Source organism: Gorilla gorilla, chromosome 20 (assembly GCF_029281585.2).
Source record: "Gorilla gorilla gorilla isolate KB3781 chromosome 20, NHGRI_mGorGor1-v2.1_pri, whole genome shotgun sequence".
Taxonomy (NCBI): domain Eukaryota; kingdom Metazoa; phylum Chordata; class Mammalia; order Primates; family Hominidae; genus Gorilla; species Gorilla gorilla.
In genome coordinates, this window is record NC_073244.2 from 62,258,512 (window position 1) to 62,315,549 (window position 57,038).

The 57,038-nt window shown below is 53.1% G+C and overlaps 3 protein-coding genes and 1 long non-coding RNA gene across 4 annotated transcripts; 1 reads left to right on the forward strand and 3 right to left on the reverse strand.

The window, feature by feature from the left end:
* Positions 1 to 2,029: 2,029 nt before the first annotated feature.
* KCNC3 (potassium voltage-gated channel subfamily C member 3) lies at positions 2,030 to 16,393 on the reverse strand. Its single transcript, XM_031003845.3, is given in 6 exon segments — positions 2,030 to 2,263; positions 7,555 to 7,651; positions 7,653 to 7,681; positions 7,925 to 8,116; positions 10,284 to 11,391; positions 15,524 to 16,393. Coding segments are annotated over 6 exon segments (2,433 nt in total). The 3' UTR covers positions 2,030 to 2,126.
* Positions 16,394 to 16,856: 463 nt separating this feature from the next.
* LOC129528644 (uncharacterized) lies at positions 16,857 to 41,261 on the forward strand. The gene is made up of 3 exons (XR_008673909.2): positions 16,857 to 17,102; positions 25,254 to 25,328; positions 39,762 to 41,261. It is a non-coding gene; the product is annotated as an uncharacterized lncRNA (long non-coding RNA).
* Positions 21,045 to 32,096, reverse strand: LOC101133169 (napsin-A-like). Its single transcript, XM_019015698.3, has 9 exons — positions 31,920 to 32,096; positions 24,786 to 24,927; positions 24,577 to 24,700; positions 24,269 to 24,387; positions 23,758 to 23,957; positions 22,314 to 22,436; positions 22,077 to 22,221; positions 21,551 to 21,649; positions 21,045 to 21,345 (listed from the first exon to the last, which is right to left on the reverse strand). The coding sequence occupies exons 1-9, from the start codon at positions 32,000 to 32,002 to the stop codon at positions 21,088 to 21,090; spliced, it is 1,293 nt and encodes a 430-aa protein (XP_018871243.2). The 5' UTR covers positions 32,003 to 32,096; the 3' UTR covers positions 21,045 to 21,087.
* Positions 41,262 to 45,730: 4,469 nt separating the features above from the next.
* LOC101132797 (napsin-A) lies at positions 45,731 to 56,491 on the reverse strand. The gene is made up of 10 exons (XM_004061229.4): positions 56,328 to 56,491; positions 52,753 to 53,230; positions 49,385 to 49,526; positions 49,182 to 49,305; positions 48,876 to 48,994; positions 48,197 to 48,396; positions 46,993 to 47,115; positions 46,756 to 46,900; positions 46,264 to 46,362; positions 45,731 to 46,034 (listed from the first exon to the last, which is right to left on the reverse strand). The coding sequence occupies exons 2-10, from the start codon at positions 52,833 to 52,835 to the stop codon at positions 45,807 to 45,809; spliced, it is 1,263 nt and encodes a 420-aa protein (XP_004061277.2). The 5' UTR covers positions 52,836 to 53,230; positions 56,328 to 56,491; the 3' UTR covers positions 45,731 to 45,806.
* Positions 56,492 to 57,038: the final 547 nt, after the last annotated feature.

Below are 57,038 nucleotides of genomic sequence, written 5' to 3' on the forward strand. Positions count from 1 at the left end.
CCCTCACCCCCTTTCCCCGCCTCCTTCGGCTTTCGTGAAGGTCAGGGGAAACGGGGGGGCTTGTTAAAGAAGTTGAACCCTTTGGCAATATAATCAGTCCCCACCCCGTACCCTGGTGTCTGGAGCCCCTAGCCCTTTGCCCCGCCCCCACCAAAACCCGCCCCACCCCTCACCCCTGATTCACCAGGGTTTAGGGTCCGAGGGAAGGATGGGGGGGACTCAAAATGCCCCTTGCATAGGAATCGTTGTATCGAGAATCGTGCTCAGTGACGCCCCCCATCCACCCTCGGGTGGGGGGTTCCTGAGGCCGTGGGAGCAGAGGGAGGGAGGTGGCTAATTCCGTGGGACCCCGGCTCCAAAAGGGGGGTCCGCTAAAGAGTCTGGGACCGGTGTGGTCTCTGGGCTTGGGGGAGGTAGCGCATCCTTGAGCCAGGATAGGAGGTGGGAAATGATTTTCCACCCGCGAGCGTGACGCGGTGAGGACCGCTGGGGAAGGGGGGCTGGGATCCCAGCCGAGTTGGGTGTTGTCGGTTCCCAATCTTCTGATATTCCAGTGTTCCTCCCTTCGGGAACAGCCTCTGTGATCATTTGTGGACTACTTTAAATGGAAACACTCTTAACCTAAATAAACCGTGTCCTAGCCAAGCAGCGATGCCTGCACTTACCGGCTTCTGTACAAAATGCGTATTAGAGACAAAACTTTTAAAACAAGTGTTTGTCCTCATACTGCCTCAAACCTTAGCACACCACCAAAGGTACAAATACAACCCTCTGGGAAACACTGGTGTCTGTGAAGAGGGTACCTTTGGGGCACCATCTCAGGGAAGGGACTCAGGGTTAGGCGTAAGACAAAGAGGGTGCTTGGGGAGGGTCTGGTTCCCTGGAATTGCAGACAGGTTGCGCCTATCTTGGAAGTTCTAGCATCAAGGGAACCTGGGCTGGACAAGTCTGTTAGGGCTTTGGGGATATGGGTGCGGAACAGGCCTGAGGCTTTGGGGGTGTCCAAGAAATGTCAGTTGTGGGAAGGATTTGGAGCATCCCAAAGGCTGAATTTGAGCTGAAAAGAGCTGGGTCAAGTCTTGGAGGTTTGAGAAGTGCTGGGATGCAGTTCAGGGAATTTGGTGGGGGTGTTTGAGGTGGCAGGAGTGGGGAGGGAGGGTGGTTCGGGGAGCCTCTGTGTGCAGAGGTTAAGTCGCAGGAGTGTGTGGGGATTGGGAGATGTGGCGTGCCAGGGTCAGTCTCAGAATTCTGGGTGCAGGTCTCATGTCCTGGGAATGGAGGGAGATAGTTGGGGAATTTCGTGTGCTAGGGCCAGATCATCCCAGGAATTCTGGGATAGGAGGTCTGAGTCCATGCAGCAAGAATAGAGGCGAGCAGGTCCCTGGGGGAAGGGGCGGATGAGAGGGTGAAATTCACCAGAGGAATTCTCCTAAAGGCTGAGGGAGCAGGTCCAAAGCCCGCCCCGCCCTCCCACCACCTGAGCTCAACTCGGCCCCGCCCTCCCGCCACCTGAGCTCAACTCCGATTTGGGGCTTGGGTAACTGTTCCTCCTTCCCCTACACTGTTTCTAGTTTCTGGTTTGTTTTCTCCTAATCAACACACAGGGTTGGTTGTCCTCCTGGGGTGAAGGATGGGAAGGCTGGAGACCTTAAAGGCCAGCCCGACCCCCGGGAGGTGCCAGCCCCCTTCCCAGAGTGCCTGCCCCTCAAACCCGCGCATGCGGCCCCTGGCGGCTTATTGCTGAGGTGGACTTGGAGTGGGGGCTCCAGGTTAGGGAAGGCATGCAGTGTGTGGGGGGAGGCGCCCCAAGATGTAACTGGCATAATTTGGACTTATTTACACAAGTTGATGGCAGGAGGATGTCCTATGGCTCGTGGAGACCTGAGAAGGCTTTTTTGGGGGAGGGAAGAGTTGGGGGGACGGGCTGTGGCCCCTCTCTCCATCCTGGGGGCCCAGGTTGGGGGTGAGGGGCCCGGGGGTGTCTGCTGGCATCGTCATCTCGGTTGCATATTATTAATGACTTTTTGATTTTTTTTAAAAAAACCCTTTTCCCCACCCCCCACCCCCAGCTCCTTTGACCTTCTTCCCGGTCACCCCCGAGTCCCCCCACAGGGGGGAGGGGAGCGCTAAAGGATGGAGGGCAGGGTCGGGGGAGCGCGGCGGGCGGCCCGGGGAGAGCCAGGGGGGGTGGCAAGGGGCGCGAGGCGCAGGGACACCCCGCTCAGGCCCGCGATGCTGCTGAGGCTGCGGGATTTCTCGTAACCTGGGGGGTGGGGAGGTGTGCAGACACAGGGGGGAAGCACGAAGATGGGGTGCAGGGAAGGGTCCGACAGAGAGACCCAAGGCAGGGAGAAAGAGACAGAGAGAGACATGGAAGGGGAGGACAACAGATACCCAGAGAGACAGAGAAGGCAAGAGAGACAGAGTCAGGCAGACAGAGACACAAAAGGACGGATGACAAGAGACAGATGGACAGAGATGGACCAAGGAGATGGAGAGAGAAAGTGAACAAATCGGGGAGTCAGTCAACATCGATGAGAAAGGGGGAGACATCGGGGAGGGGAGAGAGACTCCGGATTAGGAGGCAGGCTGGTACCCACCGAGCCTCCCCCGCCCCATTCCCACCACAGTCCACCCCCCTTCCCCCCCTCCATTGGTCCCCTCATCTGAGGCAAAAGGTGGGGGGCAGCAAGGCGGGATGGTGGGCGGCAGGGGCGTGGGGAGGGGCTGGGTGGAATGCATGTGGGAGCAGCCAGCGGAGAGGGCAGGGAACGGTGCGGCCGCCGTGGTGGGGCTGGGGGCTGACCTAGTTGTAGGGAAAGAGAGCAGGCAGGGGGTGGGGTCTGCAAGGGGGCTGAGTGGAGCGAAGCTGGCAGTGCCCTTGGGGAATCAGATGAGAACTCCAGGAGCAGTGGGGGTGGGGTGGGGGGGAGGGAGGCTCCTCCGGAAGATTCTAAGGACGGGGTCGGGGGTGGGGGGCGGTGAGGCGGAGGGCTGGGGAGAGGGACATCTTTAAAGGGTCCAAGAAGGCTCTGAGCTTCTGACGGGTGCGGGAAGGCTCTCACAGGCATCTCACAGCTAATGGGACTCAAGATCCAGCAACAGTGTGTGTGGTTTCTGCAAAGCCTGGGGCTGCCTGCAGGGTTCTGCACCCCCGCAGGGAGCTCTGTGGCTTTTCCAGGCAACGCTAAGGGAGCTGTCTGGACAAAAGGTGTCTTGATCGTAGGAGAGAGGGCTTGGGGGGAGATTTGAAGCCCAGTGTCTTGGGGACACCCCCTCCCAGCCATTCCCAATTGCTAACCTGGGGGGAAGGGGCAGGGGGGGACCGAAAGTCTCGCGAGGTCTCAGGCGGTGACAAGAGCTGGGGACAGAAATACACAGAGTCACGGGGGTGGGGAGAGGATGGTCAGGGGAAACCCCCCAACACAGCCTCACTGTTGGGGGGACGGAGAAACGCCGCCGGGATCTCTTCCTCCTCTCTGGTGTTTTCCGCGGGAGGGGAGCAGTGAAATGGGGGGCGGCTGAGACATCAAATATGGAAGGAGCTTCCGGGGTGGCTGGGGAGGGGGAGGGGAGGAGGAAGGATGGGAGGAGGGAGAGTGCTGGGGAGGAGTGGGAGCCAGTGATCACGTGAGGGCAGATGTAGGAGGGAGGAGCAGGGGTGGAGGACAAGCCTGGAGGGAAGGAGGGTCTTGGGAGGACCATAGGGGACAATTAGGGAGGGAAGAAGCCTGGCGCAGTGGCTCAGACCTGTAATCCCAACACTTTGGGAGGCCAAGGCAAGCAGATCACTTGAGTCCAGGAGTTCGAGACCAGCCTGGCCAACAAAACCCCATCTCTACTAAAAATCCAAAAATTAGCTGGGTGTGGTGGCAGGCACCTGTAATTCCAGCTACTCTGGAGGCTGACGCAGGAGAGTCATTTGAACCTGGGAGGCGGAGGCTGCAGTGAGCCAAGACTGCGCCACTGCACTCCAGCCTGGGCGACAGAGCGAGACCCCATTTCAAAAACAAAAACGAAAGGGTTGGGAAGGGAAGGTTGTGGTGGGAGAGACTCTTGGGGGAAGGAGCATGGGGGGCAATAGGCCAAAGGGGTCTTGTGGGAGGGAGGGTTGTGGGGCTGAAGGACAGCAAGGAAAAGGCTTGGGGAGGGCTGGAGGGGGAAGGATCCAGGGCACCAGGGGTAGAGGCTTTAGCCAACCCCATCAGCTCCAGCCATGATTTGAGTTCAATGAATGGATTTTGGCATCATAGGCAAGAGAAGCAGGGACCTCCCCCACCCAGCCACCCCCACCCCAATCCTCCCTCACCCATAGGCCCACACCTAACCCACACCCTCTCCCCCTCAATCCCATAGGGGCCCCTCTAGACGTGGGGGTGGGGAACAGAGGAAGGTAAAGGACTGGGAGTGGGTGCAAGCAGGGGGAGGAGTTAGATAGGAGCAGGGAGGGGAGTAGGGGGGTAATGAGATGGAAATGGACAATGACGGGGAGGTTGCAAAAAGGAGAGGTGGGGGGGATGGAACAAGAGGAGCCAGACAGTCCCCCCTCTGGACTAGGAGCCCAGAAGCCTGGGGTCTCGGCCCTTGTGCTCTGTGGCCTGGGGTGGTGGGTTGGTTGTGGCCTTCCCTGAACGTCTGTGGAACACAGGGGTTTAGGTGAGGCCATTCCTGGAAGCCCCCCAGGTTCCCCTATGGCATCTCCTTAGGCTGTGGACAGGGATCCTTTAGGATGTGTCTCTGCATTGCTAAAGAAGATTCCATAGACGGTTGTTGAATGAATGCATGATGGATCACATACCTTCAGGTGGCTTCCCTTCACGTTTAAGATAAAGTCCCGCCTTCTCACCATGGCCGAAAACCCATCCTGATCTTTCTCCCTGGACTCCAGCAGCCCTCTCCCCTTGGCCACTGGGATCAGCCTCACTGTGCTCCTTGCTGTCCCTTGAACAAGCCAAGCTCATCCTCCACCCCCTCCCCCAGGGAAGCTCAGGGCCTGTGCACTTGCTGTTTCTTCTGCCTGCCTGGCCCTTTTCACCCTCCAGGTTCTGTGTCACCTCCTCAAAAAGTCCTTTGCAGAACTCCTTTTCCTCCCCCAGAGACGGGGTCTTACTCTGTCCCCCCAGGCTGGAGCACCATGGCACAATCATGGCTCACTGCAGCCTCCCAGACTCCTGGGCTCAGACAGTCCTCCCACCTCAGCCTCCCAAGTAGCTGGGTCTACAGGCATGCACCACCACACCTAAGTTTTTTGTTTTTGAGGAAATGGTCTTGCTCTGTTGCCCAGGCTGGTCTCAAATTCCTAGGCTCAAATGATACTCCCACCTTGGCCTCCCAAAGTGCTGGGGTTATAGGCGGCAGCCACTGTGCCCAGCCAGACCTCTTTAACTGAAGTGGCCAGAGTAATAGTCTTGTTCTTTTATCTTTATCTTAATTGCTTCTTTTCTTCTTCTTCTTTTTTTTTTTTTTTTTTTTTTTTTTTTTTTTTGAGAGGGAGTCTCACTCTGTAGTCCAGGCTGGAGTGCAGTGGTGTGATCTTGGCTCGCTGCAACCTCCGCCTCCCTGGTTCAAGTGATTCTCCTACCCCAGCCTCCCAAGTAGCTGGGACTACAGGTGCCCACCACCATGCACGGCTAATTTTTGTATTTTTAGTAGAGATGGGGTTTCACCATGTTGGCCAGACTGGTCTCGAACTCCTGACCTCAAGTGATCCACTGTCCTCGGCCTCCCAAAGTGCTGGGATTACAGATGTGAGCCACCCCCCTGCCCGGCCTTAATTGCTTATTTTCTGCTTCTTCCTATGAGCGGCTGGAAACTTTTCCTGTAAAAGGCCGGATAGTAAATCTCTTTGGCTATAGGGGCTGTATAGTCTCTGTCCCAATTATTCCACTCTGCTGTCGTGGCTTAACATGGTTGTGTTCCAATAAAGCTTTGTTTACAAAAACAGATGCTGAAAGATCAGGCCCTCAGGCTGGAGTTAGTTTGCTGACCCCTGCTCAATCAGGCCCTTGCTGGAGTTAGTTTGCCCCTTACAATCTAGAGACTGTAAACCGTGATGGCAGATTCACGCTTTGTTTTATCCCAAATCTGTAGTGCCTGCAACTGTGTTCTCAAGAATCAGTTGTGGCCATGGGTGGTGGCTCATGCCTGTAATCTTAGCACTTTGGGAGGCCAAGGCAGGAGGACTGCTTGAGCCCAGGAGTTCAAGACAAACCTGGCCAACATAGCGAGACCCCAACACTTGAATCCAGGAGGCGGAGGTTGCAGTGAGCCGAGATTGCACCATTGCACTCCAGCCCAGGTGACACAGCAAGACAGTCTCAAAAAAAAAAAAAAAAAAAAAAAGAATCAGTTGCTGAAACAGTGAATGAATGGATTGAATACATGAATGAAACGAGCTAGGAGTTGGCTCGGATTGTTACAAGGATTAAAGAATATATGTTAAATTCCTAGCATGTGGTAAGTACTTGGTGATATTTGCTGAATGATTCGTCTACTAAATAGCACCACAGTCTTATCCCCCTCACTTCTGCATGGCCGGCAGCCCCCAGTCTGTCCCTTCTGATCCCTGACCCCGACTCTCGTCCCTTCCTCTCCATCCTCACAGCCCTGGCCCCAGCTCAGGCTTCCACCTGTCACCTCAGCCTCCTCTCCAGCCTCCTAACTTCCAGCCTCCCACCTCCAGTCCATCCTCACAAGACCCCAGAGCTGCCCCTCCCAGCTCACCTGCCTCCTCCCCAAGCCCCTAGACAAGGTTGCAGCCTCTCAGCCCGGTGCCTGCCTCATATCTACCTGAGAATCCTCCCTCCACAGTCTAGTCTCCTAAGCTCTGTCCTGCAGTTCCTTTCAACCGTTCCTGTCGATGGGATTTCTTCCTCTGCGTGTGGTCAGAACTCCTGCTCAACCTTAAGGCCCCACTGCAGGTATCGAGTCTTCCCTGATGCCCGTCCCCGTCCCCTGGGAGTTTCTAGTGTTCCTCTCACTGTCTGTACTCCCTCCATTTTAGCATACATCGCCTCAAACCGTGACTTTCTAGGTCCGTGTCTGACTCCTGTTCCAAAGCGGAAGCTCCTGGGGGCATGGTTTTTGTTCACGGTTGAACTCCCCATGCCCAGTACCTGGGATGCGTGGGTGCTGTCTAAGCGCTGGCTGAATTCACAGGGGCATGGACGGATGGCTGAGCCTTTCTCTCCCCATTCTGCACCCAGAAGTGTTCTGGGTATGCCCTCCGTTTTCCTGATTGAATTTTTTTAAAAAACCCTAGGACCAAGGAGGGAGGCAGAGATGTTGATGGGGGTGAGGATGGGGTCGGTCGTGAGGGCAGGTGCAGTGTGGGAGGCAGGTTTGAGTTAGTTCGGGGGTTAGTGAGGAGCAGGATGAGTCCTGGGTAGGTGGGTGTGGGGTCAGTGTCAGGAGCTGGGGGTTAACTGGGTGCAGCTGCTTGCAGTGAGGGGGCCGAAGTCTCGGTCAGTGGGGGCTGCATGTTCTCAGAAGGGTTAGTCAGGCAGGAGTGGGGAGTCTGGGGGTCCAGGGGATCAGAGGGTGGGGGCTACTTACCCTGGGGGGAGGGGGTTCGTCCACTAGGGGGATATCCAGGCCGCGGCGTTGGCGTTGAGGTCGGGCAAGAAGCTTGGGGGGCCTGGCTTACGCCAGTCTTGGGGGGGCAGTGGGGGAGCACCAGTGGCTGGGGGTGGGGGAAGAGGCCAGAGGGTTGGGGGGAATGGACATGGAATAAAGACAGGTGAAGGGTCAGTGGTGAGGAAACTTGGGGCGGGGGTACAGGGAAGATCTGGGAGGGAGGCAGTTTGGGGCCAAGGGAAGGGGGAAGGGAAGTCCACCGCCTCCTCCCCCATTCCCCTCTCCTCCCTCCCCTGGGCAGGGGAGAGAGAGGGAGGGTCCCAGGGGGTCAGTAGGGGGGGCACCTCACCTTTTCGGATGGAGCCATCAGGGGAAGGGGCATAGTCGGTGAGGAGGAAGCAGGCTCGGTCCCGGCTATAGCGGCCACGGCTTCCAGGCGTGATGGGGCTCTTGTCTTCCGGGGACATGGCGGGCTGGTCAATGGCTGGGCAGTCCTCGTGGGCAAGCGCAGCTGCTGCCGGATCCCCATTGGGGCGAGGATCTGCATCCCAAGGGGGTCAGACCAAGGAGAGAGTGAGGTGTGGTGAACACGCGGTGGGGCAAGATGTCTGCGAGGAGCAGATGCTGGAAGGGTCGGCGGATGTTTGGCACTGGAAGTGGAGATTCAAGGGCAGGGTGATGGGAAGGAGTGGCCAGGAGGGTGGCAGGGGGCACAGCTGGGAGAGGGTATCAAGGGGGCGCGGCTGGGGGGTGATCATGGGGGGTGTTGAGTGCTGGGAAGGACGACTGCAGTTGGGAAGGGTGGTCTGGACAGGGAGTTGGACAGATTGTGGTGGTGCAGGGAGGTGTTGAGAGCTGGGATGTGGTGGTGGTGCCAGGTGTGGGGTGCCAGGAAGGGTAGGACTGGGGTGGGATGCTGTTTAAAGATATGGTCTGGAGCTGGCCACATTGGCTCATGCCTATAATCCCAGCACTTTGTGAGGCTGAGGTGGGAGAATTGCTTGAGGCCATGAGTTTGAGACCAGCCCTGGCAACATAGCAAAACTCCATCTCTACAGAAAATAGAAAAATTAGCTGGGTATAGTAGTACACGCCTATAGTCCCAGCTACTCTGCAGGCTGAGGCAGGAGGATCACTTGAACCTGGGAGGTCAGCCTGCAGTGAGCCATAATGGTTTCACTGCTTCAGCCTGGGTGATAGAGACCCTGTCTCCAAAAAAGATAAAAGATGCCAGGCGTGGTGGCTTACGCCTGTAATCCCAGCACTTTGGGAGGCCAAGGTGGGTAGATCACTTAAGGTCAGGAGTTCGAGACCAGCCTGGCCAACATGGTGAAACCCCGTCTCTACTAAAAATACAAAAATTAGCTGGGCACGGTGGCGGGCGCCTGTAATCCCAACTACTCCGGAGGCTGAGGTAGGTGAATCACTTGAACCCGGGAGGCGGAGGTTGCAGTGAGCCAAGATGTTGCCACTGCACTCCAGCCTGGGAGACAGAGTGAGACTCCGTCTTGGAATAAGAAAAAAAAAGAGAGAGATGGTTGCGGATGAAGCAAGCTGGGTGTTGGGGAGAAGGTGAGGCAGTGTTGGGGGGTGGTTGGCTGGAGCGAACTTCGGGGGGCTTGGCTGGGGTAGGGGTAGCGGGTGGAGGCATGGCTGGAGATGTGGCAAGCTAGGAAGTGGCTGTTCAGGGAAGAGTGCTGGGCTCTGGGAAGGGCACCAAGGGGAAGGGCTGGGTTAGGTGAGAGATGGGAGGTGGGACGTGGGGGTCCCCTAGGCTCTGACTCCAGCTATTTTTAACTGGTGTGAAACTGGGTCAGCGGCTGAGGGAGCAAGATGGGGGCCAAGTGGCCCAGCTCCCTTTCTTGACCTACTTAAGGCGGGGCGGTGCAGGGGGGGGCCACCAGCCTCTCCTTCCTCCTAGACTCCCAAGCCACTGCCTCTGAGGCATAGACACCCCCTGGGGGAGGAACACACACAGAAGCACAGGTAACTTTCTTCTCCCTCATCTCTCTCGCTTGTCTCTTCCTCTGAGCAGCACCTCTCTGGATCTCTCTCTGGGACCCTCCCAGGCTGCCCACAGCAAAGCCGACTGACCAGGCCTGGTTTCCATTCTGCCCTGGGGGCTCTGCCCTGGCCTGACTCTCCGTTTTGAAGTCTGTCTGCCTCTTGGGCTTGCTGTCATTAGAACCCAAACTCTCTGCCACTGACCGCCCCCACCTCCGCCCAAAATCTACATCCCATCTCTCTCTGGTCTCCATGACAATCTCTCGGTTTCTGACTCCCCGCCTCAGACCCTATCGGCTTCAGTCTCTCTTCCCTCAGGGCTGTCTCCCGGATGCTCAGATGCTGCTACGTTCCCTGGGGTTCTGCCTCGGGTCTGCCTGTGATTCCTGTGAGACCCTCTCTGTCTCTCTGAGCCCCACGCTCCTCCCGGTCCCTCTCTCTGCACAGCTGATGACACTGCCTCTGCCTTGCCAGCCCCTCTGAATACCCTGCAAATCTGTTTCTCCCCAAAACTCTTTCCCATGAAACCTATGTCTCTGTGTGATTATCTGTGCCTCCTTCTTCGCCTGAGCTCCTGCTGTTGGTTTTTTTCTCCCTCACCTCTTCGACGCCAACCACCCCAGGTTCTCTGAACCCCGGCAGCTACCTCCCCAGTCCTCCCCGGGTCTCCACCTGTGCCCCCAATCCCTGACGCCCAGGCTCACCTGCCCGGTTGATCTCAATCACCTCCTCCTGAGCCAACGGGCAAGGCTCGCCGGGGGCTGGCAGAGGAGGCAGCCCCATGATCCCCAGCCCACCCGCTCCCCCCCTGAGCAGCCCGGGGTGCGTGTGGGGCCCCGCTGGGTAGGCCCCGGCCACAGTCACCCCCATGGAGGGTGGGGTGATGGGTGGCGGCGGGCTGATGCCCCCGCTGCCGTGGTGCGGGTGGGGCGGGGGTGGCGGGGGTGGGTCAGGCTTGCAGTAGTTGGGTGAGCCCGGTTGCGGGGGCCGGGGGATGTGTTTGTTCTTCTTCTTGGGCAGCTTCTGCTTGGCCATGGCCAGCGAATAGTACATGCCAAAGTTGTTGACAATGACGGGCACGGGCATGGCGATGGTCAGCACCCCCGCCAGGGCACACAGCGCCCCGACCAGCATCCCCGACCACGTCTTGGGGTACATGTCTCCATAGCCCAGGGTCGTCATGGTGACCACGGCCCACCAGAAGCCAATGGGGATGTTCTTGAAGTAGGTGTGGTTGGAGCCCAGGATGTCATCGGGGTCGGCGCCAATGCGCTCAGCGTAGTAAATCATGGTGGCGAAGATGAGCACCCCCAGGGCCAGGAAGATGATGAGCAGCAGGAACTCGTTGGTGCTGGCGCGGAGCGTGTGTCCCAGCACGCGCAGCCCCACGAAGTGCCGGGTCAGCTTGAAGATGCGCAGGATGCGGACGAAGCGGACCACCCGCAGGAAGCCCAGCACGTCTTTGGCGGCCTTGGAGCTGAGGCCCGAGAGGCCCACCTCAAGATAGAAGGGCAGGATGGCCACACAGTCGATGATGTTGAGGCTGCTTTTAAGAAACTCCACCTTGTCTGGGCAGAAGGTGATGCGCATGAGGAACTCGAAGGTGAACCAGACCACGCACACCCCCTCCACGTAGGTCAGGAAGGGCTCCGTCTCCACCTCCACGTTGGTGATGTTCTCCGGAGGTGCCCCGGGGATCGGGGAGGCCTGGGTCACTGTCTTGTTGCTAATATGGATGAAGCCCTCATGGGTTTCCAGGCAGAAGGTGGTGATGGAGATGAGGATGAAGAAGAGGGAGGCGAAGGCCACATACTGCAGGGCAGGGAGGGAGAGAGAGGGGGAGAGGTGACCTAGGCATCGGGTTGGCCATAACATCCAGAAGACCCTTCCAGTGCCCCCTTCCCCAGCCTCCTGGGCCCAAACTCTGGGCAAAATCCAGGTGTCTCAGCCCTGTGGCTCCATCACTTCCAGAATCCCATTCTCCCCTCTAAAGCTAGCAAAAGGGGAGAGAAAGGAACAGAGGCAGTTGGAGAAGAGCTGGCCCCAGCAGACGCAGCAGATGGGCAGCTTCTTTCCTTGGAAACATTTCTGGCCCCTTGCTGTTTCCTAGACCACCTGCCCCCACCCTCCTGTTCCCTGTGTCCTATTTCAGGGCCCCCCAGCAGGGTCCACAGGTTCTGCTGTGGGACGGGAGCCACCAGGCCTAAGATCACACATCCTGTGTGTCTCGGAGGCTTTAGGGCTCAGCTTGGAGCTGAGCAGAGGGGAAGGGAAAAGGTGGGCAGGGAGGCAGAATCATGAGGTGGTTAAGAGTCAGAAAGCCTGGGTATGAATCTGGCTTTTAACCTGTCAAAACTGGGCAAGGAGACTGAGCTTTCTGAACCAGAAGTTTGTAGTGGGATTGTTATGAGGATTAAATTAGATGAGCCTACGAAGGACTTGGCTCCAAACACAGTGCTTGGAGCAGTGCCTGGAACACACTAGGGAGACCTGAGCTGTTGTTAGGGTATGCAGGCAGCAGTTAGTTGGGGGGCAAGGTCAAGGCCTCACCCAGAGAGGACAGGGCAGTGGTGGTGCCACAGAGGGGAGCTGGGGGTCAGGGCCCTTAAGGGAGGAGGGGTTGAAGGGTTAAGCCTGCAAAAATGGAAGAGGAGATAAAAGAGGAGAGTCAGGCAGGGTTTAGGGCCCTGAAGAGGAAGGAGAGTCACTGGCCTGGACATTGTGGGAGAAGGCAGAGCCAGGGCCAAAGAGAAGTTAGGGCATTTGCCAAAGGGGCAGAGAATGAGGGGTGAAGGGTCCTGAGCCATTTCAAGATGGGGGATAACCAGAGTCCTGCCACACAGTGATGTGGGTTTTGATGAAGGCCTAGAAGAGGAGGGAGTGGGGTCAGGGTCTTGGAGAAGGAAAGCAATGGGCCAGGCCCCTAGAGATGTCATGGGCTTTATCAGATATGCAGAGGGGTGGGAGGGGAGAGGAGTGCATTGGAGAGGGAAGGAAGACAGGTGTTATAGTAAAGAGAGGGTTTTAATCCTGTGGGTAGTGGAGGAGGGAGGGCATGGGGAGTTTTGCTATTAATCAGGGGCACAGAGCACGGGGAGGCCACTGCTGGACCACAGAGAGGACCTTGGACTTTGGGGTGGGCCAAGGGCCAGCACTGTCCCTCTGTGTACCCCCCTTCCTCCACAGGGGTTGGGCTCTGGGCTTGACTTCACTGAGGTGCAGAGCTGGGAAGTAGTGGGTGGAGAGTTTCGGGGCCACAGAGAGGACCCTGGACGTTGGGGTGGGCTGGCGGCCGGCGCAGGTCCTCTCTGAACTCCCCCCCACCCCCACCTTCGCTTCTCTGCAGTGGTTTAAGAGGCCAGAGGCCTTCGCAGAGCGCATGCCTGGTTCCCCGCCCCCTCCGAGCCGGGCGCGCGGCGCTAGCTGCGGCACCGCAGTGGGGGCGGGCCAGCCGGGCCGGGGGGCGGGGCGCACGGCGGCCAGTACCGCGGACAGCTCCCCCGCCGCAGTGCGCAGCCGCAGCGGCTCGGGGCCGTCTTAACCCCTTCCGGGCCGGAGCCTAGTATTCAACGCGCAGCCGCAGTGTTGCTGCTTTCCGGCGGGAGGCCAAGGGCCAAGAGTCTAATTAACTCCTTCCCTCCCAGGGCACAGGGAAAGGTGGGCACCCGCCGCAGTGCGCAGCTGCAGAGGCTGGACGGCGTCGGGCTGGTTTAACCCCTTACTCCAGAGTGTGTCAAAAGCAGAAGGGGTAGGAGGGCATGGAGTCTCTGTAAGAAGGCAAGGAGTGATTACGAGGAAGGGGGCGGGGGCAGGGGGCTGTAGGGTCGGACCCTCCACTTTGCTTTGGCCTCAGCTCCCAACTCTCTCAAGCCATCTCACTGGGAGGCTGGAAAGGGCTCGGCACACCTTGGACACCCAAAACACATTGGCGGAGTAAATGAGTATCTCCCGTAGCTGTCCCGAACACCTAGCCTGACCATCACAGAAGAACTCTAACTTCATCCCGCTCCTCACCTCAGCACCCTTCAATGGGGTCACAGGAGAGAAGGGCGCCCCGGCCATGGGGGAAGGAGCCGCTCAGTGTCTTGAGGGGGCATCCAGGGCCATGTCCCTTCCGCACCTCCTCTTCCCCACCTCCCCCCATCCAACCCCAAATCTCGCCAACTCAGCGCTTTCTGGGGACCAAACTTTATGCGGTGGCTCCAGGCGCCCCCCCGCTCCCTCCCCCGGCGCGAATGCGGCACTGCGGCTCCGCGTCCTTCCCGGCTCAGGACGCGGCACGGTGGGGGGAGGGGGCCAAGACCTGCTCCTCTGGGTGTTTGGGTCCCCAGGAGCCCAGGAGGGGGTCCTGGGATCGCTCTTATTTCCCCCATTTCCAATTGCCCCCATTTTGCACTGCCCCCCTTTTCCACCACATTCTCCCTCCGGGGTCCCCGGGACAGGGAGGAAGTTAGTAGGAGGAAATGGTTCAGGAGAGAACACAGGGGGAGGGTAGTCATTTAGCCTAGGAAGTTATGGATGCTTGAGGAAAGTTTTCTGGGAGCGATGGAGAGAGCTTTGGGGAAAATCTAGAATTTGGAGAGAGAGAAGGCTCTTTGGTTCACTTTGATGGAGGGGGACAGACTGAGGGGCTAGGTTCTGGGTTTTGCACGGGGGGGGGGAGGTTCGAGAAAGGAAGAGGGCAGGTGGAAGGAATCCCAGGGCAAGGTAGAAAGAATTGTAAGTTATTTTGAGATGAAAGTTTTAGGGCTGATGACTTGAGGGGCATCCCAGGGTTTGAGGTTAGAAAAAGTTCTAGAGCAGGAGGGAAAGTCACTTAGACTAGGAAAGGGGCTGTGGGGGCTTTGGATGGGGGGAGTCCCAGGGATAGAGAGTGCACTGTACAGTTAAAATGATGGAGAGGAGAAGCTGCGAGGATCCATGGAGGAGGAAGAACAATTCTGGAGGACATGTGAGGGTTCTGGAGAGGAAAGGCATATGATGGGGGCATGGGATGCTTCTGGAGACACTGAGGAGGAGTGTGAAAGGCTTGGGGGAAGTCTGGAGCTTTATGGGGAAAGTCCTTGAGATGGGAGTTGGCGTGGAGGTTGAAGAGTGTTAAACACAGAGTGAACACAGAGGGGGCCTGGAGGTTCCAACGGAGAAGATGCCCCAAGACTCAGTATTGCAGTGAGGGGGAGGTGAAAATGTCCAGGCAAGAACAAGTGGAGGTTCAGAGGGGTCCAGAAGGCTGTGAGGTTGGGGTGGGGGAGTTTTCTTGAGACTTTGAGAGCAGAACATACTGCAGGAAGGGGGTGGAAAAAATAATCAGGAGATTCAAACTTGGAGAGAGAGGTCTTCTGGGAGAGGGGCCACGGGGTGAATCGGGGAGGTGCTGGGAGAGACTGAGAGTTGAATAGGGGGCCCCAGAGAGTCTGGAGAAGGCAGGGAAAGTGGGGGTCAGGGCTCACAGGGCCTAGGAGAATTTGAGGGCTGAGAAGGGATGTCTTCTGAGGGGCTGGGGAAGGTCCAAGAAACCAAGGGCTGGACGGTGACCAAGAGTAGTGAGAAGAGATTTGGAGGGGCCCAGGAGACATGAGGGTTGGGGAGGGTCTCAGAGGAGCCCAGGAAAGGTGGGGACCGGGTTGTTCAGAGAAGCACGGGAGATTCACGGTCTGGAGGAAGTGTCTAAGCGTCTAGGGTGGCCTTGGCGGGGGAGGGGGAACTTTGGAGGGGTCTGCAAGAGCCTGAAGGTTGGAGATCCGTCTTTGGAGTATCTGGGGGATGGCTGCGAGAGGGGGGTGTGTTCGGAGGAGCCCAGGAGACTCAGGATTGGGGAAGAGGCTTCTAGGAGACTGAGAAGCCTAGAGGGACCCGGAGGGGTGGAGCTGGGGCGCTCCTGGGAGACTGGGGGCGCCTGGAGAGGCGGGGGTGGGGTGGATGGGGGCCCCGAGAGCGCGCTCACCCTGGCAGCCCGCGACGAGTAGGGGTCCTCGAAGAGCGCCCACACGCGGGGCTGCCAGCGGCGCCACCATGTGCCGCCCGCGCCGCCCGCGCCCCCTGGCGGCCCCCCGGCGCCGCCGCCCGCGTCCTGGAAGCAGAGGCGCTTGAGCTCGCCGCCCGCTCCGTCCAGGCCGCCGCCGCCCGCGCCCGCCTCGTCGTCCAGGCCTCCGTCGTGGGCGCCTGCGGCGTTGGCGGCGTTGGCGGCGCCCGCGGGGTCGGGCGCCTCGAAGGAGTCGAGCGCCTCCTCAGCGTCGCGATGCTGCCGGTAGGTCATCCAGCAGCAGGCCTCCACGTCGGTCTCGTCGATGCCCCAGAAGCCGAGCTCCTCCTCAAACAGGGGCCCGCACACGTCGGCCGGGCAGTGCAGCTTGCCGGTGCGGTAGTAGTTGAGCACGTACGCGAAGACTCCCGGGTGCCGGTCAAAGAAGAACTCGTCGGCGCCCGGGTCGTAGTCGAAGCGTGCCGCCGCCTCGGGCTCCGTCAGGCCGGCCAGCCGCGTCCCCGGCAGGGTGCGCAGCGTCGAGCGGTACGTCTCATGGCGCACGCCGCCCACGTTGATCACGATCTTGCCGCTGTCGCCACCGCCGCCGCCGTGCCGCCCCATGGCCGCCGCCGGCAGCCCGGGGCATGGCTCGGCGCGCCGGCCCCCGGGCCCGCGGGGTGCCGGGGGGCCCGCCGGGGACGCGGCGGGGCCGGGCTGCGCAGGCTGCTGCTGCTGCGGCGGCAGCGGTGGCGGCGGCAGGGACTCGGGCGGCTGCGGCGGTGGCGCCGGCTGCTGCTTGCTGGCCCCCTGGCGCCCGCGGAAGGACGAGACGCAGACTGAGCTCAGCATTGGACGGGGGGCGGGGCGGGAGGGGCGGGGACGCAGGGGGCGGGGACACAGGGGGAGAGACCGACGGGATTGGGTGGGAGGAGGAGCGAGGTATCGGGGGCGTGGCTTGGGGGAGAGGAACCAAACTGATTGGCCTGGGGGAGGTGGGGCGGGGCTGTGGCTGGCAGGAGTGGGGCGGGCACTCTAACGCGACCCAGCTGGACGAGTCGGGGCCGCCAATGAGACGCAGCGATTGGCTCTTTCTAAGAGAGCAGGGCGGAGGGGCGGGGCGGGGCGTCAAAGGAAGCGGGACCGGTTACTACTAATTGTGTTCGGCAGCACTGGTAGCCAGGGGAAGGCGGGGCTAGATACGAGAGAAACCTTACTGAACTAAAAAAAGTGCGGGCGGGGTAGAGGGAGGAGGGGACACGTCCAAGCTATTTAAAGAAGCCCGACTGGCCTGGAGGGGCGGGGTCACCATGAGAGAGGCCGTCCTGATTGGGCTGAGAAAGGGGCGGAGAGAAACAAAACAGATCGCACGCCCTCACCTAAAACACCGCTAGGCAGGACCTGGTGGGGAGGAGCATTGCTTGGAAGAGACAGGGCCGCAGAAAGTAGAAACAGTCCAGATGAGACTGCACTGGGGCGGGAACTAGAGATGGAGGACTCCCGCGCAAGGGGGACAGGCTGGACTGAAAGAGGACACGGGAAGAACAAAGACTTAGACTCGGTGAGAAAGTGTTGAGACTTGAGAGAGTCCTGGAAACCCGAGAGGGTCTGGATAGGCCTAAGGGAGAGGGCGGGGCTGAGGCTCCAAGGCGGGCCTGGTTAGTCGGGGCTGGGCCCGGAGAATGAGTGTCCGGATGGATGAGTTGTACTGAGGAAGGTGAGTGGGGTCGACAAATGGAAAACGTCTTGAGGCAGGGCGCAGGGGCTCACGCCTGTAACGCCAGCACTTTGCGAGGCTGAGGTGGGTGGATCATTTGAGGTCAGGAGTTCGAGACCAGCCCGGCCAAAATGGTGAAACCCCGCCTCTACTAAAAATACAAAAATTAGTCGGGCGTGGTTGTGGGTGCCTGTAGTCCCAGCTACTCGGGAGGTTGAGGCAGGAGAATCGCTTGAACCTGGGAAGTAGAGGTTGCAATGAGTCGAGATCGCATCACTCCACTCCAGCCTGGGCGACAGAGCGAGACTCTGTGTCAAAAAATAAATAAATAAAAGAAAAAGAAAACGTCTTGAATGGGCGGTAGGAAAGAGAGACTAAGGGAGGAGCGGGGCTGTGAGGGGCTTGAAACCAACCAGGGTAGGCGAGGGCAGGGCAGGGCTAAGGGAGGGTAGAGGAACGGGAGAGGTGGGTCCCAGGGGAACAATGAGACTACAAAGAGTACAAAGCTACTGGGCTGGATGGGGGGAAGGGACCTGGAACGGGGAGTCTTCGGGATCAGAAGACCTGGGAGAGGGCACTGCCTAAAGGTCACAGGGTCTCAAAGGGCGAGGCGAGAACTTCTAACTAGGGCTACACCGCGGCGGACTGCAGATTGGAGGACCGAGGGTACATGAGGACTGGTGAGGAAGGGGGAGGGGAGAGGCCAAAGCGCCAGGAAGCACCGTCAAGACTGAGGCAATAGGCAGGACCGATAAAAAATGGGGTGGGCTAGGAGTCTCAGAGGTCGGGTTCTGGGGAAGAGTGGAGTGAGGGGCGGGGCCAGAAAAAGGGGACCGCCTCGGAGCGGGCCGTCCCCGCCCCCTGGGCGGTCCTAGGCTCCGAGAGGCAGAGCGCAGGCTCAGGGGGCTGGGGCGGGGCCAGCGGCTGCGGCTGGGGCTGCGGAGGGAGGAGGCGGCGCCTGCGGGAGCGAAGGGGGCGGGTCAGGGGGCTGCGGGCGCCCTCCGGCCGCACAGTTTCTGGCCCGCCGCTTCCTGCTGCAGGTGCGGCGGCTGGTTCGTATCGCCTCCCTACCCCATCCCACCCCCGCTCCCGTTTCTGGGTTTCTTGGCGTCTCTTTTTCTCCCTTCTTGAGTATTTGTGCCGCCGTCTCTGTTCCCACCCCTCTGAGTCTCCGACCCCTCGTTTGTAAATCTGCCCTCCTGGGTCTCTGATTCTGCCCCCCTCCTTCTGAGTGCTCCTCTTCTCTCTAGGCCTCAGTCTCTCCTCCCTGGTGTCTCAGTCCCCGCCCCCCACCCCAGCTCCCCCGAGTCTCTTTCTCTTGGTTTCTGTACCATTTTATCAGGGGTGTGCCTCTCTGTCTGGGGCTCTGTACCCCACTCCCTGGGTCTTGTGTCCCTGTCCTCTACTCCCTCCGCGCAACCCGCTCTGTCCTGCCTCCTCTCCGGGTCTCTGCCCTTTCATCTGAGTCTGTCTCCTCCTTGCTCTCTGACAACCTCTTTCCCCTCCCCCTTCTTCTTCCCCTTCTCCCCATCTCTGGTGTATTTCCCCCTCCTTCTTCCCCTTCTCCCCATCTCTGGTGTATTTCCCCCTCCTTCTTCCCCTTCTCCCCATCTCTGGTGTATTTCCCCCTCTTCCGTCTCTTTCCCTCCTCTGTCTCTGCTCTTTCTCTTGCTGGCTCTCTGTTCTTCTCTCTCTCTCTCTAAGTTTCTGCCTCTTCACTTTCTCTATGTCCCCTCCCTGGGTCTCTATTCCTCCTATGTTTCACCTTCTTCTGGGTCTCTCTCTTTCTAGGTCTCTGTCTCCACTTCCTGGGGACCCTGTCCCCCTCTCTCTGGGTCTCCGTTCCTTTCTCTCAGACCCCCCATCACCCTCTCTAACCCCCGTCCTAGCTGGGACTGCATCACTGCAGAGAGAGTTGCAGAAGTGGGGCCTGTCCTGCAGCCCAGGAAGGTCGTTGCCCTCACTCCCCAGACCCAGGGCTCTCCATTGCACCCAATCCATCATGTCCTTCATCTTCTGATGGAATCCAAGAGGGCACAGAAAAGACATAGGTACTTCCTACCCCTTCCCCGAATTCTGGTGCACCCCCAGGCAGAAGCAGCGAATCCTGAGGTGAGGGACTGGGCTGGGGCTGGATGAGGCTCCTGGGCAATTGGGGGTGGGGTGGTGGAGGCAGGAGCAAGGGCTGGGTAGGCACTATGGGCTAGGTAAGGACCTCGGTCAGCCATCCTCCTCCACACTCCCCCCTCAACCCTGCTTTTCCCTTCTGCTTTTCACAGCAGCCAGGCACGGTATCAAGTGGCTAAATCAGCGTTTTTTTGCAGAGGTCAGAAGTGTGGGGGAAGGTGGGGGCTGTGGGGAAAAGGGGCTGGAATAAGGAGGAATGTGCGATGCGACTCAGGATTAGACTCAGGATTAGAGGCCATGGGAGGGGAAGAGGCAGCGGGCCGGGAGTAGCAGGCTGGTCCGTCCACATTCCATCAGGCCCTGGGAAACTTGGATGCCAGCACTCCCTCATGGCCCTCCACAGACCCCACCAGGGTCTATGGGAGGATTTGTGAGCCTGGTCTCCACCCACCCATTAGAGAGGAGGGGGCTTCTGGAAGCTTCATGAGGGCTCCAAATACTGGACACTCAGCTATGTTCACAGACCAGGAGGAAGTAGACTCGACTCTTGACTAGGGACACCAGGAGGGGAGAGGCCAACGTCTGTCTACGTTTTCAGTTCCTTTCCCCACCCCTGCTCCTCCCAATCCATCCGTTCCCAGGCCCTCAAGACACAAAATTCCTGAAAGCTCCAACTCCCATCTACGTCATCCTCGGCGTCCCCTGATAACCCTCCCTCCCCCATTACCCCAGGCCCTGGAATTGGGGAAGGGTCTTCCCTCCCTGACTTCTAGGACCCCTTCCTTGTTCCTCTGCCCCCATTCCCACCCGGTTCCATTCGGAGCCTTGGTCTCTGGACACCAAAGGTGAAAATGTGAGGACTCTGCCTACGATCCTTCCTCCCCTAAAACCCTCCAAGTACCTTGGCCCCGAAAGCTCAGAGTCGAGGGGAATCTCCCCGCTATAATCTTTGGGTCCCTGGATCCCAAGTCCCCCGTCTCCAAAACTAGGATTCGGGCTGTCTTACCGCCCCCGGACCCTGAGCCTTCGCCCCCTCCCCCGTACTCACCCCAAGTCGAGGCGAGGTGGGGATGGGGGAATCCGGGGCTCGAGATGGGGGGAGGGGTGACCCAGCCCCGGCAGCTCTGGGCAGCAAGAGGCTGCGGAGGGGGGAGTGACATCACCGCCGGAAGAGGGGCAGCACCGCTCCCCCAACCCAGGGGCTTCAAGCTCCGCCTTTATGGCGGACCCCGGGGTCCTGGAATCCCAAGGCAGAGAGGAGAAACAGGAGACGAGGTCCGAGGGAACGGTATCCCCGCCCCTTAGAACAGGAACTGGTAAACCCTTACCAATTACAGCCACCCCCGACTGCCACCTGTGGCTGCCGTCGCGACCTGTCGCCTCCCACGCATGTTGTGGCTGCGCCCGCCCCCGTCAGGGCGTGACCACGGAGTGGACTACAACGACCGTGATGCTCCACGGAGCCAGGAGCCTTTGACGAAAGGCAGCGTAGGCGAGGGGCTTCATGGGACTCGTAGTACAAGACCCATCACAAGGGTGCGCCGTGGAGAAAAGGGGTGATACCCTTCGCCTCCCTCTCTTCCTCAACTCCGTGGGTCCATGCACAAAGCTTTCTCTTCAAAAAGTACGCTCTGAAAAGAAGCAACCTAGGCAGGTTCGTTCAATGGAAATATTGGATTTTTACTGAGTAGCGCTAGCTCTGCTACCCGCTGCGCATGCGCATTACGTGGGCGTCACCCCGGTACTGCGCCTGCGCGGTCTCGCGCCTTCCCAGGTCCGCTCCGCGAGGGCGAGCGCGCGCCAGTCCCACTCGTGCACCGCTCTTCATGTCCCCGCGGTCGAAGACGGTCACATACGCCCCCAAGAAAACGTCGCCGAGGATCCACACAGGTACTGGAGGCGAAGCGATGTCCAAGGCCCGGAAGCCGGACAAGCAGAGGCGGACGTCACCCTGAGCAAACTGCAAGGCGACAAGGCGGCAACTGGGTGTCCAGGCCGCAGGAACCACCATTTCCCTGGAAGTCCGTGCTCTCTCCGCCCCCAATCCCGGGGACAAGAAATGTTTCTGTGGCCCCTTCCAGCCCTAGTGATGTCCAACTACCAGCTCCACCCTCTCAACTCCAGTCATATTACATCACTGTGGCGTCATTATGACGGACACCTACCTGGATGACGTAATCCTGGGCCGTGAGATTAAACCAGACACCCCCAATGAGGAGTGAGACTGCGGGGAGCTTTGGGATTTCTGAGCACCGGATGATGTACTGGGGGAAGAGAGGAACAAGTGAAGATGGGAGATTCCTGCTCTGCTCAAATCCCGTCCGTGGCTCCCCAGTGCCATGGAGTAATGTTCATATTGAGCACCTGGGTATTCAGCACCGTGTGTGGACAGCCCTGTTGCTAGGCTCCTCTCATCTAGTCCCAAACAAAACTGCATTATCATCTCCCCCAACCCCCCCCCCCCCCCACCACTCCCACCCCTACTTCACCATCCACTGAGCCACTTAGCATAGACACTTGGGAAGTATCTTTGCTTCCTCCCACCACTCTCCGGCATGTCACTTAAGAAGCCCAGTCCCCTCTGTCCTGGATACGCTCTAGCTACCTGCTTCCCATCCTCAGGCCGCGATGTTCGCCATCGAATTGCCATCATCCTCCCCAGGACACACCCACCAGAGACTGGGACCTCACCTCCCCAGCCAGCAAGGGGATTCCCCCAATGGCTGCATGCAGGGCCCGGATCTCCTCAGTAGGTCCTACGACGACAGGTGTGCCTGTATCCAGGATGGCAGCACAGCCCTGGGCACAGAGAGTCAGCCGTGAGCCCACCTTCACACTGAGGGGGAAGGAGGCAGTCATCAGAGGCAGGGTCCTAGGAGTCCAGGCCCCCAGCCTCCAGCTCCAGACCCAGGAGACCAAGTCCCTCACCGCTCCATGTGGATCTGCCAGTAAGCGGGGACTGTGACTGGCACGAAGGTGAGGGGTGGGATGTAGTGTGCCGGGTCTGAGCCCCCCAGGACCAGCTCTCCTCCATCAGCCACTTCAGGGTCCCTGCAGGGGCAGAGTGTAGAGGTCATTGTCGCCGGCCCTCCCCCGCCAGCCCTAGGAATGGCCAGGGATGGGACTTCCTGCCAATTGGGTCATTTTTGGGGTTCTAGTTGGGGCAGTGGAATGCAGGCAGGGCCGAGATGTTGGGACTGGAAACAAGAAATGAAGGGAAATGGTGCTTTTCTTGATGGAAGTTAGGACTTTAGGATGATGGATACTTCCTGAAGTGAAGAGGAGACTTCTTCATTTGGCTGTGGAAGGTAGAGCTTTTGGGGGAAATTCCTGAGCTGAATATCATAGTAACCAGGCAGACCAGTGGAGTCTCAGAATTGGCTCAAAGGTGTGACTTGTACAGGAGTGGGGTGGCTTCCTGGGAAGGTGCATAGACTTTCTGAATTGCCTGCTGTGGTATCTAGAAAGGTGTTAGACTTCCTGAGCTGGCTGAGAGTGATGGGAACAGGGATGGAAACTTCCTGGAAGATGTAAATGAGTGGGACCTACCGAGAGCTAGGTGGAACTTCTTGAGTGGGTTGGATGTCAGGGTAACTGAGTGGGCATTGGACTGTGTGTGATGGGCCCTGGGAGGGAAAGTGAAGACTTCTCGGGTGGTGGGTGGGACTTCTGAGCTTAAGATTGACCTTCCTACCAGGTGGGTGGGGCTTCGTGAATTCAATCAGGCATTTCCTGACTTCTGGTCAGTGTTCTCAAATGGGATTTGAGCTTTATGGTGAAGAGAAGGTTCCTGAGTATTTGGTTGGGTGGGGCATAGAATTTCCTAGTTTGATTTTGAAACTCAGCATATTGAACTGTTGGTGAGTTTCTTTAATATGTCTTAAGTTGTCACTTAAGCTCTGGGGCTTATGAATAGGGTTGAGGTGTTTCTTCTGTTAGGTAGGTGGCTACTTCCTGAATGAAGGGTGGGATTGATTTTTTTTTTTCTTTTTTTTTTTTTGGAGACGGTCTCTCTCTGTCACCCAGACTGGAGAGCAGTGGTGTGATCTCGGCTCACTGCAACCTCCACCTCCCGGATTCAAGCAATTCTCCTGCCTCAGCCTCTCAAGTAGCTGGGATTACAGTCATGTGCCACCGCACCCAGCTAATTTTTATAGTTTTAGTAGAGATGGGGTTTCACCATGTTAGCCAGGCTGGTCTGGAACTCTTGACTTCAGGTGATCAATCTGCCTCAGCCTCCCAAATTGCTGGGATTACGGGCATGAGCCACCGTGCCTGAACTGGGACTTTATGGAGTAAGAGACTTCCTGAAGGAGGGCCTCACTTCCTTCTGGGGAATAGGACTCATAGATAGGTGCACCCTCCCCAGTACCTGTTGAGGTAAAAGGAGAAGACAGGCTTATCCAGTAGCCCCTGCTCCACCAGTACATCCAGCGGGGGCCGAACTCCTTCCACAGACAGAATGGGAAAACCGAGGCCCAATATCCCATCGGGGCGGGAAACAGTGAAGACCAGGCTGGATTCCCACAGAGCTTCCCCAAAAATCACTGATGCACCCTTGATTCCACCAATCTAGGGGTAGATTGAGATGTGACCAGTTACTTTTGGGAGGACAATAACCACATGTCCTGAGGTCTCCCAAACCAAAGCATTAATCCCAGGTCTGGGGACATCTGGACCCAAGCCCCCAACTGCTTAGCAAACTTTGCCTCTGGACTTGAGAGAATTCCTATCCCTTCACCCAGGAACCCCTCCCCCTCCTTGAGAAGCCCCATCCATCGGCTCGGGAAGCCCCTGCACCTCAAGCCCCTCCCTAAGCCAGATGATCTTAGACAACAGGGTTCTCCCAGTCTCGAGGCTTCCTGGAGTCAAAGGCCACTCACAGTCAGCTTGTCCTCACTCAGGATTCCATCTACCCGCCCAGTTCCATATTGAATGGCAAACTTGGTCCCATTGGGCTTGAAGGAGCTGGAGGCATTGGGATTGAAGCGGTGGTGGAACCCTAGGTCAGAAGTCAGAGAGGTGTCACTGTGGGAGGGGAGCTTTCCGAATGCCTTCTGCCCCTTTAACCTTCTGACCTTTGAGGGTGTCAGAAAAGAACAGTTCCTCAAAAACCTTTGGGAAGCTGAGGCCCAGCCCCGCCTTCTCCCTTCACCCCCATTCAGCCTTATTCTCCCACATAGAAGCTCACAGCAGGGCACACTGAAGAAGTGACATCTCCTGGACGGGACCCAGAGATTGGAGGAGCCAGTGTCAAAGGCAACAGTGAAGTTTTGTGGAGGTGTTCCCAGCCCAATTTCCCCAAAATACTGGGCCTGAGGAGGCAAAAGAGGAGACAGAGTCAATGAAGAGTTTGGCTCAAGGGCACAGGAGTGGGGGCTGTGTAGGGCTGTGACTCACATCCAGGAATTTGGAGAGAGGTACCGAGGCAGGCTTGTCCCCAGGGGATGGGGCCCCCAACTTGGGGAGCTCTGCTGGTTTTCCCCATCCCCTCAGTAGGTTCAGGGTCCTGCGTCCAGGGTGGACTTGACGAAGAGGGATCCTGTAGGGTATGAAGATGATGAGAATTAGGAAGCCGCCCTTCCTGGAGACCCTCTAAAATAGACTTACCCAAATGGAATATGATGACAAATTCAACATTTCCAAGGCGCTACAATAGGAGTCATTACCAGAAACCCTACAATAACAACCTCCGGGAAACCCTAGCACAGAAACCATGATGACAAATATCCCCAAAGACTTTACAGGAACAAACCATCCCAAACAGAACTTCCCAGTGGTATCCAAGTCCTTAAAATAAGCCATTCCCAGGGAATTGACATTCTCAAAGTTTTCCCAAGACCCTAACATGAAATCTGACCTTTGCAGAAGCCCTCAGATGGTGGCCCTTGCATGCTTCAGTTCATGATGTTGGAGACTGTTTCCCCACCCTTGCGGAAAAACGTAAGCATGAAATCTTAATTTCACTCTTTTTTTTTTTCTGCAACCTCTGCCTCCTGGGTTCCAGTGATTCTCCTGCCTCAGCCTCCCGAGTAGCTGGGACTACAGGTACGCACCACCACGCCCAGCTAATTTTTGTATTTTTAGTTGAGACGGGGTTTCGCCATGTTCGCCAGGTTGCTCTCGCACTCCTGACCTCAGGTGATCCACCTGCCTCGGCCTCCCAAAGTGCTGGGATTACAGGTGTGAGCCACTGCGCCCGGCTGAGACAGAGTCTTGCTCTGTCGCCAGGATGGAGTGCAGTGGTGTGATCTCGGCTCACTGCCGCTTTTGCCTCCCAGGTTCAAGTGATTCTCCTGCCTCAGCCTCCTGAGTAGCTGGGATTACAGGCACGTGCCACCAGCTAATTTTTGTAGACAGAGTTTCACTGTGTTGGCCAGGATGGTCTCGATCTCTTTACTTCGTGATCTGCCTGCCTCGGCCTGAGCCACAACAGCATGAGCCGCCGCGCCTGGCCTGAGGAAAGCTTTTCTAAGCATGAAGGCAGGATCAAAAATCATGGGGGAAAATATTAATAAGTGTGACTCAAAATTGACAGCTGTTGGCCAGGCACCATGGCTCACGCCTATAATCCCAGCACTGTGGGAGGCAAAAGCAGGCAGATTACTTGAGCTCAGGAGTTCGAGACCAGCCTGGGCAACATGGTGAAATGCTGTCTCTACTAAAAATACAAAAATTAGCCAGGTGTGGTGGCACACACCTATAATCCCAGCTTCTTAGGAGGCTGAAGCGGGAGGATTGGTTCAGCCCAGGAGTTCAAGTCTACAGCTACAGTGAGCTATGATCTTGCAACTGCACTCTCCAGCCTGGGCAACAAAGCAAGACCCTGTATCTAAAATAAATAAATAAATAAAATAAATAAATTTTAAACCCTTGTACTTCCCCTCTACATACACACACAAAGCTGTAAATAAAGGCAAGGACAAAAAATCTGGGGGAAATAATTATAAGTTGTATATTAAGAGTTAATATTCCTAATATGCAAAGAGCTTCTACAAATAAATAACAAGATAACCCAGTCTTGGGAGACAGTTTTTCTTGAGTCTCTCACATGTCTGCAGAGCACTGACTTGTCTTTTGAAGGATTTTGTGTAGTGAACAGCCTTGGAAGAGAGATAGCATCTCTTTCTGGAGCAAAGGGAAGGCAGGCTTATGATGCCTTATAAAAGATTTAAGCTCCCTATGCTCAAGGTTCTATTAATATCATGCACCACAGTGCATGTGCAGGTGTCATCTGGCCTTCTTCATTTCATCTTGTGGAAACGGGCTCAGAAAAATAGGCCAGCTGTGGTGGCTCATGCCTGTAATCCCAGCACCATGAGAGGCCGAGGTGGGAGGATTGCTTGAGGCCAGGAGTTTGAGACCAGCCTGGACGACATAGTGAGACCCTGTCTCTACAAAAAATAAGAAAGCCAGGTCTGGTAGCACATGCCTGTAGTCCTAGCTACTTGGGAGGCCCAGGAATTCAAGGTTACAGTGAGCTATAATCATGCCACTGCACTCCAGCCTGAGCAACAGAACAAGACCCTGTCTCAAAAAAGACACAAAAAAAAAAAAAAAAAAGAAAGAAAAAACTGGCACACGTACTAATACTCTTGCTACTACTATTGCTGGGAGTAATAAACTGCCCTTTGTCTCTGACTTGGGAGTCTTGGGTCTTCTATGAGCAGCCATGAAACTATGGCAAACTAACTTCATAGTTCTTGACACTCATTAGGAAAATGGACAAAGGACATAAATTGCAAAAGAAGTACAAATAAATTCTAAATACATGGAAAGATGTCATCAACAGTCATCAAAAAAATACAAATGACAACAGTGAGAAACCTTGTTTCACCATACCAATTGGCAAAGAACTGAGAATACTTATTGTTGATTAGGTTTGGCAAATGTGTATCAAATGCTCGAAAATTGTACCCACCATTTAACCCAACCCAGAATTTCATCTATAGGAGATCACTGGATGAGTGCACAGAGGTGGGTTTATGAGGCTGTGCCTAATTTTGGAAACTGGAGACAGTCCAATGATGAACTGCCTTTGCAAAAACTATAAGTGAGAAAATTAGGACAGTGAAAGAGATCTGATCTAAACAACCGCTACCTTGCCTTTAACTTCCAGACTGCCCTTGGTCATTCCTGGGCTTAGGCCAAGCTAACTTTGGGAGACAGTTTATAGTTTAAATGGTAATAGTCCATCCCCAAAACTAAACCACCTTTGTAAAGCTAATGAAGTACCACCAGGATAGGAGGATGAGAGGAGCATGAATTCTGCTAAGGTGCAGACATAAATGATTACCAGTCATTATTCCAGAGGTCAAAATATTTGCAGCTTCCCCAATTACTCCTGCAGATTACATCACTACTGTAGAACCTGATTGGCCTTTTGAGACTAAGGGTTTTTGCATTTCTGGTGATGCCACCCAGACCTGCCAACCAGTCCTGTGGCTCCACCCAGAAGCAGACTATTTTCCAGGCCCCTATGAATGATTACATCCTTGACCAATCAGCAGCACCCATTCCCAGGCCTGACAAACTATCCTTGAAAAACCCTGGCCTCCAAATGTTAGGGGAGGCTAATTTGTTGTTTTCGTTTTGTTTTTTTATGAGATGGAGTCTCACTCTGTCACCCAGGCTGGAGTACATTGGCATGATCTCAGCTCACTGCAACCTCCACCCCCTGGGTTCAAGTGATTCTCCTCCCTCAGCCTCCTAAGTAGCTGGGATTACAGGCACCAACCACCATACCCGGCTAGTTTTTGTATTTGTAGTAGAGACGGGGTTTCATCATGTTGGCCAGGCTGGTCTTGAACTCCTAACCTCAGGTGATCCACCCGCCTCGGCCTCCCAAAGTGCTGGGATTACAGGCGTGAGCTGCCATGCCCACCTCTGATTTGAGTAATAATAAAACTCTGGTCTCCTGCTCAGCCAGTGGCTCGGCATAAATTAAACTCTTTCTCTATTGCCGCTTTCCTATCTTGATAAATTGGCTGTATCTGGGCAGCAGGCAGAAAGAACCAGCTAGGCGGTTACAGTGGCCAACAATGGGTACAGCTTAGTTCTGCTTTGGAACATACATAGAATGGAACCCCATTCGACCTCTAAGAAGGAGGAAGTAGCTGTCTATACCAGTCATTCTCAAACTTTAGCATGACCCAAAATCACCTACAGCAGTGGTGTTGGGCAAATCTTTGTGTAGAGGCTTTGCAGGCCAGACGGTCTCTGTGGTAACTATTCACATCTGTCCAGATAGCATGAAAGCAACTGCAGACAACAGATGCTATGGAAATGAATGCGCATGCTGACTCCAGTTTTGTTAGAGACAGGGTCTCTGTTGCCCAGGCTGGAGAGCAATGACACGATTGTGGCTCACTGCAGTCTCAGACTCCTAGGCTCAAAGGTCATCTTGCCTCAGCCTGCCAAGTAGCTGGAATCACAGGCATATGCCACCACATCCTAGCTAATTTTTTTTTCATTTTTTGTAGAGATAAGTTCTTGCTAAGTTGCCCAGGCTGGTCTCAAATTCTTGGCCCCAAGCAATTCTGCCTCGGCCCCGCAAAGTGCTGGGGTTACAGGCATGAGCCACTACATCTGGCCTAGATTCCCTTTAGCTTATTTGTAAAAGGGAAATAGCACGCAGGGTTTGACCCTCAGGCTCAGTGTTTGCCAAGCCCAGACTCAGACGGCTGGTTCAAATTCAGATCTCTTAATAATTTTTAAGTAGATCTGGGATAGGGCTTGAGAATTTGCATTTCTAACAAGGTCCTGGGCCATGCTAATGCTTTGGTTTTGAGACAACATTCTGAGACTCACTGTTCTTTGCATTGACTTGGAAAATGTCCGTGATATATTAGGTTTGCAAAGCAGACGAATAGGGAATGATGAATTCATTGAACCTTACACCAGCAACATCTATACTCTCAGAGTCCTGGGAGAATTTCAGATTGTAAATCCTTACTTATTCAAAGATCTTACTGAGGTGGGAGGATTACTTGAGGCCAGGAGTTCATGACCAGTCTAGGAAACATAGTGAGACCCCCCCATCTCTACAAAAAAAGAAAATCTTTTAAAAAAGCTGGTTAACAAACATAATATGCAGTAATTTTTAAAATAAATTTTATATTTAATGATTTTTTTGTAGAAAGAGATGGGGTCTCACTATGTTGGCCAGGTTGGTCTTGAACTCTTGGCCTCAAGCAATCCTCCAGGCCTCTGCCTTCCATAGTGCTAGGATTACAGGTGTGAGCCACCATGGCTGGCCTCATGCAGTAATTTTTTGTTTTTTTTTGAGATGGAGTCTCGCTCTGTTGCCCAGGCTGGAGTGCAGTGGCATGATCTCAGCTCACTGTAAGCTCCGCCTCCCAGGTTCACGCCATTCTCCTGCCTCAGCCTCCTGAGTACCTGGGACTACAGGTGCCCACCACCACGCCCGACTAATTTTTTTGTATTTTTAGTAGAGTTGGGGTTTCACCATGTTAGCCAGGATGGTCTCGATTTCCTGACCTTGTGATCTACCTGCCTCGGCCTCCCAAACAGCTGGGATTACAGGCATAAGCCACCACGCCCAGCCTGCAGTAATATTTTTGTACCCAATTTTAGTCACTCCTTGGAGCATGACACCCTCACTCACACCTTTGCCCTCACCCCTCATGACTCAGTCTTTGAAAGGCACAAGAACGAGAAGTGGGGAAAACACTTTCCGGAAAATACACCCCTCCCCCTACGAAGAGCCCCAAGGGGTAAGGAGAAGAGAAGAGAAGAGGGGAAGGGAGAAATTGGGGAAGCATCAGAGGTAAGGTAGGGGGAGAACTTCTTGGGTGGGGTCCCCAAAACTGGACTTCTTTTTTTTTTGAGACAGGACCTCCCTTGTTGCCCAGGCTAGAGTACAGTAGCTCAATCATAGCTCACTGCAGCCTCAAAACCCTGGGTTCAAATGGTCCTCCCACCTCAGCCTCCCAAGTAGCTAAGACTACAGGCACCTGTCACCATGCCCAGCTGACTTTTTTTTTCTGTAGAGACTGGGGTTCTCACTATGTTGCCCAAGCTGGTCTTGAACTCCTAGCCTCAAGCAATTCTCCTACCTTGGCCTCCCAAAGTGCTGAGTTGACAGTGGTGAGCCATTGTGCTCAGACAAAAAAATAGACTTCTTGAGGCCTAAACAATTTGGAGGGTGTGAATGTGGGGGAGTCTTAGTTTAAATGTCACATGCCTTGGTCTCCAAGATGGCGGGAATGTGTCACATGTCTGGAGACCTCCGTAACTGGTCATCAGAGCTTGGAGTGGGATCTGCAGAGGCCTCCAAAAAAACATATCCAGAGAAGAAGGGGAGGGTTCCTCACTCAAGAGTCTTAGTGAAGGCCGGGTGCGGTGGCTCACGCCTGTAATCCCAGCACTTTGGGAGGCCGAGGCGGACAGATCACGAGTTCAGGAGTTCAAGACCAGCCTGGCCAACATGGTGAAACCCCATCTCTACTAAAAATATAAAAATTAGCCAGGCATGGTGGTGCGTGCCTGTAATCCCAGCTACTTGGGAGGCTGAGGCAGGAGAATCGCTTGAACCCAGGAGGCGGAGGTTGCAGTGAGCCGAGACCATGCCACCGCACTCCAGCCTGGCAACAGAGTGAGACTCCGTTTCAAAAAAAAAAAAAAAACAAAAAAAGAGTCTCAGTGTTGGAGGATCTGGGACTTAAAAGGGCTCTGGGCTGGACATGGTAGTTCACGTCTGTAATTCCAGCACTTTGGGAAGCTGAGGTGAGAGGATTGCTCGAGCCCAGGACATGGAGACCAGCCTGCAAAACATAGGGATACCCTCTTCTTTACAAAAAATTTCAAAAATTAGCTGGGCATGGTGACACATGCCTGTAGTCCCAGCTACTTGGGAGGCTGAGGTGGAAGAATGGCTTAAGACCACGAGTTTGAGGCTGCAGTGAGCCATGATCGCACTACTGCACTCCAGCCTGGGTGACACAGCAAGACCCAATCTCAACAAATAAATAAATAAAAAGAAAAAAATTATTTTAAAAAGGGAGCTCTGAGCCAGACGTGGTGGCTCACGCCTGTAATCCCAGCACTTTGGGAGGCTGAGGTGGGCAGATCACCTAAGGTTGGGAGTTCAAGACCAGCCTGATCAACATGGAGAAACCCCATCTCTACTAAAAATACAAAATTAGCTGGGGTGGTGTGGCACATGCCTGTAATCCCAGCTACTTGGGAGGCTGAGGCAGGAGAATCGCTTGAACCCAGGAGGTGGAGGTTGTGGTGAGCCAAGATCGTGCCATTGCACTCCAGCCTGGGCAACAAGAGTGAAACTCTGTCTCAAACAAAATAAATAAATAAAAGGGAGCTCTGATCTTAGGAGATGTCAGAGTAGAGCCCTCGGGGTGAGAGCCCACTTTAGAGATCTGGAAAGCCAAGAAAGAAGAGTCAAGGATCCTGGGTGCCAGGTTTGGGAATCACTGAACCAGGAGCCCCAGACTTAAAGGGCAAAAAGCAGAGAATCCCTCCCAGGTTTGGGGGTGGCAAATGGGGTCACCGTACCGGATCAGTGTGGCCCCAGCAGGCTCCACGTTCAGCAGAGGCAGCAGCAGCAGCAAGGGTAGCAGCAGCAGTGGTGGAGACATCGCTGGGGAGCAGGGTGTGAACCCAGGCTTCCTAGTTTTCTTTCCCCTGTGACTCCACCCTGTTTATGCCCCACCTCCCGGTTTAGGAGGTGACCAGAACACGAGGTCTCTCAGCAGGTGACACAGGGGGACAAGGATGTTTTTGAAGATTTGTGCAGAGTATTTGTGTAGTGTCAACAAAAGTTGTATCCTGTGTCCTTAGTGCTCCTCATTCCCTACTTGGGGGGTGGTGGTCGTGGGGTGTCCTCTGCTGGGACTGCCTCCCACCCCCCATCCTTTAGCCTCTGTCACTTTTACTTCTCACTTTCACATCACTTTTCTGAGACTCACTAACCACAGTGTTTCCTTGGCCAAGTGGGAGGGACCAGCAGGTGTCTGTGAAGGGCCTGGGGAAGGGAGAGAGGAACTGATTATAAGCCTGCCCTCCCATATGAAGTGGGACTGCCTGCGTCTGAGGACCCAGACTCTTATTTGTAGGTGAAGTATGTTTCTTGTAAGCAACAAAACATTGGGTCTTCTTTTTCATCCATTCATCCGTTCTATATCTTTTTATTCGAGAGTTTAGTCCATTTACATTCGATGTTGTTCTTGATAAGGACGTCCTCCTGACATTTTGTTACTTGTTTTCTGGTTGTTTTGTAGTATTCTCTTCTTTCTGTCCTTCTTTCATGTTATTTATTTATTTATTTATTCATTTATTTTTGAGACAGAATCTCATTGTCGCCCAGGCTGGAGTGCCCTGGTGCAATCTCGGCTCACTGCAACCTCTGCCTCCTGGATTCAAGCGATTCTCGCCTCAGCCTCCCGAGTAGCTGGGACTACAGGCGCGTGCCACTGCACCTGGCTAATTTATGTATTTTTAATAGAGATTTGGTTTCATGATGTTGGCCATACTGATCTCAAACTCCTGACTTCAGGTGATCCACCCGCCTCAGCCTCCCAGAGTGCTGGGATTACACACGTGAGCCACCACACCTGGCCTCTGTTTTCCTTTTAGAGAAGATAATTTTCCTTGGTCATATGATTTAATTTTTTGCTTTTTTTTTTTTTGTATCTGTTGTATGTTTTTTGATTTGAGGTTACCATGAGGCTTGCAAATATTGTCTTTTTTTTTTTTTTTTTTTTTTTGAGATGGAATCTCGCTCTGTTACCCAAGCTGGAGTGCAGTGGCTCGATCTCGGCTCACTGCAAGCTCTGCCTCCCGGGTTGACGCCATTCTCCTGCCTCAGCCTCCAGGGTAGCTGGGACTACAGGCGCCTGCCACCACACCTGGCTATTTTTTTTTTTTTTTTTTTTTTGTATATTTAGTAGAGGCGAGGTTTCACCGTGTTAGCCAGGATGGCTTCGATCTCCTGACCTCGTGATCCGCCTGCCTTGGCCTCCCAAAGTGCTGGGGTTACAGGCGTAAGCCACTGTGCCCTGCCATAAATACTATCTTATAACCCATTATTTTAAGCTGACAACATAAACTTAACACTGTTTGCATAAACAAACCAACAAACCAACAAACAATAAGAAAATTAGTAAAAACTCTACACCTTCACTTTGTCCCCAACTTTTTAACTTTTTGTTGTTTGTACTTATATCTTATTGTACTGTCTATGTCTTGAAGAGTTGTTGTAGTTATTATTTTTGATTGGTTCATCCTTTAGTTTTTCTACTTAAGAGTTGTTCACACACCATAGTTATACTGTTACAATACACCATGTTTTTCTGTGTGCTTACTATTAGCAGTGAGTTTTGTACCTTCAGATGATTTTTTTTTTTTTTTTTTTGAGACAGAGTCTTGCTCTGTCACCCAGGCTGGAGTGCAGTGGTGTGATCTCAGCTCACTGCAAGCTCCACCTCCCGGGTTCATGCCATTTTCCTGCCTCAGCCTCCCGAGTAGCTGGGACTACAGGCACCCGCCACCACATCCGGCTAATTTTTTTGTATTTTTAGTAGAGATGGGGTTTCACCGTGTTAGCCAGGATGGTCTCGATCTCCTGACCTCGTGATCCACATGTCTCCGCCTTCCAAAGTGCTGGGATTACATGTGTGAGCCACCGCATCTGGCCCAGATGATTTTTTTATCACTCATTAACATGCTTTTCTTTCTGACTGAAGTACTCCCTTTAGCATTTCTTGTAGGACAGATCCGGTGTTGATGAAATTCCTCAGCTTTGTTTGTTCTGGGAGAGTCTTTATTTCTCCTTCATGCTTGAAGAATATTTTCACTGGATATGCTATTCTAGTGTAGCAGGACAAGCCGTGGACAAAACCCCACAGACACCGAGATAGTGAAGGAAGTAGCTTTTAATCAGCTGGAAGCATCAGCAGACTAGCATCTTAAAATTCGAGCTTGTTGAGTGCACAATTTCTGTCCCTTTTAAGGGTTCACAACACTAAAGATTTTACATGAAAGGACCGTGATTGATTGAGCAATCTAGGGGGTATGTGACAGGGGCTGCATGCACCAGTAATCAGAGCGAAGCAGAACAGAACGAGAAGTTTCACAATGTCTTTCCATACAATGTCTGGAATTTATGCATAATCGGTTGCTAGGTCATGGGTTGAATTTTAACTATCAGGCTAAGGTCAGGCAGGCCCAGGCCTGGTTTTGGGTCTGGTTTTGGGTCTGGTGCATGGCGCCGGGCTGCCTGCCTTTGGTTTCGCTTCCTTGTTTCTTCTTAAAACAGGTACTGAGTATGAAACAATATAGAACAATATGGGGGGGTCTCTTTCTCTCTTCTCTCATTTCCCCCCTTTGAGACTCTCACTCATGGTATTAGTGGAAGTTCTCACTTTCATTTTTACTACTTATGTCTTCCTGTGCAATAGATTGATAGTGATTCAAATAATATACTCGTGCTGAAGCATTCTGGTGAACTAAGGTAGTGATGAAGCTTTTTATCATTTGAAGAAGTATAGGTAGCAAACAAGGGAGTAGTAAGCGGATTCCTATTACTATTATAACTCCTGTTATAAGAGTTTTAAGCCCTCCTATTGCTGGGAACCAATTTCCAAACATGGCCTCAGGATCAAATCCGTGCCACACTCGCACCGTACATGTGCCAGTTTTGTTATATCTTTAACTATGTCTTCAACTACTTGCCCTTGATCATCTATGTGGAGACGGCAATTAGTAAGGTTAAATTTTCCACAAACTCCTCCTTCAGCTGCTAGCAAGTAGTCGAGAGCTAGTCTATTTTGGTAGATAGCATTCCTCATCTGAGTCTCTTGCCAGGCAAGAACAGTCAAGGCTTGACCAGTTTTATTAGTAATAATTTCTAAAACAGCTTGCAACTGTATGATTCAGTTGAGCATGTAGATGGGGGTCCAATATCCCTACCAGCCATCTTATGCCCAAGTGGCGGGCCCATAGTATTGTATAATTCTTTCAGGGGGCCATCATCATCTTTCCAGTTACCTATGGCTATGCTTCGTTTTTCACGGGAAGCATAGACAGGGAATCCTAAGAGTTTGTTGTTTTTATGGGCAGCAGGAAGAAAGATGGTTTAATAGTGCCAATTACACAGCTACCTGTCCACTGATCAGATAGCTTAGCATAAGCTCTATGTCCACATATCCAGTATAACCCAGTAGGGGCAGTCCAGTCCCAGTGGAATTCTGGGTGGGCCTAAACAGTCTGCAATTTTGGAAATTTACGGAATGGATTTTTTTCTGTGTAATTGGAACTCCACCATGTAACTGTTTTTGTGGTACCATTATACAGTTTTTGTCCAAGACAACTAACCTGTCCTACGGGATGAGTGAATTCTTTTCCTTCTCTAGCTATGCAACATTGTCCAATAATTGAGGCTTTTGGAACCCAGAAATTGTCAGGGTGGTTCTTTTGGGCCGAGAATTCATTAGGAACTGGGTCTGTAGGAACTAATTCTCGGGCTTCCCATGGCCACTGATCTCCTGTTACAGTTGCTCCACAAACATAACACGAAGTGACTTTTAGAGACTGGGCTACATGCTCGGCTAATTGCAAAAACAAATGTCTAGTTTTTCCTGGAATTTCAGGTACTGGCACATTTAGTTCATCATAGAAAGTGTGAAATACTGGCTCTGGAGAGCATTTTCGAATCTCTCCTTTTATTAAAATGTTTACCCTAGGGTCTAGTCTTTTTCCATCAATGCCTAGAGATAAGTATTTTCCTTTTTTCCATTTTGGGTCTGAGGGGCTTGTGATTACTAATTTTAAAGGGTTGCAGCTTCCACTCATGCAGGACAGGCTTCCTTTCCCTTTTTGGAGCCAAACAGGATCGTTTTCATTTTTTTTTCCCCAAGTAGCCTAAATGACACAAGACCAGCACCCACATTCCTTTCCACACAATCCTGATTCATGACAGATGTACTTATTTTCGGTCATGGAGTTTTTTCCTAATTAAAAGAGCCACATCCTGCTCCTAACTTATTGCTATTAATGACAGCACAGCGTCAAATCTTAAGATTATGCATTTGGGCACCCCTTTTTCTTCTGTTCTGGCTAATACTTTACTTGTATCATTTATGAGTCCCTGCCAGTGTTCAGTCCTTAATCTTATTTCAAAAACTGTGGAAATGGGAGGTTCAGAGGGGTCATAGCACACATCGGGCTGGTCACTTCCTGGATCACAGACTTTGTACTGAGTGTTATTATACAAACATGTTCCTTTTGGAATTCCTAGGCATTCATGATAACTATAGAACAAAAAGATTGTCTTAACTTGTCGTCCTGCCTCAGTGACCTGAGGTATGCACTGAAAGCAGTCCTCCGTGTGGGAAGAAGCAGTGGAAGCTTTTACCACACAAGTCCGTGTTATAAGGAAAGTAAGTCCCACGACGATTTTCCTCATGCTTCGGCCGCGAATAGGCCAGTCAGCTTCCGGGTGTGACTGGAGCAGGGCTTGTCGTCCTCCTCAGGGTTACTTTGCAGGGATTGTCTAGGCCTGGTTTGGCCTCCCAGGTTCCAGTGGCTGTAGGCTTTCCGCAGCTGTGGTGAATCCCGGCCGGAATTCCTTCTACCTTCACAGCCGCGGGAGTGGTCAGGATAACGGTCTGGGGTCCCTTCCACTGTGGCCCTAAGGGAGCTACGTTCCGGTCCTTGATCCACGTGCGGTCACCTGGAGAAAAAGGGTGAACTGGGGAGAATAAGCTGACCGGGCACCTCATTTACCCAAGTTGAGATTGTCTCGGTAATTTTCCCCAAGGCCTGTAGCTATCGCTGCAATTCAATTTCACCCAACTCTTGGGGAGTACCCAGAAGCCCTCGCGGCATAGGAGGAGGCCTATGATATAATATTTCATAAGGGGAGTGTCCTGTTTTCTTAGAGGGGGTGCACCTGTTTTAAACAATACCATAGGAAGGGCCTGTATCCATTTTAATCTTGTCTCTTGACATACTTTCCTTAAACTATTTTTGATAGTCCAACTCATTCGCTCCACCTTCCCGGAACTCTGAGGTCGGTAGGCAGCATGTAGACTTGTTTGTACCTGTCCTTCTTGGGAAGGCTTTCCAGGTATTCAAAAGGACTTGAGGATTGTGATCTAAGCCATATCTGTATCAGGGGGCCTCCCAAGCCTATTAATGCTGTGGTTTTTGTTTGTTTTGTTTTTTTGAGACAGAGTCTCACTCTGTCACCCAGGCTGGAGTGCAGTGTCATGATCTCAGCTCACGGCAACCTCTGCCTCTCAGGTTCAAGCGATTCTCATGCCTCAGCCTCCCAAGCAGCTGGGATTACAGCTGTGTGCCACCACGCCTGGCTAATCTTTGTGATTTTAGCAGAGACTAGGTTTCATCATGTTGGCCAGGCTGGTCTCAAACTCTGGGCCTCAAGTGATCCATTCACCTCAGCCTCCCAGAGTGTTGGGATTACAGGCGTGAGCCACCACACCCGGTCTGCTACGGTTCTTGCAGACTCATAGAGGTATTGCCTTAGTGGTCTTGGATAAAATCCAGAAGAATTATCTGGATTACCAGGCAGAGGCTCTTGTTCTCTTCTTTTACTTTCTCCCAAACAGAGGGAGCTGAGCTACCTGGAGGTGGGGATAGGGTGACACAAGCACCACTGTGGCCAGTAGCACTGGGACTGCACTGGGTCTCGACCAAAGCCCACTATAACCGCTACCTGGCTGCTGGCTATATTTGCTTAAGGCCCTAGGGCTCTAAAACCAGCAGGTTCCAAATGCAGCCAGGCTTATATCCTTTTCGTCAGGGCAGCAAGTTTCCCAAAGCTCTGGGTGGGTCCAGAAATGCAGTCAGTAAGCCAGGGACTGGAGTCAAAAACCTTAGAAATCTACCTGGTGTCTTGTTCTACTGTGGCTGAACTGGCTCTCAAATCACAAGACGCTTAGCCGGGTGTGGTGGCTCATCCCTGTAATCCCAGCACTTTGGGAGACTGAGGCGATTGGATCACCTGAGGTCAAGGGTTTGAGACCAGCCTGTCCAACATGGTGAAACTCCGTCTCTACTAAAAATACAATATTAGCTGGGCATGGTGGTGCATGCCTGTAATTCCAGCTACTCAGGAGGCCGAGGAAGGAGAACTGCTTGAACTTGGGAGGCAGAAGTTGTGGTGAGCCAAGATCGCACCATTGCACTACAGCCTGGGCAAGAAGAGCAAAACTCTGTCTCAAAAAAAAAAAAAAAATCACAAGACACTGTCTTTCCCACTCTTCCCTCCCTTTGCCACAGGCAGAGGTGCCTCACCCCATGGTTACCACAACCATAGGCTCAAGGGGAGTACTGCCAGGCTTCTGCCAAAGTTCACTCAAGGCCCGAGGACTCTTCAATCAGCTTCTAGTGAATGCTGCCAGGCCTAGGACTCACCCCTCAGGGCAGTGGGCTCCCCTCTGGCCCAGGGAATTTCCAGAAATGCCATCCTAGAGCCAAGATCTGGCATCAGGGATTCCAAGATCCCACTTCTCCTCCACTGTGTCTGAGCTGGTACCTGAGCTGAAAGACAAAGTTCCTTTTACTTTTCCCTCTGCGTTTCTCAAGCAGAAAGAGTCCCTCACTGTAGCCACCATAGCTGGGAATGTGGTGGGTCTCACCTGAAGACAGCATGTCTCAGAGTCTCACCGAAGGCCAATAGCGTGTAGTACCTGGCATCACTGCTTGTTATTCAGGGCCCAACGGCTCTTGAGTCAGCAGGTGATAGAGCCTGCCAGGACTGGATCCTTCCCTTCAGGGTAGCTGGTTCCCTTCTCGCCCAAGGTGTGTCTAGAAATGTCATCTGGAAGCTAAGTCCTGGAATGGGAGGCTCATGACTCTGACTCGTGTCCCATCCTACTGTGTCTGAGCTGGTATCCAAGATGCAAGACAAAGTCCCCTTTACTTTCCTCTCCTCTCCTTAAACAGAAGAAAAGGGGTCCTTTTTGGAGCCACAAGGTATGCTACCTGGATTTGGGAAAGGAGTGGCACAAGTGGCCCCTTAGCTGCCGAGGTTGGTGTCTTAGTAGGTCATGTGCCCCCCAAATCCAATGGCTTTGAGTCCAGCTCAGCACCAGGACTTGCCTAGGAGTTGCAGTCCTCATGACCTAGACTGCCTTTCAACTTTATTTAGGACCCCAGAGCACTTTAGCCAACAGTGGTGTGGCTTGCCAAACCTCACATTCCGACTGTTGGGATGGGCGATTCTCCTCTGGCTTGGGCTGGTCTAAAATGCTCACTCCAGGAGCAGACAGTCTGCTGAGTTCAGGGCAGTTTTGCTTTCCACTGTGACAGGGCAGCACTGAGTTCAATGCAAAGTCTCAAAATCACTGCACTCTCTCTCTCCCAAACACACAGCTTCTCTCTGTGCCATGCAGCTACTGCCAGGGATGGAGGATGGCTGGAATTGGCAACTAAAGACTGTCCTCCTACCCTCTTCAGTGTGTCCTTCAGCGATATGAAGTTAAAACCAGGTATTGTAAATGCTCACCTGATTTTTAGTTCGTATGAAGGTGCTTTTTTCCTGTAGATTGTTGTTAAATGCGGTATTCCTGAAGAGGAAATGATTGGTGGAAACTTATATTTGGCCATCTTGCTCCAGCCCCTCTCTAGACATTCTCTTACTGTTTTATTTACTGAAACAGACATACACACACACAAATAAAAATCACCCATAGCCCCATCATCTCTAAAATGTATAAAAATAATTTGCACTGTCTATCTGTTCACCAGTCCCTCTTCTCCCAGATTAAGCTTCTCAATTTTTAACAAGCATAAGAAATCTAGTTAAAATGCAGATTCCTGGGCACCACCCTCAGCTATTCTAGTTTGGGAGGCCTAGGATGAGACCCAAGAATCTGCATTTTTAAACAAATTCACTGATCGGCTGGGCGCAGTGGCTCACACCTGTAATCCCAGCACTTTGGGAGGCCAAGGCAGGCAGATCATGAGATCAGGAGTTCAAGACCAGCCTGGCCAACTTAGTGAAACCCCATCTCTACTAAAAATACAAAAAATTACCCAGGTGTGGTAGCGGGCACCTGTAATCCCAGCTACTCAGGAGGATGAGGCAGGAGAATTGCGTGAACCCGGGAGGAGGAAGTTGCAGTGAGCCGAGATCTCGCGACTGCACTCCAGTCCGGGCGACAGTGTGAGACTCTGTCTCAAAATAAATAAATAAATAAATACAATAAAATACAGTAAAAAATTTTCACTGATCATGGAGCCACAAAGATGTCTGAGAAACCCTATTCAAGCTCTTTGGCTTTCTAGGATAGATTTGCATGTCAATATCAGCATGCACATTTTTTTTTGTTTTTTGTTTTTGGTATTTGCTTGTTTGTTTTAGTAAATAAAAGCTGCTGTAATTATTGATCTGCAAGTGATTGTTTTTAACTTAACCATATTCCCTGGACTTCAGAAAAAAATTGACATAACTTATCTACAGTAAAACACATGAGTCTGAGGCCAGGCGTGGTGGCTCAGGCCTGTAATCCCAGCACTTTCGGAGGCTGAGGCGGGCAGATCACTTGAGGTCAGGAGTTCAAGACCAGCCTGTCCAACATGGTGAAACCCCATCTCTACAAAAATACAAAAATTAGCTGGGCGTGATGGTGTGCGCCTGTAATCCCAGCTGCTTGGGAGGCTGACGCAGGAGAAATGCTTGCAGAGGCAGAGGTTGCAGTGAGCAGAGATCATGCCACTGCACTCCAGCCTGAGCAACAGAGCGAGACTCCGTCTCAAAAAAAACAAAACAAAGGCCAGGCGTGGTGGCTCATGCCTGTAATCCCAGCACTTTGAGAGGCTGAGGCGGGCAGATCACCTGAGGTCGAGAGTTCGAGACCAGCCTGACCAACATGGAGAAACCCCATCTATACTAAAAATACAAAATTAGCCGGGCATGGTGACACATGCCTGTGTAGTCCCAGCTACTCGGGAGGCTGAGGCAGGAGAATCACTTGAACCCGGGAGGCAGAGGTTGAAGTGAGCCGAGATCGCACCATTGCACTCCAGCCTGGGCAACAAGAGTGAAACTCCGTCTCAAAAAAAAAAAAAAGTAAAACTTAGCCAGGCATGGTGCCATGTACCTGTGGTCCCAGCTGCTCTGTAGGCTGAGGTGGGAGGATTGCTTGAGCCCAGCAGCTTGCAGATGCAGTTAGCAGTGATTGTGCTACTGCACTCCAGCCTGGGTGATGGAGCAGAAAATAAACTAATAATCTGTTTCCCAAATGTCAATAGTGTCAAGGTTGAGAAACCTTGCTGTATTCATTCCTCAGCCCATCTCATTTTCTTGATTTCAAAATAAGTTGCAGACAACAGTATTCTTCAGTGCATATACTTCACATACCCATTCTTTTAAACAGGTTTTAAACAGCTACTTAGTGTTTCAGAATACAAATGTAACACTACTTCCAGAACTGATTCTCTACATAGATTGCTCCCCGTCCTTTTTTTTTTTTTTTTTTTTTTTTTTTTGAGATGGAGTTTTGCTCTTGTTGCCCAGGCTGGAGTGCAATGGCGTGATCTTGGCTCACTGCAACCTCTGCCTCCCAGGTTCAAGCGATTCTCCTGCCTCAGTCTCCCGAGTAGCTGGGATTACGGGCGTCTGCCACAACACCCAGCTAATTTTTGTATTTTTAGTAGAGATGGGGTTTCATCATGTTGTCCAGGCTGGTCTCGAACTCCTGACCTCGTGACCTGCCCACCTCGGCCTCCCAAGGCCGTATATATATATGGGAGTTTATTAAGTATTAACTCACACAATCGCAAGGGTCCCACAATAGGCCGTCTGCACATTGCGGAGCAAGGAGAGCCAGTCCGAGTTCCAAAACTGAAGAACTTGGAGTCCGATGTTCGAGGGCAGGAAGCATCCAGCACGGGAGAAAGACGGAGGCTGGGAGGCTAGGCCAGTCTCTCTTTTCACATTTTTCTGCCTGCTTATATTCTAGCCACAATGGCAGCTGATTAGATTGTGCCCGTCCAGATTAAGGGTGGGTCTGCCTTTTCCAGCCCACTGACTCAAATTTTTTTTGTTTGTTTGTTTTATTTTATTTTATTTTACTTTAAGTTCTGGGATACATGTGCAGAACATGCAGGTTTATTACATGGGTAAACGTGTACCATGGTGGTTTGCTGCACCTATCAACCCGTCATCTAGGTTTTAACCCCCGCATGCATTAGGTATTTGTCCTAATGCTCTCCTCCCCCTTTGTCCCCCAGCCCCCAACAGGCCCCAGTGTGCGATGTTCCCCTCCTCAAATGTTAATCTCTTTTGGCAACACCCTCATGACACCCAGGATCAATACTTTGTATCCTTCAATCCAATCAAGTTGACAGTATGAATCATCACAGTCCTTATAGATATTTTCTGTGCATCTGTTCCATATCATCTGTATTAGTCCATTTTGCATTGCAATAAAGGAATACCTGAGGCTGGGTAATTTATAAAGAAAAGGCCAGGTGGGTGCCTCATGCCTGTAACCCCAGCATTTCAGGAGGCTGAGGCAGGAGGACTGCTTGAGCCCAGGAGTTGGAGACCAGCCTGGGCAACAAAGGGAGACTCTGTCTCTAGGAAAAAAAAACAATTAAATTATCTGGGCGTAGTGGTGCATGCCTGTGGTCCCAGTTACCTGGGAGGCTGAGGCAGGAGGATCGCTTGAGCCTGGGAGGTGGAGGCTGTAGTGAGCCATGATTGTGCCACTGCACTCCAGCCTGGGCAACAAAGTCAATCACTCAATCACACATTCACTGTCCTACAATTATGGAAATCAGAAGCCCGAAATGATTTCAGTGCTGAAACTGCCATGTTTGCAGTGCTGTGTCCCCTCTGGAGGCTCTAGAGCAGAATCCACGTCCTTGCCTTCCCCAGCTTCTAGAGGAGCTCTGCAGGAGCCCCTTCTCCCTTCTTCAAAGCCAGCATCCTGGCATCTTGCTTCCGTCTTCACATGAACTTCTGAATCAATCTCCCTCTGCCTCCCTCTTATAAGGACCCTTGTGATGACATTTAGGGTCCACCTGGATGACCCAGGATAATCTCTGTTCTCAAACTCCTTCATTTGATTACATCTGCTAAATCCCTTTCCTCATATAAGGTAGTATTCACAACCCCAGGGATTGAGGTGTGAATATATTTTGGGGGCCACTCTTCAGCCCACAGTGTTGGTAATTTGCTTCCTATCTTAATGCCTATTTCCCCATTCGAGTTTAATTCCTATGAGGGCAAAGATCTTCATCTGTTTAATTCTCCACTGTGTCCCCAGCACCTAGGACAGAGCCTGGCACATAGTGAATAATAAATAATGACCAAGGCAACATGGCAAAACCCCGTCTCCACCGGGCGTGGTGGCTCACGCCTGTAATCCCAGCACTTTGGGAGGCCAAGGCGGGCGGACCACCTGAGGTCTGGAGTTCAAGACTGGCCTGACCAACATAGAGAAACGCCGTCTCTACTAAAAATACAAAAATTAGCCGGGCGTGGTGGCACATGCCTGTAATCCCAGCTACTCGGGAGGTTGAGGCAGGAGAATCGCTGGAACCCAGGAGGCGGAGGTTGCAGTGAGCCAAGATGGTGCCACTGCACTCCAGCCTGGGCAACAAGAGCAAAACACCCTCTCAAAAAAAAAAAAAAATCTCCACAAAATATTTAAAAATTAGTCAAGCATGGTGGCCCACGCCTGTGGTCCCAGATACACGTGAGGCTGAGGCAGGAGGATCGCTTTCTCCGGGGAGTTCGAGGCTACAGTGAGCCATTACCGCGCCACTGCACTCCAGCTTGGGCGACAGAGTGAGTCCCTGTCTCAATAATAATAACAATAATAAAATAATAATAATAATAGTAAAGATCCACTTTGTGCACTCCTTGCTCTGGGGAATTTTTCTGAAACAGTGGACAGTGTCTCTATGATAACTCTCACCACCACCACCACCCCCGCTTTGTTTTCTCAGTCAGAGCACTCGATCTGGGCCCTTTCAACTCGCCCCTCATGCTTTCCGTCTGCAGCACCCCATCCAACTTCACCCAAAGCGCCCTTAAGTAGTTTCTGAGAGGCCGTGCCTGCAAATTCCCAATTGGCCGCAAGGTGGAGGTGTGGGCCTGTTTTCCCAGCCAAGATTCCCCAGCCGCCACCCGTTTCTAGAGCTGGACCCCTGGAACACCAGGCTCTTTCTAGCTTCCCTGCTTCCGCCCTAGCGGTTCCCACCGCCTGGAATGCCGACTTGCTCGCTCTCTGCATCCCACGGGAAAAGGAGCAGAACAGAGGCTTCCTCCCTGACTCTCCTGCCCGAGCTTACTGGGACCTGAATCTCCCCGTGTTTAGTAGTTTAGCGGTTTGTGATCAGGTCGGCCTCCACCATCAGAGCAGCACATTCTCGAGATGGGGCTCAGGCCTGACTCTTTTCGGGGTCCCCAGAATCGCTCAACACAATTCTTCCAGAAGCCTCGGGATGCGATTAAAGGATTGCCAGATTTTTCGACCGGTCGTTTTGTCGAATCATTTAGTTCTGGGTAGCAAGAGGCTGAGGAGGGGAGAGTGACGTCACCTCCGCGGGTGGGGCAGCACCGCTCCCCGAACCCGGGGGCCTCGAGCTCCCCAGGGGTCTAGGAATCCGGAGGGAGAGAGGAGAAACAGGAGATGAGATCCGGGGGAATGGTATCCTTGCCCCCTTGAACAGGAACTGGTAAACCCTTACCAATTACGGCCAACCCCCACTGCCACCTGTCGCTGCCGTCGCAACCTGTCGCCTCCCTCCCATGTTGTGGCTGCGCCCGCCCCCGTCAGGGCGTGACCACGGCGTGGATTACAACGACCGTGATGCTCCACGGCGCCGGGAGCTTTTGACGGAAGGTAGCGTAGGCGAGGGGCTTCATGGGACTCGTATTACAAAACCCCTCACCAGGGTGCGTCCTGGAGAAAAGGGGTGATACCCTTCGCCTCCCTCTTCCTCAGCTCCATGGGTACAGGCACAAAGTTTTCTATTATTTTTTTTGAGATGGAGTTTCGTTGTTGCCCAGGCTGGAGTGCAATGGTGCGGTCTCGGCTCACTGCAACCTCGGCCTCCCAAGTTCAAGCCATTCGCCTGCCTCAGCCTCCCGAGTAGCAGGGATTACAGGCATGCGCCACCACTCCCGGATAATTTTTTTTTGTATTTTTAGTAGAGACGGGGTTTCACCATGTTGGCCAGGTTGGTCTCGAACTCCTGACCTCAGGTGATCCACCCGTCTCGACCTCCCAAAGTTCTGGGATTACGGGCGTGAGACACCGCGCCCGGTCACAAAGCTTTCTCGTTAAAAAGTACGCTCTGAAAAGAAGCAACCCAGGCAGGTTCGCTCAATGGAAATAGTGGATTTTTACTGGGTAGCAGGACCTCCGCGACCACCCGCTGCGCATGCGCTTCACTTGGGCGTCACCCGGGGAGCTGCGCCTGCGCAGTCTCTCCCCATCCCAGGTCCGCTCCGCGAGTGCGAGCGCGCGCCAGACCCACCCGGGCGCTGTTCTTCATGTCCCCGCGGTCGAAGACGGCCACATACGTCCCCAAGAAGACGTCACCGAGGATCCAGAAGGGCCCTGCAGGCGGAGGGACATCCAGGGCCTGGAAACCGGACAAGCAGAGGCGGACGCCATTTCGAGTAGTCTGCAAGGCAACAAGACGACAACTGGGTGTCGCGGCCACAAGGACGGCCATTTGCCTGGGAGCCCGTCCACCCCCCCACCCTCGGGTTCTTTGATGTTCGCCAACAAACTGCCATCACAGGGACAAGAAATGTTTCTGTGGCCCCTTCCCTTCCTAGTGACGTCTCTCAGCTCTACCCTCTCAAACCGTCATATGACGTCACTATGGCGTCATGGTGATGGCCACCTACCTGGATGACGTAATCATGGGCCGTGAGGTTAAACCAGACCCCCCCAAGAAGGAAGGAGACTGCGGGGAGCTTTGGGATTTCCGAGCACAGGATGATGTACTGGGGGAGAAGAGGAACTAGTGAAGATGAGAGATTCCTGCTCTGTTCAGTCCCTTCCGTGGCTCCCCAGTGCCATAGGGTAATTTCCCTATTGAGCACCTGGGTACTCAGCGTCCTGTGTGCAGAGGCCCTGCCGCCTAGACTTACGCAGTCCCAAGCAAACCTGCATGATCGTCTCCCTCCACCCGGCCACCATCCGCAGAGTCGCAGTGTACACACGTGGAAAGTGTCCTCAATTCCTCCACCACCCTCCAGACTATCTGTCACGAAGTCCAGTGCCTGCTGCCCTGGAATGCCCCTTAAATACTTGCCTCCCACCCTCAGGCCCTTTGATGTTCACTGTCAAACTGCCATCAGCCTTCCCAGCCCGTACCCCCCAGACTGGGACCTCACCTCCCCAGCCAGCAAGGGGATTCCCCCAATGGCTGCATGCAGGGCCCGGATCTCCTCAGTGGGTCCTGTGATGAGGGACGTGCCCGTATCCAGGATGGCAGCACAGCCCTGGGCACAAAGAGTCAGCCCTGGGCCCACCTTCACACTGAGGGGGAAGGAGGCAGTCATCAGAGGCAGGGTCCTAGGAGTCCAGGCCCCCAGCCTCCAGCTCCAGAGCCAGGAGACCAAGTCCCTCACCGCTCCATGTGGATCTGCCAGTAGGCGGGGACCGTGACTGGCACGAAGGTGAGGGGTGGGATGTAGTGTGCCGGGTCTGAGCCCCCCAGGACCAGCTCTCCTCCATCAGGCTCTTCAGGGTCCCTGCAGGGGCAGAGTGTAGAGAGTGTAGATGTCAGTGTCACTGGCCCTCCCTGAGCCCTAGGTATTGCCAGGAATGGCACTTCCCACCAACTGGGTTGTTTCTGGAGTTCCTGCGGGGTAATGGGATGCAGGAAGGGCCTAGATGTTGGGACTGGAAGCCAGGCAAGAAAAGCATGATGCTTTTCTTGGTGGAAGCTAGAACTTCCTGAAGTGAAGACGAGACTTCATTTGGCTGTGGAAGGTAGAGTTTTGGGGAATTTCCTGAGCTGAATATCATAGTAACCAAGTAGAGCAGTGGTGTCTTGGAATTGGCTCTTGAAGGTGTGACTTGTGCAGGGGTGGGGTGGCTTCCTGAGTAGGAGGAGAAGAGAATTTCTGAATTGCCTGTTGTGATATCTAGAGAGGTGTTAGACTTCCTGAGTTGGCTGAGAGCGATGGGAACAGGGATGGAGACTTCCTGGAAGGTGGAGGAGAGCAGGATCTACTAGGTGGTTGGTAGAACTGCTAGAGTGGGTTGGATGTCAGGGTAACTGAGTGGGCATAGGATTTTCTGACTGTGTGTGACAGGCCTCTGGGAGGGAAAGTGGAGACTTCTTGGAAACTTCTTGGATGTTGGGTGGGACTTCTGAGCATAATATTGAACTTCCTAGCAGGTGAGTGGGACTTCCTGGATTAAATCGGGCAATTCCTAACTTCTGGTCAGTGTTCTCAAATGGGATTTGAGCATTCTTTGTGAGGAAGAGAAAGCTCCTGAGTATTTTGTTGGGTGGGGCATGGAATTTCCTAGTTTGATTTTGAAACATGGAGCATTCTGAACTGATGGTGGGTTTCCTTAGTATGTCTTAAGTTGTCATTTAAGCTCTGGGACTTCGAGTAGGGTTGAGGTGTTTCTTTATAGGGCAGGTGACTTCCTGCATGGAGGATGCAACTTCTTGTATTGAATGGCTGACTTCCTGAATGGACAGTGTAAGTGGGCGATTCTGAGAGTGAGAATTCCTGCATTGGGTCAGTGACTTCCTGAAGGAAGACTCTCTTCCTTCTTGGGGATAGGACTCATAGATAGGTGCACACTTCCCAGTACCTGTTGAGGTAAAAGGAGAAGACAGGCTTATCCAATAGCCCCTGCTCCACCAGTACATCCATCGGGGGCCGAACTCCTTCCACAGACAGAATGGGAAAACCGAGGCCCAATATCCCATCAAAATGGGCAAAAGCGAAGACCAGGCTGGGCTCCCAGAGAGCCTCCCCGAAAATCACTGATGCACCCTTGATTCCACCAATCTAGGGGTAGATTGAGATGTGACCAGTTACTTTTGGGAGGACAATAACCACATGTCCTGAGGTCTCCCAAACCAAGGCATGAATCCTAGGTCTGGGGACTTCTGGATGCAAGCCCCAACTTCCTAGGAAACTATGCCTCTTGAGAAGCCCCACCCCTTCACCCAGGAACCCCTTTCTTCTCCTTGAGAAGCCCCACCTCTTCACCCAGGAAGCTCCTCCTCCCTGCTCGAGAAGCCCCACCTCTTAACCTTGGAAGCTCCTCCCCCTGCTTGAGAAGCCCTACCTCTTCACCCAGGAAGCCCCTCCCCCTCCTTGTGACGCACCATCCCTTCACTCTGAAAGGCAGGCCCTCCTCCCCACTTGAAAAGCCCCATCCATTGGCTTGGGAAGCTCCTCCTCGAGCCTCTTCCTAAGCCAGATGATCTTAGACAATGGGGTTCTCCCAGGCTCAAGACTTCTGAGAGTCAAAGGCCACTCACAGTCAGCTTGTCCTCGCTCAGGATTCCATCTACCCGCCCAGTTCCATATTGAATGGCAAACTTGGTCCCATTGGCCTGGAAGGAGCTAGAGGCTTTGGGATCAAATCGGTCGTGTAACCCTAGGTTAGAGGTCAGAAAGGTGTCATGGGGGAGGGAATCTCCCCAGTGCCTACTGCCCCTTTGACTTTCTGACCTGTGAGGGCATGATAAAAGAACAGTTCCTCAAAAGCCTCTGAGAAGCTGAGGCCCAGCCCCGCCTCCTCCCTTCACCCCCATTCAGCCTTATTCTCCCGCATAGAAGCTCACAGCAGGGCACACTGAAGAAGTGGCATCTCCTGGACGGGACCCAGAGATTGGAGGAGCCAGTGTCAAAGGCAACAGTGAAGTTTTGTGGAGGCGTTCCCAGCCCAATTTCCCCAAAATACTGCACCTGATAGCAAAAGAGGAGAGTAAACGAAGAGTTTGGCTCAAGGGCGCAGGGGTGAGGGCTGTGTGGGGCTGTGACTCACATCCCTGTAGTTCGAGAGAGGTACGAAGATGGGCTTGTCCCCAGGGGATGGGGCCCCCAACTTGGGGAGCTCTGCTGGTTCTCTCCATCCCCTCAGTAGGTTCAGGGTCCTGCGTCCAGGTTGGACTCGATGAAGAGGGATGCTGTAGGGAAAGAGGATATTGACAGGAAGCTGCCCTTCTTGGAGACCCTCTAAATAGACTTACCCAAATAGGATATGATGACAAATTCAACATCTCCAAGGCACTACGATAGTAGTCAGTACCAGAAACCCTGCAATAACAACCTCCAGAAAAGCCCATCAAAGATGCCATGATGACAAATATCCCCAAAGACTTTACAAGAGCAAACCATCCCAAACAGACCTTTCCATGTCCAAATCCCTTAAAATAAGCTATTCCCAAGGAATTGACATTCTTAAAGATTTCCCAAGACCCTAACAGAAAACCTAACCTTTGCAAAAGCCCTTGGGTGGTGGCCCCTGCATGCTTCAGTTCGTAAGGTTAGGGACTATTTTCCCCACCCTTGAGGAGAAAAATGTAAGCGTCAAATCTTAATTGTCTTGCTGTGTTGCCCGTGCTGATCTCAAACTCCTGGCCTCAGCCTCCCAAAGTGCTGGGATTACAGAGGAGAGCCACTATGCCCTGTCCGGGTTCCTTTAAACTGTATTTGCAAAAGCAGGAGGCAAACAGGATTTGGCCCTTAAGCTGAGTGTTTGCAACCCTTGACTTAGAGGGCCAATTACAATTCAGGTATCTTAGTTGCTAATTAAGTAGGTCTAGGATGGGGCCGAGAATTTGGATTTCTAACAAGTTCCCAGGTCATGACGATGCTGTTGATACAACATTTGGAGACTCACTTTTCTTTGCATTGACTTAGAAAATGGCCATGAGACATTAGGTTCAAAAAGCAGGTTAACAAGCACCATGTGCGGTAATATCTTCGTTCCTGCCTTTAGTCACTCCTTGAAGCACTTGTCACATCACTCACACCTTTCCCGTCACCCCCCATGAGTCAGTCTTTGAGAGGCACGAGAATGTGAAGTGGGGAAAACTCTTCCTGGAAGTGTACACCCCTCCCCCTACCAAGAGTTCCAGGGAATGAAGACAAGAGAGGAGAAAAAGAGAGATGGGGGCGGGGAGGGGACATCAGAGGTAAGGTAATGGGAAGACTTATTGCATAGGGTCCCCAAGATTGGATTTCTTTTTCTTCTTTTAAACTTTTTATTTGAAACAGGGTCTCCCTCTGTCACCCAGGCTGGAGTGCAGTAGTGCAGTCAGGGCTCACTGCAGCCTTGATCTCCAGGGCTCTAGTGATTCTCCCACCTCAGCCTCTGGAGTAGCTGAGACTATGGGCACACCACCACACCTGGCTTTTTATTTTATTTTATTTTATTTATTAATTTTTTTTTTTAGACAAGGTGTCACCCTGTTGCCCAGCCTGGAGTGCAGTAGCAGGATCATAGCCCACTGCCCCCTCGAACTACTGGGCTCAAGCAATCCTCCTTCCTCACCCTCCTGAATAGCTGGGACCATGGGTGTGCACCACCACACTGAGCTAATTTTTGTATTTTTTGTAGAGGTGGAGTCTGGCCATGTTGCCCAGGCTGGTCTCAAAACTCTTGGCCTCAAACAAGCTTCCCACCTTGGACTTCCAAAGTGCTGGGTTACAGGTGTGAGCCATGTCTCTGGCCAAAAACATGACTTCTTCAGACCAGTTTGATGGGCGTGATGTGGGGGAGTCTCAGTTTAAATGTCACATATCTGGGGCTCGAAGATGGGAGGAGTGTGTCACAGGTCTGGAAACCACAGTACCTAATCATCAGAGCTCATAGTGGGGTCTGCAGAGACCTCTCAAAAACGTGTCCTGGCCAGGTGCAGTGGCTCACGCCTGTAATCCCAGCACTTTGGGAGGCTGAGGCAGGCAGATCACGAAGTCAGGAGTTCGAGACCAGCTTGGCCAACATGGTGAAACCTCATCTCTACTAAAGATACAAAAAAAATTAGCCGGGCATGGTGACTCACGCCTGTAATCCCAGCACTTTCAGAGGCAGGAGAATGGTGTGAACCTGGGAGGTGGAGGTTGCAGTGAGCTGAGATCGCGCCATTGCACTCCAGCCTGGGCGACAGGGCAAGACTCCGTCTCAAAAAAAAAAAAAAAAGGCCAGGCGCGGTGGCTCACGCCTGTAATCCCAGCACTTTGCGAGGCTGAGGTGGGTGGATCACGAGGTCAGGAGATCGAGACCATCCTGGCTAACACCGTGAAACCCCATCTCTACTAAAAATACAAAAAATTAGCCGGGTGTGGTGGCGGGCGCCTGTAGTCCCAGCTGCTTGGGAGGCTGAGGCAGGAGAATGATGTGAACCCGGGGGACAGAGCTTGCAGTGAGCCGAGATTGCGCCACTGCACTCCAGCCTGGGCAACAGAGTGAGACTCAGTCTCAAAAAAAAAAAAAAAAGTCCTGAGAGGAGGGGGAGGGGTCCTCAATCTAGAGTCTCAGCGTTGTAAGATCTGGGACGTAAAAGGGCTCTGGGACCGGACGCGAGGGCTCACAGCTGTAACCACAGCACTTTTGGAGGCTGAGGCGGAAAGATCACTTGAGGTCAGGAGTTCAAGACCAGCCTGGCAAACATGGCGAAACCCCATCTCTACTAAAAATACAAAAATTAGCTGGGCGTGGTGGCATGTGCCTGTAGTCCCAGCTACTTGGGAGGCTGAGGCAGGAGAATCACTTGAACCCGGGAGGCAGAGGTTGCAGTGAGCTGAGATTGCCCCACTGCACTCCAGCCTGGGTGACAGAGCAAGACTCTGTCTCAAATAATAATAATAATAATAATAATAATAATAATAATAAATAATAATAATAATAAAAGGGCTCTGGTCAGCCAGGCGCGGTGGCTCACGCCTGTAATCCCAGCACTTTGGGAGGCCGAGGTGAGCGGATCACGAGGTCAGGGGTTCCAGACCAGCCTGGCCAACATGGTGAAACCCCGTCTCTACTAAAAATACAAAAATTAGCTGAGCGTGGTGGCGCGAGCCTGTAATCCCAGCTACTTGGGAAGCTGAGGCAGGAGAATCACTTGAACCCAGGAGGCAGAGGTTTCAGTGAGCTGAGATCATGCCATTGCACTCCAGCCTGGGCAACAGAGTGAGACTCCATCTCAAAAAAAAGAAATCTGGTCTTAAGAGATGTCAGAGTGGAGCCTTTAGGGGTGACAGCCTGGTTTAGAGATCTGGGAAGCTGAGAAAGAAGCTCTAGGGATCCTGGGTGCCAAGTTTGGGGATCACTGAACTGGGAGTCCTAGACTTAAAGGGCAAGAGGCAGAGAATCCCTCCTAAGGTTGGGGGTGGTAGATGGGGTCACCATACCGGATCAGTGTGGCCCCGGCAGGCTCCACATTCAGCAGAGGCAGCAGCAGCAGCAGGGGTTGCAGCAGCGGTGGTGGAGACATCGCTGGGGACCTGGGTGTGAACCCAGGTGTCCTGGGGCCTCATTTTCTTTCCCCTGTGACTCCACCCTGTTCATGCCCCACCTCCAGGTTCAGAAGGAGACCAGGACATGAAATCTGTCCACAGGTGACGCAGTGGGACAAGGATGTTTTTTGAAGATTTGTGCAGAGTATTTTTGTAGGGTTGGCAGAAGTAGCATCCTGTGCTCCTGGTGCTCCTCACTCCCTACTTGGGTGGCAGTGGTGGTGGGATCTCCTCCACCGTCACCACCTCCCACCCCCCATCCTTCAGCTGCTGTCAGTTTTACTTTTAACTTTCACATAACTTTTCTGAGACTTATTAACCACAAGTGTTTCCTTGGCCAAGTGGGAGAGACCAGCAGGTATCTGTGAAGGGCCTGGGGGAAGGGAGAAAGGACATGATTAGACACCTGCCCTCACATATGAAGTGGGCCCGCATTTCAGGACCCAGTCTCTTACTGTTTTATTTGTAGGTGAAGTATGTTTCTTGTTGACAACAGATCATTGGGTATTGTTTTTTGTTTGTTTGTTTTTGTTTTTGTTTTTTGGTTTTTTTTTTTTGAGACCGAGTTTCACTCTTGTTGCCCAGGCTGGGATTACAGGCATGCGCAACCACGCCCCACTAATTTTGTAGTTTCAGTAGAGACAGGGTTTCTCCATGTTGGTCAGGCTGGTCTAGAACTCCCGACCTCAGGTGATCCGCCTGCCTCAGCCTCCTAAAGTGCTGGGATTACAGGCGTGAGCCACTGCACCCAGCTGATTCTCAATTATTTCAATCTCTTTGTTAAATTTATGTGATGGAATCTGAATTCCTTCTGTGTGTTAGCTTGAATTTCTTTGAGTTTCCTCAAAACAGCTATTTTAAATTCTCTGTCGGAAGGGTCACATATCTCTGTTTCTTCAAGGATTGGTCCTTGGTGGCTTATTTGATTTGTTTGGTAAGGTCATTTATTCTGGATGGCCTTGATGCTTATAGATGTTCATTGGTGGCTGGGCATTGACGAGTTATTTATTTATTTATTTATTTATTTATTTAGATGGAGTTTTGCTTTTGTTGCCCAAGCTGCAGTGCAATGGTGTGATCTCAGCTCACTGCAACCTCTGCCTCCCAGGTGCAAGTAATTCTGCCTCAGCCTCCCGAGTAGCTGGGACTACAGGCACCCGATACCACCCTGGCTAATTTTTTTTTTTTTTTTTTGAGATGGAGTTTCACTCTTATTGCCTAGGCTGGAGTGTAATGGCACCATCTTGGCTCACTGCAACCTCTGCCTCCTGAGTTCAAGCGATTCTCCTGTCTCAGCCTCCCAAGTAGCTGGGATTATAGGCGCATGCCAGCTAGTTTTTGTATTTTTAGTAAAGACAGGGTTTCATCATATTGGTCAGGCTGGTCTCGAACTCCTGACCTCAGGTCATCCACCTGCCTCGGCCTCCCAAAGTGCTGGGATTACAGGCATGAGCCACCGCACACAGCCTACACCCAGCTAATTTTTGTATTTTTAGAAGAGACAGGGTTTCACCATGTTGTCTAGCCTGGTCTAAACTCCTGACCTCAGGTGATCTTCCTGCTTCAGCCTCCCAAAATGCTGGGATTAGACATGAGCCACCATGCCTGGCCATGTTAGGTATTTATTGTAGTCTTTGCAGACAAGGCTTGTTTGTACCTGTCCTTTTTGGGGAGGCTTTCCAGGTATTCAAAAGTACTTGGGTGTTGTGATCTAAGCCATGTCTGCATTAGGGGGCTCCCCAAGCCCATTAATGCTGTGGTTCTTGCAAACTCATAGAGGTACTATCTTAGTGGTCTTGGATAAGATCCAGAAGATTTATCTGGATTACCAGGCAGAGACTCTTGCTCTCTTCCCTTGCTTTCTCTCAAACAGAGTCAGTCTCTCTCTCCCTCTCTCTCTCTCTCTCTCTCTGCTGAGCTACCTGGAGCTGGGAGTGGGGTGACACAAACACCCCATGCCTACTATCACTGGGATTGTGCTGGGTCCTGCCCATGGCCTCCTGTAACCACGACCTACCTGCCTACTGCTTATGTTTGCTCAAGGCCCTTGGGCTCTAAAACTAGCAGGTTCCAAAGGCAGCCATGCTTGCATCCTTCCCTTCAGGGCATCAAGTTACCTCAGGTCCCAGGTGGGTCCAGAGATACAGTCAGTGAGCCAGGGACTGGAGTCAAAACCCTTAGAAATCGGCTGGATGCGGTAGCTCACGCCTGTAATCCCAGCACTTTAGGAGGCTGAGGCAGGCGGATCACTTGAGGTCAGGAGTTCGAGGCCAGTCTGGCCAACATGGTGAAACCCTGTCTCTACTAAAAATACAAAAATTAGCCAGGCGTGGTGGTCAGCGCCTGTAATCCCAGCTACTCGGAAGGCCGAGGCAGGAGAATTACTTGAACCTGGGAGGCGGAAGTTGCAGTGAGCCAAGATCGCGCTGCTACACTCCAGTCTGGGCGACAGAGCAAGACTCCCTCTCAAAAAAAAAAAAAAAAGAAACAAAAGAAAGGCTAGGTGCGGTGGGGGTGCATTTGGGAGGCTGGGGGTGTCATCCCAGCCCTTTGGAAGGCTGAGGCAGGAGGATCGCTTGCGCCTGGGAGTTGGAGACCAGCCTGGGCAACAAAGGGAGACCCTGTCTGTACAAAAAAAATGTAAAAATTATCTGGGCGTAATGGCACACTCCTGTAGTCCCAGCTACTGGGGAAGGTGAGGCTGGAGGATCACTTGAGCCCAGGAGGCTGAAGCTGCAGTGAGCCGTCATCACGCCACTGCACTCCATCCCAGGTGACAGAGTGAGACACTGTCTCAATAGAAATAAATAAATACATAAATAATGGTAAAGATCCACTTTGTGCACTCCTTGCTCTGGGGGATTTTCCTGAAGCAGCCGAACGTGTCCCTGATAACTGTCACCACCCCCCTTTGTTTTCTCAGTCAGAGCACTCGATCTGGGCCCCTTCAACTCGCCCCGCACGCTTTCCGTCTGCAGCACCCCATCCAACTTCACCCAAGCGCCCTTAAGTAGTTTGAGAGGCCGTGCCTGCAAATTCTCAATTGGCCACAAGGTGGAGGTGTGGGCCTGTTTTCCCAGCCAAGATTCCCCAGCCGCCACCCGTTTCTAGAGCTGGACCCCTGGAACACCAGGCTCTCTCCAGCTTTCCTGCTTCCGCCCTAGCAGTTCCCACCGCCTGGAATGCCGACTTGCTCGCTCTCTGCACCCCACGGGAAAAGGAGCAGAACAGGCTTCCTCCCTGACTCCCCTGCCCAAGCGTACTGGGAGATCTCCTGCCGAACGCGGCCCGGCCAATGGGACCTGGATCTCCCCATGTCTTGTCTCTCAGGGGGTTGTGACCGGGTGGGCCTCCACCATCAGAGGAGCACAGTTTCCAGAATCGCCCAACACAATCTTTCCCGAATCCCCTCAGGAAGTGATTAGGTAAAGGATTGCCAGATTTTTAAACCCGTCATTTTATTTACTAACCTTGTAAGAAAGGAATTATCGCCCACATTTTACGGGGTTGGGGAGGGGGTGCTGCGGTGCAGCAAGATTAAGAGGAGGCAGCCCAGGTGCACTTGGAGGGGAATTGAACCTGGTTCTTGAAGCTGCAGACACCAAGTAATCAGCCCGGATGCCTCGCATCGTCTTTGCCAGGATTACTTTTGCCCCTGTTCCATTGGTGGGAATCTGTCACGTGGTTGCTCCTGGCTGCAAGGACGACCCGGAGATGTAGTCCAGTTGTGTGTCCAAGAGTGGGGGACCCTTTGGGTGACTCTCAGCCACTGTGGGCCACATCAGACCCCACAAGGCCTCAAGTTCGGACCTGCGTTCCCTCTATGATCTTATTATATCGCACCTTCCCGAGGTCTCGCATTAGTTGTTTTTTTTTTTTTTTTTTGAGGCAGAATCTGGCTCTGTTCAGGCTGGAGTGCAGTGGCTGTGATCTCGGCTCACTGCAACCTCCGAACCCCCAGGTTCAAGCGATTCTCCTGCCAATTTTTGTAATTTTAGTAGAGACGGAGTTTTGCCATGTTGGCCATGCTGGTCTCGAACTCCTGACCTCAGGTGATCTGCCCGCCTTGGCCTCCCAAAGTGTTGGGATTACAGGCATGAGCCACTGCACCTGGCCTACTCAAAATATTAAACATAGGCCGGGCATGGTGGCTTACACGTGTCATCCCAGCACGTTGGCAG

Coding starts and splice junctions, on each gene's coding strand:
- LOC101133169 (XM_019015698.3), bottom strand. CDS start 32,002: ATGTCTCCACCACTGCTGCTGCTACCCTTGCTGCTGCTGCTGCCTCTG. Junction 24,928..31,919: donor GCTGGGGCCACACTGATCCG/GTACGGTGACCC, acceptor CATACCCTACAG/GATCCCTCTTCGTCAAGTCC. Junction 21,650..22,076: donor TCCCCTTGCTGGCTGGGGAG/GTGAGGTCCCAG, acceptor CTCTTCCCCCAG/TACATCATCCGGTGCTCAGA.
- LOC101132797 (XM_004061229.4), bottom strand. CDS start 52,835: ATGTCTCCACCACCGCTGCTGCAACCCCTGCTGCTGCTGCTGCCTCTG. Junction 49,306..49,384: donor CTCTCTCGAACTACAGGGAT/GTGAGTCACAGC, acceptor TTTTGCTATCAG/GTGCAGTATTTTGGGGAAAT. Junction 46,363..46,755: donor TCCCCTTGCTGGCTGGGGAG/GTGAGGTCCCAG, acceptor CTTCTCCCCCAG/TACATCATCCTGTGCTCGGA.